Source organism: Balaenoptera physalus (genome assembly GCF_965194825.1).
Source record: "Balaenoptera physalus genome assembly, chromosome: 1".
NCBI classification, from domain to species: domain Eukaryota; kingdom Metazoa; phylum Chordata; class Mammalia; order Artiodactyla; family Balaenopteridae; genus Balaenoptera; species Balaenoptera physalus.
Window position 1 is genome coordinate 156,346,632 of NC_138882.1, and position 71,294 is coordinate 156,417,925.

Below are 71,294 nucleotides of genomic sequence, written 5' to 3' on the forward strand. Positions count from 1 at the left end.
TGTTCTCATTACTTTACATCCTCATCGACACTGTGGCAAGCTCTAAGAATGATAACACAGCCACTTTGTGCCTTTTTCTGTGACCACTTTTATTGAGTTCAGGTGGTAGATTGACTTCAGGTGAAATAACAAATTCTTTTTACAGATATCCAGCTCCAAGAGTTCCTATTTCACAATTCACAAGTAACATCGTGGGACTGATAAGTCAGGGAGGAAATTGTTTATTTTGTGTGGAGTGAGATTCCAAATATATGAAGACAATATTTGTAACATTTAATAGCAAGGACATACAGTTTTATATGTCACAAACTCCATAATCTCTAACATGCCTGAGAGGTCTTATCTATAACAAGCACTTAATTTATTAAGGTGGGTTCATTATTTGTTTAAAAAATAAAATAAACTCAGTCTTTTAAAAAGTCAATGTTTTATTTCTAGCAAATAAAAAAAAGCACTATCAAGCCTTCAGAAAGAGTTGCCTTTTCTTCTCTATTCCCATTACAACGAGCCAAGTCCTGGTCTATTTTATAGCTTCTATCTGTTCTCTCTCTTTTTTCTTCAACACCCTCAAAATAAGAGTATTTCTCTATCGCTTCAAATACAGACTCTTCCACCTTGTTTTCCGTTTTCTAAAAGTGATTCATATTCAGTCTAATTTTCTACTCCTCCTTGAGGACAATAGCATGCCACAGTGGAAAGGACATTAGAGCCACAGAAATGGTATCCTTTTCCATTCTGCCGCTTACTACCCGAATAGTCTTAGGCAAGTCACCTGACTTCACTGAGTCTCAGTTTCCACAGTTACCAACTTCAGAGGGTTGAAAGATTTTTTATAAATATGTATAAATATATATAAAGTACCTAGTAGTTCAATGCCTTATATTTAATAACTTTTGTGTGCCAGGTAAGCACTGTACTATGCACTTTACATATATTCTCTTTGATTTTTACAACAATACTGCAAAAATACAGTAAAGGAAGCTGAGACCCTGGACAATTGAATAAATCGCCCAGGTTCCCACAGCTTACAAAGACGGAGCTGGAAGTCAGTTCCAGGTCTGCCTGACTTTAGAGACCAAGCACTCTCATAACTGGCCGTACCATACCATCTGTGCCCTGCTTTTACCTTGCCACACCTCTCTCTCTTCTCAGAATTTCTTTTTAACTCTCACATACCATTTTCATTTTATTGTTTTGTAATTGTTGCATGCAAATAGTGTCACTCTTTGAAGGCATAAGCCTTGTCATATTTTATATCTCAAAGCCCAGAGTACCACACACCTATAAAGTACTTAGTAAATATTTGATTTATATAGTACTACGTCTCATTTTGTTTCCCCATTGTTTTAATCTTTTATATCCTTTTTTATAGCTCATGTCAGCAGCCATGTGGCACTGTCCATTTGGATGATGGCGAATACTGGTCCAACAAGGCAGCCTCTTATAAAGGAAAATCCCACCGACCCATCTTTGAGAACAGCATGGACAAGATGTACAGGAACTTATACAAAAAGGCTGGTAGTTCTGTTTCTCGTACACAGGAAAGCTGCTGAGACCAGTGGTGATAAACTGTATGAGTGTCCTTGTCAACTTCTCAATGAAAACATTTGATGTGATCAGTATCTGTATTCCTTTTCTTTTAAGCAGGTGGTTCTAATTGAGTACAGTAGTTAGACTTGAATAAGTTTATTACTTCAAATGATAAATTATCATGGGCAAGCCTTCTTTTTCCAATCACAGTAAAGAATGCTATATTCTAAAAGTCAAAGCTCTGCAACACAATCACAACCTCCATTCTGATTCTGAGAAGGCTGTTCTGTCACATCTCTCTCATATCACCAGCTACAAATCCAAACACAGATTCTCTCTAGAAATGTTCTTCTGCCTTAATCACCTTGTAATTTTCTTTTCACCTACTTGATCGGTTATCTTGTCTAAGATTTAATTATTATTATTAACTCCCTTTTCTTGGTCATGAGCAAAAAGATATACTGTACAAAGATGAATTTCCCAGGAGTTTAAACCCTGTTTTAACTAGTATTTTCTACCGTTTGCTCCCTCAGAAAATGTTATTGATATGTCTTAGCTCCTAAGATACAGCTTTCTTTTTAAAGTTTCTATAATCATTCACTCCCTCTTTTTAAGAAGAACTACCTAAGTTACTTAAAATGCTTAACAGTTAGCTAGAAATAGGAATAGCCGTGGGTGATCCACAATGTGAATAACTGATTTTTAAAGACAGAATATTTTGCATGATTTTCTTCTAGAGCCATATCTTTGGTGCATCCAGAATCAGAAAATAGCCTTTGTTAATAAGCCTGTAGAGACTCAGAAAGAATAAGGGATTTATATTGTAATTTCATCTCTTTAGAGTTTTCATAGGTATCAAATAGCCCAAGAAAGTAGCATCCTTACTTTAAAGGACACTTGGAACCATAAAGGGGAGGAAAATATTAGAGCGTAACTCTTTGTACTAGAAAGTTGTTAGTTGATAAAATTAGCTTGTCCCCCATGCCCCAAACACACCTGTGAGGCAAGTGAGGCTTTGAAGATGTGAAGAAATCAGTTACCTTGTATTCACCAGAGTGAGTGGAAGAAAAGCAGAGAATAGGAAATGGTAAACTTGGCTTATAAACTTAAAGAGTTGACTACAAGGTAATGTTTTCTCATTGACTCCATCTTTGGTTAATTTTTTAGTTATGATCTTAAAAGAAAAAACTTGAGTTAAACTCTATTTAAATTGGAATCAGCATGTAAAATTGGGTGGTTTATTTTTGTAATAGGAGAAAATACGTAATACTTGTTATCCAATAATAAGACTTTTTTACTTTGTGTTTGAGTGTTTTATCTGTGGCAATCTGCAAGGTATTGGAAAGCACATCAGAGATAGGAGCCAGGTGTCCTAGGCTTTAGATCTCTGGTCCTTAGTTTCCTCAGTTATCAAATGGAGAGAATGGAGTAGGTCAGCATTTCCTGAACCATGTTCTGTAGACCACTGTTCTAGGAGATGGCTATAGGAAATACAAGTATTTCATTGGTCATGTAAGTTTAGGAAAAATCTATGCATTATATTCACACCCCTCAAACTTAGAGAGTCGTGCGTATGATAACAGGAGTGAAAAGGGGTGCTACTGATGCTGAAAAAACAGTGGTAAACTGGAGCTGTCCGGACAAACTACATATGGTCATCTTAGTCATAGTAAACAGTAGCACGTTAGAGGCTCTAAGAAATCCTGGCATAAATATGTTTTGCTCTAGCATCTAGAAGAAAGTCTGACACATAGTTGGTGCTCATTACATATTTATTGAATTAACCCAGAATTTCCTAAACTAAATTGAGTGTGTAACAATATTTGTCGTTATGGCTATCTTTCCCCTCCCATTCTGCTCCCCCAACTCCGCATACTTCCTCTGAAATGCCATCTGCAGGTACATGTGGACACAGTCAGGGAAATACTGGACTACACAATCACTGAGCTACCCTCTGGCTATAAGTTATATGTTGATGTTTTGTATACGCTTTTGAAGGTCATTGAATGATGGTTTTTTAAAAAAATCATATGTTCAATGAAACTTAGTATTTTTTCCCCTTTGGTAGAAACAAATGAAAAATTCCTCCATTTAAAAGTTGCTTCTGGTGAAAAGAACAAATATGAACTTTAAAGAAAATACTTGCTCTCATAGAAAATCTCCTGAGTGAATAAGTATCACAAAAATTACTTCTTGCACGTATATTTGCCATTGTCATACAAAGGCCACCAAAAAATGGGTCTCAAAGGGGAACTTTAGAAAGTGATATTTTGAAAGACATTTTCCTATGGATTAAATTTGACATGTCTCTGAAGGATCGGATGTAAATTTCCACATATGTAGCATCTTTGCTAAGTGTCTATTTCCATTCCCTAGGGGAAAGAGTGGTTTTTGTTGCTATCCTTAACTGTTACTGTGAATTCTTATGTTGTATTATCTTTTAAGAGTAAAACCTTTAAGTACTAATAGTTGCCTTTTCTCATTGAAAGAATCAGAAAGGTGCAGTAGTTTTTTCTTTTAATCTTTTTTAATATCCCCTAAAATCTAGTAATAGTTATTAGGCTTAATATGAAAGATAAATAGGTCTGTCTTCTTCTTTTTAATGTAACTTTTCCTTTAAGTTAAAAAAAAAAAAGAACCTGGGATTTTAGGAAGGAAAATGTTAATTCAACTAAGAAAAAAGATGAATCATTGGACTGAGAATGAGTTCTCCCTGGTTTCACTACTATTTGTATAACTTTAAGTCATTTATCCTTCTTGGAGCTCAGTTTTCTTACCTGTAAGGTGAGGAAGGGGTTAATTTAGAATGACCTTTTAATGTTCCAACATTTTTCTAATTCTGTAATTGATCAATATAGAAGATTAGGAAGTTCTAGGCAGCAGAGTTGTGTTGTGATTTCAAAGATTATGCCCTTGATTAAAAATCTGGACCAAATGGAGAATTCTCATTATCGTGTTCATTTTCTAATAATAGGTTTTTTGAGATAGTTAATATACTACAAAATTCACCCTTTAAAAGTATACAGTTGAGTGGTTTTTAATATATTCGCAGAGTTGTGCAACTGGAACCACTAGCTATTTATAAAATATTTCATCACTACAGAAAGAAATCCTGTACCCATTAGCAATCACTCCTCATTCCCTTCTCCCCTCAGCTCCTGGCAACCACTAATCTGCTTTCTGTTTCTATGCTTATTCTGGACATTTCATATAAATGGGATTATATAATATGTGACTTTTGTGTCTGGCTTCTTTCACATAGCATAATGTCTTCAGGACTCATCCCTGTTGTAACATGTATCAGTACTTCATTTCTTTTTATTACTAAAAAATAATCCATTGTATGGATATATCACATTTTATTTATCCATTCAGTTGGTGGGCATTTCATTGTTTCCACTTTGGGGATATTATGAAAAATGCTGGTACTATTAACATTTGTGAAGTTTGTGAGGACATATCTTTTTATTTCTCTTGAGTATACACTTAGGAATGGAATTGTTGCATCATATGGAAACTCTATGTTTAACATTTTGAAGAACTGCCAAACTGTTTTCCAAAGTGACTCAACCATTTTACAATTATTAGGTTTATTTTTATCTTACCTTAGGAACTTAGGCTAGTTACACATTCAAGCACTCATTCACCCATTTATCACATATTTATTGAGCACTGTGTTAGATATAGAGTATAAAATTTTTAGATGTATCTTTCCACAAGCATGCAGATTCTATTGAGAGAGACAAATAACAGTGTATTTCAACATTTACAGTGGTTTGGTAACTTCTATGATATAAGAATGCAAGAATGAGGATAGGGCATGCTAGCTTGATGCAACAGAACCTGCAAAAGTGTGAAAATGGGAGAGAGCATGATTGTTCAGGAAACTCCAAGTGCTTTAGCTAGAGATTGTGTACAAGGTTGCAAACGCTTTGGTGGGACAGTTAAGAGGACCACAAAGAGAACAACAGGCCTGGAGCAGCATTAGATGTGGTAACCTTTGAGCTGGACATTGAAAGATGGGAAGGACTTTTGTGAACAGGAAACCAAGATGGAATAAACTCAATATTGATCAGCTTTTATGAGGGTGGAGGTGGGGTTGAGGAAAATGTCCAGTAATCAGTTAAAGATCTAGAACTTGGGAGAACTCAAGAATACAAAATGGATTTTTGAAGTCAGATCAAAATAATGAATTCAGATCAAAATAAACAAAAGCTCTATGTTGTTCATGTCCTAATTTGTATGTGACCATAATAGGCGCCCTGAGAGTAATGGAAACCAAGTAATTGTGCTTTTTACTTACTACTGAGGCCCTCGTGGTAGTGAGTTAGTTTGAGGGCCACCCTTTCAGAAATTAAGAAAGATATTTTCCTCCCAATCCCAGATTATCTAACTAGCTAGAAATTTATGTACAAAATGAAGAGGTAAGAGGGAAAAGCCAACTTTCTGTTATTGAGTTATGAGAGTATTATTTATCTCTGAATGATATACTTTGAGCTTAATTATATGAAGTTCCTTAGACAGCCAGAACTTGTGACTATTCTCCCATTTAACAAATATTATTGAAGGTCTACTCAGTTTCAGGCAATCTGCAAGGCACTGACTGACATCTAGAGATAAACATAAACCTAGTTCCTGACCCTAGTTTGTGGGAGGAGACTGACATTTACTTATTAACGGTGAGAGAAGTACTATAATAGATAGAAATGCTATAAGGTTTGTAAATATTTTCTCCTGTTCCATTGGTCATCTTTTCATTCTGTTGATTGTTTTCTTTGCTGTGCAGAACCTTTTTAATTTGATGTAGTTCCACTTTGTCTATTTTTGCTTTTGTTACCTTTGCTTTTGGTGTCATATCCAAGAAATCATTGCCAAGACCAATGTCAAGAAGATGTACCCCTATATTTTCTATGGGAGTTTTACAGTTTCAGGTCTTATGTTTAAATCTTTAATCCACATTGACTTGATTTTTATGCATGGTATAAGGTAAGGGTCCAATTTCTTTTTTTTTTTTCTTTTTTTTGCATGTGGATACTACAATTTTCCAAACACCACTTGCTGAAGAGACAATTTTTCCCCATTGTATGTTCTTGGCACCCTTGTCAAAGATCAGCTGACTGTATGTGTTACTTTATTTCTGAGCTCTCTATTCTGTTCCATTGCTATTTGTCTGTCTTTATGCTAGTACCATACTGTTTTAATTACTATGGGTTTGTAATTTACTTTGAAATCAGGAGTGTGATGCCTCCAGCTTTTTTGTTCTTTCTTAAGATCACTTTGGTTATTCTGAGTCTTTTGTGGTTCTATATGATTTTATGATTGCTTTTTCTATTTCTATAAAAAAATGTCATTGGATTTTGATGGGCATAACAATGAATCTGTATATCACTTTGGGTAGTGGACATTTTAACAAGCCACATGGTAACCACAAAAAAAAAAAAAAAACATAAAGAAGATACAGAAAATAAAAAAAGAAAGGAATCAAAGAATGTCGCTATAAAAAAATCAACAAAGCACAAAGGAAGACAGCAAGAGAGGAATAGAGGAACAAAGTAAATGTAAAACAGAAAACAACAAAATGGCAAAAGTAAGTCCTTTCCTATCAATGGTTACCTTAAACATAAATTAATTAAACTCTCCAATCAAAAGACATAGAGTAGCTGAATGGATAATAAAACAAGATCCAACTATATGCTGTCTACAGGAAACTCACTTTATATTTAAGAACACACATAGGCTAAAAGTGAAGGAATGGAAAAACACTATTCCATGCAAATAGTAAACAAGAGAGCATAGGTGCCTATATTAATATCAGAAAAAATAGACTTTTAAGTGTCAGAAGCATCACTACATTTCTGTTGCAGTATAAGTTTAAAGAAGTTTAGCTTTCTGAGTTTATGATATAGTTCAGAAATAAGGTGAGAGAAAATCTTTAATGCCTTTGAATATATGTAATAGAATTGAGATTAAGTGTATCCTATTAGAGGCTTACTTTTATCAGTGAAAGTCATTTTTCACTGGAGTTTTTGTTTGTGTGTTTGTTTTTTAGTAAAATTAGTGATATATGCAAATAAAATGTTGAAGAAGGATTTATGTATATATGTTTTCAGAAAGTTCTATTTCTAGGGCATTGACAACAACACTGAATAGTAGAAGAAGCACTTTCTTCACAACTTTTCTGAACTTCATTTGTTTTACCTGTGAAAAAGGATATTAATAAACACTGCCCTCCGTTTCTCATAGAGCATTAGGATTAAATAGGAAAGTAAATGTGGACATTCTTCTACATATATTAGGCACTATCCTAATTACTTTTTTTAAGTGATCTGGGAAAAGAAATTTGCAGTTTGAAAAATATTCCATCTGACATAATAGCAATACTGTTGTTTGTAGAGTTGAACAGACCTCAGATTTCTTTCTCTGTTTCCTTGTCACCTCTGTGTTACTTAACTTTTCTGAACTTGTTTTCTCACTTGTAAAATGGAAGCTATTTTCATAGGTTTCTTGTGATCATTTAAAGAGTTAATGCATGTGGAACATGTTGTACAATGCATGGTGCTCAATAAAGTATAACTGTAATAACTAAAATTCCAAGTCAATATAGAGGTGGTATTCTGAACGATCTTGAAGATTTGATTGGAGAAAAAAAATGGAATAAATGTAAAAATTTTTTCAAAATTATTTTAAGACCCAAGACCAAATTATTCAGATTTTTTTGGTATGGCTCTTAAATTTACTAGTTATTTAGTTTATGTAGGTTGTATAGTATTATGAGAAGAGTCATATACCTGGGTTTGTATTCTACACTGTGGTGCTGTCTGGAGATATTAGACCTTAATTTTTTTATTTATGAAATGAGAATGATACCTACCTAGAATGGTTACTATGAAGAACATATTAGGTAAATGATGCAAAGTGACTAGCATTGTACCTGAAAAATAGTAAATGCTTAAAATTGATTTAATACCCTTTCCCTTTCATTAGTTTCATCATTTTGTGCATAAATCCACCCAGGCATAGACAGCTACCTTAGCATCATTATTTTTACTATAATATTTAAAATCCTGTTAACCTTGTATATGTTGTGCACTTCGGTAGAGGTTTTACATAGATTTTGCAAGTGAAACTAAACGCATGACTTTAGTCTTTGAGAATATTGTCCACTTCAACTTTATATGTGACTTCTCTCACTTGTCAAGGTATTATTTTTAAAACAAAAATAAATTTAATTTGAGGGTATGTCCTATTAACCAGTTTTGATAGTAGGAAGTTTATTTTGTCCTTTGTTTATTTTGGATTTAGCACAGTTATGTTTTGTAAATTAACCATATCCTTTTGATTTGGGGGATGTTAGAGGTAGAAGTTAAAGTAAATCACCCTAATTCAATAGAAGTAACCCTGGATCATCTCAGCCAGATGCACGTCCCTGCAAGTCTTAAGAATTTATAATAATGTGATTGAGCAATCACGTTTTTCAGAAAACTATACTGTTTGACACTAGTCACAGAGATATATGTATGTGTGTGTGTGTGTGTGTGTGTGCACTTACGTACATATACACATGCACACAAAACTTTTTTTAAATAGACTAAGGTTTACCAGGTAATTTTTTAGAAGTCTTAAATTTAAAAAATGTTAATTACAAAAATTTTCTTTAGCGATCTCAACCTAAGATATACGTTAAATAAATTTAAAAATATATTTACATGTTTTTGGAAATTGCTGGCTAATGAGTGTTATATTTTAGTTATTGCATCTTACTGCATATAAATTATTCACTGCTCAGAAAAATAGCCTAGTGGTTAAATACACAGCCTCTGGAGTCACACTGCTAGATTCCAGTCACACTTCAACCACTTAATAACTGTGTGACCTTAGACGAATTACCTGATTTCTTTGTTTCTAGTTTTGTCATCTGTAAAATGAAGATACTATTACCAATCCCATGGGGTCATTATGAATATTAAATTAGTTAACAAATAGAAAGTGCTTAAAACAAGGCCTTGAACATGGTAAGGGCTGTATAAACGATATGATTTACTACAATTATTATTGTTGTTGTTATTGTTACATAGCTGACTGATTATCTATTGGACTCATCTGAAACATGTATGTTTTCTGAAACAGTTATTTAGTATAGCCCCCTTTTCCCCCTGTTTATAATAATATTCTGTTGCTAAATAAAAAAACTATATTTGAAAGGAATCTACCACTCAAGAAGAACGTGTTAAAAATATTTCACATTATCCTGGAGGATAGAAAAAATATTCTATCTTGACTCTCCTTTGTGGCCCAGCAGTTGTTCACTTATGATACATTCCTACAGCTATGCAGCATAAAGAATGTGTTTTGGCATAGAAACTACATAATTTGGAGAGGTTTTTGTTGATAATCTTAAACAAAAAACTGTCAAACTAATTTCAGTTCCACTGGAAACCCAGGGGGGTAATTGTTTTTGCTAAATGAGAGAAAAGATACCAGCTTTTGAATTAGAAAGTATTTTCAAGTGTTTATGTTGGGAAAATGGAAGAAAAAGAACATTTGACTTCAGTGAATTTTTATCCACCAAACATTTAAAGCCTTAGAAAAACTATTTCCACTAAACTTTTATGATAAATAATAGCTTGTATTTCTCCGTACATGTTTATGAATTAAGTAGGGCAGGGGTTATAATCTACACTTTTACAAATGAGAAAACTCAAATTTGGGTTAAATGTCTCTTGCAGGTCACACAGTGGGGGGTATGAGTGGCTGAATGAGGACTTAAACCCATATATTAGTATTTCCTCATAAATATTCTATTGAACTTTTTCCTACTATTGCTTGATTTTCCTTAAGTATTGGATTTCATATTGGATTTTAAGAGACGATACTTGATTCTCAGTGATTGATCACTTCTATATATGGAGGAGGCTTATTTTCCATTATTCAGACTTTTTGATATGTTTGTAAATAGCTCCAGCCGTTTGTTTTTCCTTCTCCCTGCTCTGTCCCTACTTGTTGGCCAATTCACCCACTTAGGAACACACCTCCAGTCCATTGAACAGTGAGGGAAATTAAACTAGCCAGCTTATAACTAGTTAGCAGCTCTACTAGAAAGGTTTAGTAATAAAGAGTTCCATGGGGTTTAAAGAATTCAGTGATCTGGTTACCACAAATCATTGGAAATTGTCATAATTTGGAAGTAACCTTTCCCCAGGCATAGGATGCAAATGTAGAGTATCTGAGACGCATGTAACGTTCATCTCATTAGTGGAACAGGCATGACTATGTAGCATCCAGATCTAAAGCTGGTAAAGATTTTGGTTGTGTTCCAGTTCAGTATTTCCAAATCCTGACTGATGAGAATCACTTAGGAAGCAGTTAAAAATAGTTTCCTCATCTCAGCCTCTGGAGATCCTGATGCAGTAAATTTAACTTTTTTAAAGAGTCTTTAAGAGTTTTTGAGCCTCTCTAGATGATTGTGATGTTTGCCCAGATTGGTGAACCATGAGTCTGTCACCTCTTCATGGCTTCCTCTCTATTAAGGAGAAACAAGGCCTTTTTTCAGCTGGTTTAAATTTCTCCTTCTTTTAAAATGTTATCATTTTGTTAACCTCTTCATCATCTGAATGTTTTTGTATTGTAGGCACAAAATACCTTGAGCTCCAAGAAGGTTTATGGCTGTCTCTTGATTTCCATGTGAATTATATACCTTGGGGGGTATCCGTGGCTAACCTTTAAATACCAGGGTTTTTTCTCCCTTCATCTAAACAGTTATCAAGCTCATACATTTATTTATGCATTCATTAAGCAAACATCAAGTACCTATTATGAACTAAATATTGTGAGTGGCATTGGGCAAATATAAAATAAATATGTCCTGACCTCTCACAGACACATTATAATACAGTCTGTTATAAAATGTTTATTGTGGATATATATATATATAAACAAATATATATATATTATAAATATATAATACAAGTAAATATATGAAGGAGATGTTTGGGTGGGTTCTTTAGGAGCATGGAAGAGGGAAGCAACCACGTCCTTAATGAGTGAAGGAAGGCGTCACAAAGGAATCAGTCTCTCATCTTGATCTTAATGGATGATTTTATCAGAAGAGGAGGGGCAGGGCATCGGAGCTGGCGTGGGCATGAAAGAAGCACCACATCTTCAGGGAACTGCAAGGAGTTCACTGTGGTTAGAGTACAAGGGTGTAGGGTGAAATGGGGGCCCAAGATAAGGGGGAAATGTATGTTGAAATTACATCAAGGCACTTCTTCATATGCCTTACTATAGAATTTGAATTCTGTCCTCAAACCAAAAAAAATATTTAGGGGCTCAAGTAATGCCATTTTGTCCTCATAATATCATTAGCAGATATATTTGACATCCCAAAGGTCATATTAAGACCAAAGGTAAGAGTTTTGTAGCCTATGTTTCTCCAGCCATTTTTCATCTTTCAGCATATTTATTGAGCACTTGCACGTCAAACACTTTGGATGACATAAAAAATACTTCTTAAATGTTCTCACGGAATTTTCAGTCTAATTTAGCAGATGACATAAATACTTGAAAAGACCACAGTAAAGAGATAGGAATCTATAATTACTGAAGAGTCAGTGAGTAATAAGGGTTCAAAAGATGGAGAGAACTAGTCATTTGTCTGAAAAGGCTTCACGAATACAGAGGAAGGATATGACTTCAGTCGGCAGCATGGGTTGGATTAGAATAGCTAGGAAAAGAGAAAAGTACTTTAAGTGGAAAAAAATTGAGCAGTGGCATAAAGGTGTGGAAATAAGGGTTCACGAAGTGTGTTTGAGGACAGCAAGTTGATCACTTGCCTGGATAGTTTCACATAGGGAAGGAGCATTGACGATAAGTAAATACAGCTTCAAAATGAAATGAAACCTTTAGAAAACCTCATAAGAAAGGCTATTCCTGAATTTGCTTTTGATCCATCTTAAAGATATCACATGAAACTCAAACCGCAGCTGAACTTTAAAAAATAAATATTTTGTAATAGAAGAGTATTTCCTGGCATTAAGATACTTTCAAACACTAAAATCATTGCCAGAGATTTTCCAGCTTAAACTCAGCTGTTTAAATGCATTGGAAAGAGCGTTAGATAGCTTTTTATGTTTGGTTTAGACTTTTTTTTTCAAGGAAAAAACAGAAAAGTGTAGCCATTGGCCCTGTGTACACAAAGAGCATAATTGTCACGTCTTTGTCGGCTAGATATCTGCATTTCATTCATTGTTTGCCCATAGCCAGTGAACCTTAGGGATAATTCTTTCTTGCCTTGGACCAAGAACAAAACTATAGGTAAGTTCCACAAGTCAGACATCAAAGATTAATATAAAAACATTTTCCAATAAACTTATAATCATTGTTTTTATATCAATTTTTCTAGGAAAATATTGCAACTTTAATTGGACGTATCAAATGTTAATTATTTTCTGATCTTAAAAAGCAATACTGCATAAAAATTGGAAGATTTATAAAGTACTCACGTGAAAGTATCAATAAAAACTTGAGATAACTTGCAATATTTTTGTATGTTTTATTGCAATATTCTGTGCATTTCTACAAAGTCATTTGTTTCTTTAAACAGATTTCGTATCTTACTAAGTTTAATGGTAATGGATACACATTTCTTCATTTTTCTAAAATGATGCATAAATGTATGTTTAATAGTTACCTAATATTGCACTAATGTGCTATGAATTAATTTAATCATTCCTCTGTGGTTGGACATTTCAACTGTTTCCTAAGTGTGTGTGTCTATTATGTATTTAAACCGAGAAGAAACATGTTTGCACCAAAGGTAGGTTTTATGATCTACTTATGCAATGTGCAAGCAGAAAATGGGTGACAGAAGGATTGTTCTTCCATTCTTGTTTGTTTGTACCAGAATTCTCTATTGTTTACATACATTTTAGCCTCTGTGTCATTTTCAGAAGCTTTATTTTTCTCACTTACTTTTTGGTTTGGATAAGACTTAAATATAAAATCCATCTGCGAAGCATATTGTATATTCACATTGAAGGCTAAAAACCCATTTTTAATTAAAACTTTATTCAGCACTCGTGGTTCACTTTGTCCTGTTTTTATTATGAAACACTTCAGCCTTCTTCCTAAAACACATATGTCTTGTACATTTCAAGATGTTCCCTGTTACTCATGCAGAACTAGTTTCTTTATGCTGTCAGCTCGTGCCATATGTTCTGGCTGTTCATTTTGCTTCCCTTTCTGGTATTTGTGTGGGCAGCATCTTGTATGTAATGCAAGTTAGTTTTATTCCCGTCTCTTTCACAAAACTTGTCAGAAGGTAAACTAGCAAACTGGAAACACCGAATATTCTCTGACATGTTAGGTTATACATGATGCTAAAGGGTGTAGCCTTTCTTAAGTTCCTAATGTTTATAAGATATGAAAAGAAAATGTGTCCAGTGAGATCTGAAGTCTTGCCAGATGTGAATAATTACAATTAAGATACTATCGATGCTGCTTGGCAAGAGCGTACGTTATATAAACTGCAATTCTTTAGTATTGATTTTTTAAACCAAATGTGAAGATTGTGTGGAGGGGGCAGGAAGCATAAAAAATCAGATTATTTTTCAGCCACACACCATCATGCTCTCATCTGAAAGTCTCTTTGCAGGATTGTCTGCACCATATAAGTGTTTTTTGAGATGACTGGTGTTACACTTGAAAGTAGGTGCAGTCAGAGATGAGCTAAGTTAAAAAGCAGTGATGTTTCAAGTTGAATCCGAATTGGAAAAGGGATTAGCTCTGATGGCATTAGAAAGTTCGCTTTGCCTTTAAAGAAAACTATTGGTCAGGATAGGCTTTACATTCTCCATGGTACAAAGTCCTCAAAGTGAAAACCTCTACTATTTGAATCCTAATGAGTGGTTTCTGAATATCTGAATTTTTCCAATAGTTCTGTTATACTTTAATTATAATATTCTTCTAACTATTGACTGGAACATCTTCTAAATTTTTCACATTATTTCCTAACCTCCGTAAAACAAAGGATCCTGGATATATTTCATTGCATTCTTGATGATTTTGGCTTCCCAATCTGAACATCAGTTATTGTATCAGCCAATGTAAATGCAGGGCTATGAAGGTAGAGGAGAGCCATTTGTGCCAGCAATGACCGCCTCCACACTATTCTGGCTCTTGTTTTGTTTAGTTTTTAGCATTTATGCTGCTTTAGTGTTAGTCCTTCCCTTGTTGAAACTTTGTCTCATTATTTCAGAATTTCTTTCCTCCTCAAACTTTCTGTTTATGACGTAGAGTAGGCTTGGGGACCAGGTTACCAGTTTGGTATGATTGTATAAAACAAGAATGAAAATGTCCTGTTCGGGAGCTTTTAGGTACTGATCTTATGTCATCAGCTTTGACTATTACGAGGAGTTGTTTGCTTCTTGCTCCATCCACACATGGATGAACTGCTGTGTCCAGAGTATAGGTTAGTGTAAATGTTAACAGTCTCTCCAAATCCAGTTGAATGTCTAAGGATAAAATTACTTTGGCCTAATATTCTAATTTCACATAAATTTTAATATGAGAGAAGCATAAGTGCATTTCGACTACACTGAGGTTCCTTTATATGATGATTTACTATATCATACACCTTCCACCCTCAGATGGATTCGAATTCATGTTTTTAACTATGTTATCACACAACCTATGATGCAAGATTTATTGAGTCCTAAGGAGAAAGGGACAGACAGGTGGGTTACACTTCAACAAGGAAGATACTATAGTAAGTATAAACAAGTCCAGTTGTGAACTCTAGAGGCTAAAGGAAGAGTTAAGAGAGAGGTGGGGGGTGGCGGGGGGGTAAAGGGACAAGAGAAAATGCTCCTTTCTTGTCTCAAGGAACAAGATAAATAACTCAGTGCTACAAATACCAGAGTTGCATTCATTAAACATTTTTGAATGCTGTTACTACTCTATCTTGGAAAACCAGAAAATATTCAGGTACAGAGTACTCTGGGGACAAAGGGACGGTGTCATTAATTCTGCTACAGGAAAAGGGGGTCCAGGAAATTTTTACAGACATTTTCTGTGGACCCTAACAGATGCATGGGATCTTGGGAGGCAGAGTTGTGCAAAAGGACAGTGTAGGCAAAGGGAACAGCTAGGACAAAGAGGAAGTCGTGATAACAGAGATGACACTGTCTCTTTTGCCACAGTGAGCTCTTGTATCTCATAGCAGAGGACAAGGTACAGTGTATTGTAGTAAGTAAGAGCCCTGGCTTAGTTAAATCAGCCTAGTTTTGAGTCCTATCAGTATCATGCACCAATTGTGTGAGTTGGTGGCAAGATGCTGAATCATTCTGTGCTTCCATGCCTCACTTCCTCAACAGAAAAAGAGAAAATGAACCTATCCCCAGGGCTACCATGTTGTACAACTGCGGGTGGCATCATTCACATTGTACCCAGAGGCCCTACCTGTCTCAGGTGGGTAGGGGAATTAAACAAGACAATACATATATAACATTTATATGGTAGCTGCACATAGTCAATGCTCAGTAAACATTTGCTACTGTTAATCAGGCAGCTACAATTTTAAAGAATGAATGCATTTGGAATCCCTTTTTTTATAAGGGTATATATATATATCCTTGTTAATCAATCTATGTGTTCCTGAGATTATTTTAAATACAATGCAAGATTTACTTTGCTTAACTTACTGGGCTTTAAAATGTATTGTGAAAGAAGTAACCAAAGACCAAAGCAAAACAAAACCCCAAAAATTAAATCCCTCTAAGAGGTTTTGAAAGAACAGTTTTTTTTTTTTTGTCTTCAGTCTTGGTTCATTTGATTCATGCCAAATGCATGAACATCTCAACTATATTGATTTTTATTAATAAAACCTATAATCTGTGACTATCCAGTGTTTCCACTGGGGACTTTTTCTAGTGCAATTTTGTGACCCTGAAGTTTAAAGAGGTTTATTTTTTCTTCCTTCTTTATATCCAGGAGCAAGGCTGTTTAGAATGTTGATTAGAGCATCTCATTCAGAAAATGGGACAGCCATGAATTGGCCTGAAGATTCAGAAACATGGCTGGGGGACAAGGATTATTACCAGACTTCAAATGTCAGCAAACACTTCAGGGTTGCAGGAGAGAAAATAAAACACATTAAGGTTTAATGGCTTTTGCTATGGGGAGTCTTTGGGGCAGCCAGGATAGAATTATTTGCTGAACACATGATGGTCTTTTTGTTACTTGTCCAACTGGATTAATTGAAGCCTGTTAACACTATCTCATAAAACAGAAAACAACCATTAGCTACTCACCAGTAAATGTGGAGAATCCAGAGTTAGGGGCTGCCTTCAGGGATCTAGTCAGCATAGTTTGGGATTATAGTGAGTACCATACTAGGTAAAGTCAAAGGAGCTGGGTTAGACATTTGGACCTCTGCTGCAGGTGAGGTTCACGCTCTGAGACCGGAGTTTAACGTGCAGGGTGTTTATGAGGGAGTGCCCTGGATCCGTACCAGTGGACGGGAGGGGTGGTTGAGCTGTGATGTAGACCTGATAGCAGCCTTGGCCAACCCCAGCGCGGGGCTCTGGAACGACATGACCCATCAGAGTTGCCTCACGTTAGGCTGACGTGGCTGAAATAGCTGTGCCTTTATACTTATTAGTCACTGGGTACGGGCTGCCCTTGGAAGGGTGGGACCCCGGGCCAGGTAGCTGTGCAGCTGAGGCCATCCCTGCTGGGGCTGCCTGTCCCCAGAACTGCTAGCCACTGGGCAACAAGCCCTGTCCTTGTGGCCCCCCTCCACCTCCACGTTCTGTTATAACATATGTGAACCAACCAGTTCCCGGAAGCCTAACTGGACAGAGAGAGGTTCCACCCCCTCCCTTTCCCAGTTCCCCCCACAAAATAAAGTCTCAAGTAACTCACAGTCCTAAAATTATTTCACACCGCTAGGCAGTACTATCATCACCCCCAACACAGAAGCACAGATCTAATACTAGTTCTATGCGGTAGGTTACATTTTTCCCAAGCAAGAATTTTAAGGAAGTTTTAAGCCCTGATCTCTTCACCAAGCTCCAGATCCACAGATACGAAAAGTTCTTTGGCAATTCCGGTGGGCTATCCTGCAGATACCTCAACGTCAGTGTGCTCAAATCTAAACCCATCCTTTTACTATACTTGCTTTAGGATATCCATCCACCAATCCTTATTATTTTAATTGTGGTAAAACATATAATTTTAACCATTTGTAAGTGTACCATTCAGTGGCATTATATACATTCACATACTGTGTGTACCCATCACCACTATCTATGCCGACTTTTTCATCATCCCTAACATAAACTCTGTACCCACTAAATGATATCTCCCCATTCCTGCCTCTCCCCCAACCCTGTAACCTCTATTCTATGTGGTGTCTCTCTGAATTTGCTTATTCTATGTACCTCATAAAGTGGAATCATACAACATTTGTCCTTCTGTGTCTGGCTTATGTCACCAAGTATAATGTTTTCAAGGCCCATCCTAGCATACATCGAAATGTCATACTTTTTATGGCTGAATAGTGTTTTAGGGTATGTGTACACCACATTTGTTTGTCTATTCATCTGTCGATGGACTTTTCCTTATTTCTTTTCAGTGATACTGCAATAACCTCATAAATTTCCCTCCCTTAGCAGCCTCTGACCCTTTAAGTTATTCTCTTTCTGTGGCCATAATGCTCTTTCTAAAACAAATAATAAGATGCTCCTTGGATCTATTCATTGCCTTTACTCGCCCTCCCTGACCCTATCCCATTCTTGGCTACACCACGCGCCCAATTCACAGTGACATTCTGTGTCCTCAGGATCACATCTACCTATTTCTCCGAGCTGATCTGCTTTATTCTCTTACACGCCAGATGCTTCAGTCACACCATGTACCTCAATCTACCCCAGATACACCATGCCCTTTGCCCTCCTTATCTTGCTTTGTGCTGTTTCTTCTGCTTGGAATAGAATTGATTCCATTTCTCCACACGGAAATCTCTATTCACCCTTCAAAATCCAAGTTCAGTGTCATGTCTGTGAAGCCCTCCCGACTCTGCCAGGCAATTGGTTGCTCCTTTCTCTGTTTTCCCAAAGTACTTGTTTCCTACCTGTAATCTCAGTCCTTATTGCAATGGACTGCAATAACTTACTTACTTGTCTGCCTTTTTTTTAGTTTGACCTCTGCTGGGGCTGTAGATTTTTTGCACATTTATTTCACGTACCCAGAACTTAGAGTGACATTTCCAAAGAATGCTGCCTACGTGAGTAGTGCAAGGGGCAGAGGCCTGAAGGTGGAGACGGAATTCTGGTTTCAAGGACCAAAGCAGCTGCTGAGCGGCAGGCCTCGGCCACATCGCTTCACCTCTCTGAGTTGTTTCTTCAGTTGTAAATAGTTCAACATCCTAGAGTGGGATTGAGGGCTAAATGACACGATTGAAATGAAAGTGCTCTTTACCAAATAGTTATGAGGGTTTTTAAAATGACCTATTTTATTAGTCTTCATGTACTTTCCCTCCCAGATAAATGTGAACTTCTGCAGGTGTTCCCAGTTTTGCGAATTATTTGTTTAAGAATAAATCACAGGGGCTTCCCTGGTGGCGCAGTGGTTGGGAATCTGCCTGCCAATGCAGGGGACATGGGTTCGAGCCCTGGTCTGGGAAGATCCCACATGCCGCGGAACAACTAAGCCCATGAGCCGCAACTACTGAGCCTGCGCGTCTGGAGCCTGTGCTCCGCAACGGGAGAGGCCGCGACAGTGAGAGGCCTGCGCACTGCGATGAAGAGTGGTCCCCGCTTGCCACAACTAGAGAAAGCTCTCACACAGAAACCAAGACCCAACACAGCCATAAATAAATAAATAAATAATTTAAAATATATATATTTATAATAAAAAAAAGAATAAATCACAACTAGTAGGGGTGTAATTTTAGAGTAAACGATTCATTTAACATTGTTTGGTTTGGGGTATAAATGGTGGAAATTCAGGGATGCAAAGCTTAGGCAGCAAAAGAAAGAACTTTCTTATCATCGGTGTCACCTGACAGTGGACACTCTGTCTCTGGGAGCCATCAGTTTCTCTTCACTGGAGGCGGGCGAGCAGATGCCGGCTAACCTTGCCTGTCAGGGAAGCTGTCAGAGATATTCTGACCTGGACTGAGGAGGGAAAGAGGCTAAACTAGCTGACTCCTGAGGGTCCTTCCCGTTCTGGACGTATATTATCCTACACTTTACATACAAACTATCCTGAGAGATGGACCAAGGATTTTGTATTCTATTCTGGGGAAGATATAATGGTGTTTTTTTTTTCCTTTCCTCTTTAAGTGAAAGTTGTAGAGTTTATGTGAGATCACAGTAAAAAAATCTGACATTTCTGCTTTGTGAGTCCTGGCTAAAGCTGAGATTTGATCTTGAAATATGAAAGTAAACTTAACTACCTCAATTAAGGTCTCTAGGATTTATAGTTATATCAGCTTTTAAAGTTCTCCCAACTTTTCACCCTGGAGAAAAGAAGAAATTACAGTCATCTTACTTAGGGCTGGAAGTCTAGAGAGACACTTAGGTTGATGGAAAACTGACACTGTTTTGCCTGGGCTTCTGGCAGTTTCCACCCCCTTCTAACTGATGTGAACTCTCACACCCAGGGACATAGTTACTAGTCTCACATATTAAGTTGAGTGCTTTTGGGATCTAAGCTCCATTGCAAATCACTTGAAGAAACATTTCTTCATGGTATTTTTAACACCTATTTGTTTTTAAACATCGTCCTTTCACCGTCCAAAGCTGCTTCTTAATGTTATTATTGCTCATGACAAACCCATTTCAATTCTCTGAAAACTGCTTTTCAGTTTTTCTCTTTGTGCTGTTTCCACTCAAGTGTGCCAGCTCGTGACTTGCTTTCCCTGTACCCCCTCCACTGCCGCTCACCCCTCCACCCCCCGCCCCGAGGAGACCCCTGTGAAACTGAATAAAAGCACACAATGTCAGCATTAGAGGGCTCCCAAGATTTCATCTCAACTGATTCAAACCCTTGCACCTCCCTTATTAAGGACAAAGAAGCTGAGGTATGGGGCGTCCCAAGGCAAGTAGCAAAATTAAGCCAGGACATGAGGGCCTTCTAGTACCTAAAGACTCTCTTAGCTTGGTCTCCCCGGAAGTAGTACATGAAACCAAGTGCAAGTAGTTTATTTAGGAGGTGATCCCAGGAAACACAGCAGGGGAGTGGGGAAATGGGACAGGGAAGGGAAGGCAGCTTTTTGGGATGTGGTAATGAGCACGTTAACTCTGTGGGCACCTGGGGCTCAATCCCCCTGAGAACCTCTGGAGATGCTTTAAAACAAGCCTCAGGGTTGTCCCACTGGAGGGGGCAAAGAACTGGTGGTTCCACAGTTACCCACCAACTCTTGTTTGTCGTTGGTTGAAGCCTGCTCCCAGGTTCTTCATTCCCCAGCACTTCCAGCCTGTTCTATGCAGGGGGTCAAGCATTTTTCTGCAGCTGGGAAAGCCCTCAGCAGAGTTGCAGGGTCTTTCAATGGAAGTCACCCAGCAAACATGCCTAAGGGGATATGCGTGGGACAGTGACACCCTCTGCTGCACCGGCCAACTGCTCATTCTCTCCTGTCCCCGGTCAATAAACTTTGATGGACTTAGAGGTGAGAGGCTGAAACAAAACATGATTTATAAGGAGAAATGAAATGTTCAGGTTGGTATTTGCAAATGAGTAAATATTATCCCTATTTTACAGAACCCAGCATGAACTTTTGCATGTTACCCGCTTTGCACATGCTGTCCCTCTACCTTGTATGACCTCCTAGAAAACTCCTATTCATCCTACAAACTCCAGCTCCAATAAGAACTTTCTGTTATGTCCTTTCCTGATTCCTCAGGAAGAATTAATTGCTCTCCCACTTTGCTCTGACAGCATGTCGTGCCAGCTCTAACATGACTGTGCAGTGCCCATCTCACCTACTAATAATAGTGGTAATAATAGCTAATGTTTATTAACTTTAATTTTGTTCCAGGCACTGTTTTAAATAATTTATGTGACTTAACTCATTTAATCCTTTCAATAATTCTATGAAGTAGCTACAATCACCATCTCCATTTTGTAGAACGGAAACTAGGACAGAGATTAGCAACTTTCCCAGCATCATGTAGTTAGCAAGTGACATAGCTGGGATTTGGTTCCAGAAGGTCAGGCTTCCAAGTCCCTGCTCTTAACTACTGCACAGAATAAGCTCTCTTTCACTGGAATAGAGAAGGGGGACCAAGGACTGAACCCTGGGGGTATTTCTGGCAGTTTTGGTAGGGCCTCATGCTAGGCTAGGAAACATTGTAGAGAATCTTAAACAGGTAGGTGACACAAGATTTGCGTTTTACAAAGATCACTCTCACCACCGTGCATAGGGTGAATTGGACGAGGAGAGATTGAGAACAGAGATAACAGTATTTTGACTGGTGCAATAATCCCGGGAAGAGATGATGAAGTCCCAAGTTTAGCGGGGATCCTGCTCCCTGGACGAATCCCCACTCACCTCCCCAGCCACTCCCCAACACGGCAGGGCTGCTACTACTGCACCTGGCCAAGGGTCAAGTCGGGGCAGAAATGCAGCCTGGGCTCTGGCTACCTACCACCATGAGCCCTGGTGAGGAGTCACAGATACAAAAAGGAAGGGCGGTGCCTTTTGCTTGCTTGCACAGAGAAGCCATGTAGACTAGCAGTGGCCCTGCCCAATCTTCCCTCCAATCCAGACATTTTAAACAACTTTCTGTTTCCTACTTATGTCATGATTTTCCCCACCTCTGTTTTGAATATTTGATTTCCTCTGCTAAGGATGTTCTTTCACTCATTCATTAATTCATTCTTTCACTTATTGACAACACATTTTTTTAGCACCCAACATGGGCCAGGCACCTTTCTAGGTGATGGGGACTTTACAGTCTAGGGGATGAGATAAATGTTAATGTAATAATTATACAAATATGTCACTCTGACACTTTCTTTGAAGGTAAAGTCAGGGGACCATGAGACTATATGTTGGGTGCTGGAGACATCCACTCTGGGATGCAGGTGGCCAAGCTAAGGTCGTAACTGGGATGACATAGCTTCCCTTTGCAGAGACATGACTTTTAATGCTGAGATGTGAGGAATGAGTAGGAATTAACCAGGCAAAGAGGGTAGGGAAGGAGAGTGGCCACCCTTCCTGAAGTCCTACTATGTTTAACAGCGTGCTCATGAATCTTTGGGTTAAAGCAGATAGGTCTGGAGCCCAGAGGAGACTCAGCATAACAAAGGGAGGGGGAACCGAGGGGGAGGCACCCGACAGAGAAAGGAGTAGAAGGACTCAGTGAGAGAAGCTGCAGGGAGAGGGCGCTGGGGACCGTGGCGAGGAGCGGGAGGCTGGACACTGCGAGACCCGTGCGAAGTTCTCAGAGCAGGCTGCTGAGGAGCTCTGGGAAATAATAGGGGAGTTCAATGTTTAATCTTAAATTGTGCTTCTGTGGTTTACAATTCTTCCTCTCCCCAGACCTTCAGAATAATCGGTTGCACACAAATGCCTTGTGTAGATGGTTTGGAGGAAATAGCTGAGTTCCCATTAAGGGTCACTGGGAAACAGTGAGGACCGCACAGCCATGTGAGTTGACACAGAACAAGAAATGGTCAGCGGACACAGAAATGTGGAGGGGGCAGCAGCAATAGGAGGTATTCATAGACTCAGATGTATTGAAACCCTCAAAACAAGAATTTTATTTGTATTCAATTATGATGAGTGGTTAGCATAAAGTGATGATCAAAGGCAGCATTAAAGAGGATCCCATGAGAGTCGGGACAGCCTAGACAGGAAGATAGAAAAAGGAAGGGACATTCTCACGGATGACTTTGGCAATGGGACGAAGCTGCGGTTTTGTTCTAGACATCTGAGACTCAGCATGTAAACTCCAGCTGAAGGAGATTCCTCCCTACCACTGGTTCCCCAGCTCAGCACCCAGCCAGCTGCAGTGCAAAGCCTACCAGGACTTTGGAGAATTACCAAGTAATTCAACGTTTACTGTTACTAAAGCAACACCTGTTACTTTCTGGGTACAAAGTCACTTGGGATGCGGTCCTTGGTCCCTACCCCCTTGGAGTGCTCAGTCTGGTCCGGGAGGCAAACCTCACAGCGCAGTGATCGGTGCTGCCGCAGAAGCAGGTCCAGAGGCTGTGCGAGCAGGAATGGGACTTTGATCCAGTTGTGGGCATCGGGCAGCTTCCTGGAGGAGGGACACCCAGGCAAGGTCATGGTGTTTTCCAAAGTAGCCAGATGCCTGGCAGGCAGAGGGAGCGGGCACAGGCGCAGCTGTGGGGCCTCCTAGGCTGTCCGTGTTGCCCCTCCGCAGGGCTTGCTCATATAGCACCGAGCAGCCCGTCCTGATTCCTCTTGTCTCCAACAAGTCATGTCTTTCCAGCTGGCTTCTAAGTTCCTCGAGGCCTGGAGACTTGGTGCATGTTTGGATGTGAGGGTAGGAAGAGGCAGATTTGAGTGGTGCCAAGGAGAGCTCCCTGCCCAAATGCCATCTGCCACCATGTTTACCCTCCACCCTGGTCCCTCGCTCCTTCGGGTCTGACAGCCACCAGTGCAGAGCCATCAGTGAAAGTATAAGGCCTTTCTGGGGAGATTCTCGCTGGAAATAGGTGACCGGGGATTGGGAGCCAGAGAGTAAAGGAGGGAGAAGGGGGACAAGGAAGGGATACGGGTGAGCAAAGATGCATGAGTATTTTTGCAACTTTCTTGCCATTCTTTTTCTTGTATCTTCCACTTTTTTGACCTCATGACACATGTAGAATAAAAGCTCCTGGACAGACTCACCAGAGGGCAGAAATAGTGTTTTTGACGTAGGAGTGAAAGGTACGGTAGTGGAGAAGAGTTGGAGTCAGGTGACCCAGTGTGAGTCCTACTGTGTGGCCTGAGCAGATCCAGGGCCCTCTCTGGGCCTCCTGGCTCCACCCGTCAGTGTACTGGCTGGATGGGGTGCCGTTTAGGGGCTCCTGCAGTCTCAGCCTCTGAGGGCTCAGTGTGGACGGCGAGGTGGGAAGGGAGCCTGTCTCCGGCCGGCCAGGACTGGCTGTGTTTAACCTGCCTTGGCTGATAGCAGGCCTGCAGAGTCACGCAAAATAGCCCCAGAGGAAGATGTTGACGGCCAGCAGGAGGATGGCGTTGACATTGCAGACGCTTCTCCAGAGCGGCTCCTCCTCGATGCTGGTCAGTTTCTGCTCCAGCGCGGCCTTCTCCGCGGGGCTCAGCGCTCGCTCCGGGGCCCGCGAGAGCCCGCACAGCCAGCCCCAGAGCAGCTGTCCCCAGGACCTGCGTGGGGCTGAGGGACAGAAGTCAGAGGGGAGGAAGGCAGGGGAGCGGCAGGGCGAGCTTGGAGAAAGGAGATGATGAGAGAGCAGGGCCGGGACAGAGATGGTGAGAAACCCAAGAAAGGAATGAGGCGCACGGAAGGGGGCAGAGGCAGGGGGAACAGTCAGCTTAGCCCGGGTGCAAGCCGCAGGCTGGGCGCTGAGCTGGGGCGCCACGCTGAACCCCCAAACCGTCATCTAGCAGAAGCATCCCTGTGTTGCAGGGAGAGGGGTGTTAAGGGGCAAGGATAGCGAACACAGTTCAACCCAGTTCAGAGCGCGCGCCCTGCATGAGGACCAAGCGGCTCCACATGAGGAAGCGCACTTCACAGTGATATATACCAAATCCTTGCACTGTGCTTTATATCAGTAATGAGGGCAATATTTCAGCCCTCATCTGCCTTACTCGTTTAATAGCCATCTGGGAAGGGAGGAGGGGTGATATCTTGGGAGCCCCCCAGATGGGGTCTTTGGGACCCATGACCTGGTGTCCGTCCCCACCGCTCCCCCCATGTGCCCCAGCCTACCTGCAGGCTGTTCCTGGCCGTGCCTGGGGTTCTCTGTCCCTCCGGCCCCGGTAGGACCCTCCCCAGATGGCACGTCCGCTGTCCCTGCTGTGCCCTCCTGCACCTCCTTCTCCAGCTCAGAGTGAGGACGGTGCCGTGTCCACCACGTCAGGCGAGCGAGCTGGAGGAGAGCAAACAGTCTCGGCTCAGGGACCTTTGGAAGGAAGTCGGGCTGTAGAGAGAGAGAACGCCCCTTCCCGGGAGGCCGGCAGAGCAGCGAGGAGGACAAGGAAGGAGCACAGGGCTGGAGGACGAGCCTGGCTCTGAGGCCTGACTGCCCCGCCCTTGGAGAATCTGAACTCCCTGCACCTGTTCCATACAGGACTCGTGCGGGGAGCTGAAAACACCACGGGTCAGGCTGGGCCCCTGACCTCCCGCAGCTCACGGACAGGGAGAAGCAAGGCCGGACACAGGGAGGCAGGCGGCCCACAACAGCAGATCCCAAGGTCAGGCTGAGGAGCTGAGACTACGTGAAACTAGTAGGCAGTGGAGAGTCACGGCACGCGGGAAGCAGAAGGAAGAGGCTAAGTTCTGGGCTTTAGGAAGATCTCTCCGAGTGAACTGATGAGATCCAGCCTGGAGACAGTTGCAAAAGTGAAACCAGAAAAAATGAGCATTTGAGGTCACAGGAGGGGGCAGTCCCAAGGTTGAGGAGTGAGAGCTGCAGGCCGTGGTGACTGATTGGAAGCAGCCGCCGTGGCTCTCAGGGCCGCCCTGGACCTTCAGGTGGGTAGGGGTGCCCCTCATGGAGCTAGAGCCGGCAGGAGGAGGAGTGGGCTTGGTGATGGCGGGAGTGAGAGGATAAAGCCTGGGGGCGGGGGAGTGGTCATTCACACACACACACAGCAGGAGCTTGAAGAGCCTGTAGGACCTCAGAGTGGAGACATCCACGGGTCCCTACGGAACAATGATATTTAAGGGGCAGGAAGAAAATCCCATGAAGATGACAGAGGAGCAGCCAGAAGGGTAGAAAAAAATACAGTGAGCAGAAGAGAGGTCTCCAAGATGCAAGATGTGGGCAGTAGTGTCTGGTTCTCTTCAGAATTCGCTTAGGGTGAAGACGGAGAAGTGACCAGTAACAAGGTTGCTGGGAATGTTGGTGTGAGCAATGCCGGAGGGCACTGGGACACCAGCCCCACTCAGTGGGTTGAGGAGTAGATGAGAGGGAAGTGCAGGCTGGCGATGGACACCACTCTTCACAAAGTTTGCTGTTGAGGGTCAGAGAGGGAGACAATTGTACCTGGAGGAGAACAGGAGCCAGGGAGGGGATTTTTAACTGGGAAAGATTTCAGTGTGGGAATGAGACAGCAGACAACGGGGAAGCTGAAGGATCAAGTGGTGCGGGGAGATTATTTCAGGAGTGAGCCCCTGGGGAAGTCAATCTCTTGGCTCACCTGTGAACACGCTGCTTGTTTGTAGGAATTCGTGACACTAAGGGTATAGGTCATTTTGCGAACTCTAAAGGTAAGGAGTGTTATTAATTATTTCCACCCAGTGTTTCAGGGACCAACTTCTGGCATGGGCTCTCTTACGGGCTGAATACTGTTCCCCCCAAATTCATATGTTGAAGTCCTACCCCCACCCCACTTCAGAGTGTAACTGTATTCGGAGAAAGGGTCTTTAAAGAGGTGATTAAGGTTAAATGAGGTCTGATGAGTGGGCCCTAAGGACACCAATATGACTGGTGCCCTTAGAAGAGGAGATTTGGACACAGACAGGCACAGGGGAGAGACCACGTGAAGACAGAGAGAAGATGGCCATCTATGAGCCAAGGAGAGAGGCCTCAGAGGAAGCAACCTGACCAACCCCTTGACTTCTGGCCTCCAGACCTGCGAGGAAATAAATTCCTGTCATTTAAGTCACTCACCCTGTTGTACTTTGTTATGGCAGCCTGAGCAAACTAATATCCTTCTGCTCTAAAGAAAAAAGCTTTCAAAAGACTGAGCATCAGTGTCTGAGGACTGGTAAATCCATCAGCATGGGAGCGGTGAGGGCTTCAAATCGAGCTCTTACTCTGCTAGACTGTTTCTTTTCTCATAAACCTGTTTCTGCAAGGTCCAGCTCAAGTGACATTGTCGGGGACCCTCCCCCTCCCCCCAGGGGTGACTACCTCTCCTTCTGCCCTCGGCCGCTCCCTTTGAGCTTGGTCCTTCTGTACTTTCTCTTTGGGGAGTAACTGTTGGTGTTGGGGTTTTCCTCCTCCCCCTCCCCATCCCTGCTCCCCACGGGCAGTTGCTGGCAGGGACCATTCATCTTCGTAAGCCCAGTACAGTGCCTGGCACAGAGTAGGTGCCCGCTGAGTAATTTTCCAATTGAATGAATTACTTTTCACTTGGGAATTAGCAGCCCAAGGAGCTCACCGTCCCCAGCCATCTGTGACCACAAGTCAGTGGAGTGAAAGTCGATGGTGGAATTCCAGGCACTGTGGGTAGGGGAACACTTGGGGGGGGGCCTCGTTCCGAACACTCCACTTGCCTTTTCCTCAGGGATGGGGGTTGTGCAGAGGCTGACAGTAACGATGACGATGGCCGTGAGCCCACAGAGGAGGAGTGCAAAGTAGAGGTAGTGGAAGTCTTTCAGCACGGCCGGCCTCGGGTCTGCCTCCCCACAGGCTGGGGCTGGGTACGAGAACTCCAGGGTCATGCGCAGAAGCCCCACCACCAGGCCAAATATGAGGCCCCAAAAGGCTCCCTGCGGAGAGAGGGCGGTCCAGGGCTGGGATCCAGCGGGGAAACCCTTGGAAGCTAAAAGCCACGGTCTGGTTTGTCACCGTGTTTGCAAGTCTGCCTGAGTAAGTTGCCCATGAATGCCGAGGCTCTGTCTTAACCTAAAGGCAGGCAGAGCAGTTTATTGGAAAAGGCATGGGTTCCAGAGTCAGACTAGGCTCCACTGCAGAACAATGACTGAAGCAGTGACTCGACCTCACTCACATGCAATGATAAGCAAATTAATAAGTACTAAGGGTAGGTGCGTAATGTTCAACTAGAATGGAATTAGCTCTTGTAATCTGCAGGGAAAGCCAGGGTCTTCCTCCCCAGCTTTCTGTTAGGATAAATCAGAAATCAGAATTAGAACTCTTCCGTTTTTATTTTTAAAGGAAAGCTCTGGCACCTCCTATACCTTCTCTGTAGCACTGTTGGACCCTAACCTCTACCTGTTCCCCATATATAAGGGTCAGAAGGCTTATATTTTCAAAAATTCTGGAATGAATAGAAACCTCCAGAATTCAACCGAGTCCTGGCATGCACTCTAGTTATCGGGGGGGGGGGGGGGGACTTGAGCTCTGCAAACAGTAGACCCAGTAGAGGCCCGGCTTAACTACTCCACTGGGGAGGGGTTTCTACGGTCTCCCTGATGATGGCCCTGGACTCTCACGTGGCCCCTGTGCAATCATGTCCATGACGCGCCTTACCTCCCCAGGGTACAGCCAGCAATTTGGGTCTGTCCTCTCTAGGCCATCCTGGGGAGTGACCAAGGTTACCCTCCTGGTACCTCCCAGGGTCTGTTAGATTTCAGTGCAGTTTCATGAATGGCACATGTGCAGGCACCCTTGTAAGCTCACACTTTGTTTCATCAATCTCTTTGCTGTTATTTTGCCAACATGTAGAACCCTACCGTGTTAGAGAGGTTCCCGTCTGCTTGGGCTTTTACACACACTGTTCCTCATGTCTGGAAGACTCTTTCCTCTCCCATTAATCCTTCAGATCTCAGCTCAGATGTCACTTTGTGACCCCCCTTCCCAGGCGTCCCATAGGTTAGGTGCTCCTGCTTTTTGCTCTCATGGCAACTACCATACTTTGCTATTATTGCATATCGAAACCTCTTTCCTCCCGCTGGCCCAGTGATGGCAGACCTATGTGAACTTTGTAAACCATTGCATCCCTGGAGCCTCCATAGTGGGATTGATTAATGTCTGCTGAGTGAATGAATAAATCTAGACCCGATGCTATGGCTGGGGAGACGGAAGCCTGGAGGGGGCAGTCCAGGTTATGGACAGACTGGCTCTCCTGACCCTCTGGTGTTCTGGGAGAGGCAGGTGCGCTGCCGCACTCACAGGTTCTGTGACCCTCTTGCAGAAGATGGCCAGCAGGAAGAGGGCAGTGATGGGCGGGGCCAGGTAGCTGGTGACAGACTGGATGTAGTCGAAGAGCTGCCCGCTGTTGGAGATTTGGATGATGGGGACCCAGAGGATGCTGATGACGACCAGGAACACCACAAACACTCTGCCAGGAGAGAACAGGGCACTGTGAAGAGCGCTCAGAGCGGCATGGCAGGTGGGCAGGTGAAGGTGATGTACGGGAACCAGGAAGGGAGAAAGGAGGGGAACGCATGGTCGCTGAATCAGAGAAGACAGGATCACAAACGCAAAGATTCCAGAAAGTTAGACTCTTAAAATCCCAGAATATCAGAATTACAGAATCCAAAAAACCCCAAATTTTTAAATTAGATCCCTTTGAAGGTGTGTAGCCCATCTGCTTTCAGGAAGAAATCCATTCCTTTCCCCTTCACCACCCACCTGAGTAAATGGCCTCTGGTAGAAAAACTTTTCTTAGGTGTGTTGGGTGCAATGATGCATATTGCCAGGAGATGGTGCCCAAACCTCACTGACTGATGAAATCAGGGGCAGTAAGACTTGGCAGGTGAGCAAAGAGATAAAAGGATTCTGCACACCTGTCCTCTTCTCTCCTTTCCCTCCCATTTTCTCTCTCTCAGGCCACAGTAGAGCAGCAGCCAAACGGCAGGAGCTACCTGCCGTTTACTCCCCTCTTATCCCCCGCCTCTTTGTACAATCTGTCCTGTGCTCAGATCCTTTGATGGTCAGTCCCTGTGCGTAGGGCTGGGATGCACAGGTGAGGAGGCCGTAGGCATCCATGGCAGCCGTGGGCAGAAGGCATCGTGATGGAAGGAACAGTGAATGCAAAGGCAGGGAGATGGAAAAGAGCAAGTTATCTAAACTCAAGTAGAGAATGAACACGTTAGTCCAGAAACCTGTTATAGAGCCTTAAATTATGATGCAAAGGTTTCAGAAAGGGCCTCTTAACTTTGTGTAAACTATAAATGCCCAGCCCAGGGAGAAAAAGAAAAAATAGCCACCAAGTTATATTTTGAAAGGCATAAAATGAATACCTATGAGATAAAGTTCAAAATTTTCAGCTGAGTGTTCAAAGCCCTGCATCCTCTGGAGACAACCTTCCTATGAACACCTCCATCGATGCGGGCCCCTCACTGCATTACATGTTTCTGCTTTTCTCATTAAACTGTGTGCACCCTCAGGGCAGGACCATATGAGTCGCCCCTGTGTCACCAGCACAAAGGTATGATGCAGGATGCATGCTCGGGGTGAGACTGAGGGAGTAAATAGTCTTTCTGTTATCCTGGGATGACATCCAGAGCTGGTCTGGAAGACATTGGGGGCAAGCTGCTTGCTAACTTCTTTCCATCTATACAGTTCATCTTTCATTGATTCAATGCTTTGTCAGCTTCTCTCATTTACCCTCTTGATCAGTTCCAAGATAAAGTTGAACAGGCAGGGAAGAGATTTTTTTCTCCTTATTCTGGAGGGAGGGGAGTGGTCCAGAGTTGGGGAGGAACTCACCTGAGGTCATGTAGAAAGTTGGCGCTAGGAACCAGGGGCTCTGAGTGCCAGTGCAGGGCCCAGACCCAGCCGCATCTCCTTGGGGTGGCCCAGGGCAGGGAGGAGAGGGGAGAGGGGTTTTGCCTACAGGGAGGGGGCTGCTCCGGAAGGATGGGCCAGCGCACCTGCCCACCACCATCAGCTCCTGCTCTGTTGCCTGTCTGCGGAAGCGCTGCCACACATCGATGGCAAACAGGGTACTGCTGCTGTTGAAGATGGAGGTGAGTGAGCTCATGAGGGCGGCCATGATCACTGCGATCATCAGGCCCCGCAGACCTGGGGAGAGATGAAGTCTCTGTGGACAGCTGGCCCGTTAAGGCCAGCTCTGCCAGCAACCACGGAGGCTGCCAGCATCCAGCAGAATCAGGAGTTTAGGGGAGGCGAAGGGATGGGAGCGGTGTTGAATGAGGTGCCCAACCAGGAATCCTGGAGACCCATAGCACTAGAGGCCGGGTTCTGGCCACAATCTACCTCTGCCGCCCCCTGTGGCCTTGGGCGAGTCATCTGTCCTGCCTGAGCCTCAGTTTCCTCGTCTGCACCATTAAGGGATGTAAGACTAGCTGATCTTTAAGGTTCTCTGCAGACTGGACATCTCGGTCTGGGTTTCAAACCTTGTAGACACTTGGTTAGTGGGCCCTGGTAGGGAGGAGGGTGACTATTAATTATTGAGTGGTTTTTTTCAGTGTTTTGTACCTTTTTCACTGATGCTATGATACCAGGCTAAAGCCCCAGCCTGGGAGGCTGAAGCCCTGGAATTTTTTGAAGGTTTTATTTTAATTAATTATTTATTTATTTTAGTTTTTAATACAAATTTTAAAGGTTACTTTCCATTTTCAGTTACTACAACACGTTGGCCATATTCCCCATTTTGTACAGTACATCTCTGAGCCGATCTTACACCCAATAATTTGTGCCTCTCAGTCCCCCACCCCAATGTCCTTCCCCTCCAGGAACCACTAGTTCCTTCCCTATATCTGAGTCTGCTTCTTTTTTTGTTATATTCACTAGTTTGTTGGGTTTTTTTAGAGTCCACATATAAGTGATATTATACAGTATTTGTCTTTCTCTGTCTGACTTATTTCATTTAGCATAATGCCCTCCAAGTCCATCCACGTTGCTGCAAATAGCAAAATTTCATTCTTTTTTATGGCTGAGTAATATTCCATTGTGTATATATACACCATCTTTATTCATTCATCTGTTGATGGACACTTAGGTTACTTCCATATCTTGGCAATTATAAATAGTGCTGCTATAAACATTGGGGTGTGTGTATCTTTTTGAATTAGTATTTTTGGGTTTTTTGGATATATACTCACAGGAGTGGCATTGCTGGGTCTTATGGTAGTTATACTTTTAGTTTTTTGAGAAACCTCCATACTGTTTTCCACAGGCAGAAGCCATGGGTTTGTTTCCTGGTTCTGCAAGGAACTGGCTGTGTGATCTTTGGACTAGTTCTGACCCTTTCTGGGCCTGTTTTCAACCTGTAACAAGGGAGGGTGGGGCCCACTGATATCTCAAGTCTCTATGATTCTGATGAGGAAGCATCTAGAAACACGCATCCCTGGCCAGCCCCACCTCAGTCCTCTTTCCCCTCAGTCCAAATATTTAACCACCTCCTGCATGCCTCCCTGGATGACTCAATGTGTCCCAAATCTAGGCCAGCATCTTCCTCTGGGGCCCCTCCTTCTTCCTTTGGTTAATGATATGTTTCTGGTCCCTAACAAGACACCTCCAAGTTATTCTGGACCCCGTCCTCTGCCTTCCTCCCACCCCACCTCCCTCAGCCAGTTCCTCTGTGGCTGCTCTGTCATAGCTGGGCCTCCACCCCCATCTCCACTATTTCTTTGATTCATTTCTTGTTCTACTGGAGGGAGGGAATAAGTCAACTTCCCTCCATATACCTGACTTTCTTTCTACATCCCCAGTCTCAATATCATTGTAAACTCAAGACCTGCAAGCCCTGTTTGGATCCCTCTGTCTTTCTTGTCCCTCAAATACAATCAGTCATCAAGTCCTGCCAATTCTATCTCACAAATATCATCTAAACCCTTTCTGTCCATCCCTAAAGACCCTGACCTGGTCCAAGCCACCACTACTGCCTTGACCACTGAAAACCCCTCAGGATCTATCTCCCTGCCTCCCCCTAAGCTGAACGCTCCGTGCAGAGCGATCCTTCTAAAGCCCACATCCAATCATGCACGCTGGCCTGAAACCCCCAGTGACCCTCCACTGCCCTCAGAGTAAAGGCCACACTGCACAGTGGGGCATGGCCGCCAAGTCCTCCCCACAAAGGCGGTCTTCATTCCTGCTGCATCTGAGCCCACACTGGCGACTTTCAGTTCAGACTTCACACTCTCTCATCCCTGGGCCTTTGCACATGCGGGCCCTCATCCCCGGAACGACATTTCCCACATCCCTCCACCTTTGTCTGCCTAAGATGTTCCCTGGGACTCAGCTCCATTTCCTCTCCTCTGGGAAACCTTCCTCCACATTCCTCCAAAGTGGGTCAGGTGCCTCCTTAGGGTGCCCTCAGCCCCACCGTGTCCCCACACTGGTCACATTGTATTGTACCTTGTGCTTGGGTACCCTGCAGACTGCACTGAGCCTGAGAGCAGGGACCTGCCTTTTATCTCTGCATGTCCAGAACCAGGGCACAGAGTAGTGCGCTACAGATGCTAGTGAAAAGTGTGTGTGTGTGTGTCTGTGTATTAGGAACGGGGGTGCGGAGGTGAATGTTTTCATTTTCTCTTCCCATCCACGACCATCCTAATGCAATCCCTCTTGGGCAGTGGGGATTGGATGAGGCTGGAAAGCTGGTGTGAAGCGTGGTGTGGGGGGACGGGACTTACCCACGGGCATGAGAGCCATGACCAGCTTGGGGTAGGCAATGTTGGAACATCCCACGCGGGCCCCGCAGATTCTTTGGCAGATGTCAGGGTCCACGCAGCCCACTTCATCTGCAGAAGTGATGGCAGTCAGAGCTAAATCATCCCGTGCCTTCTCTGGCTGGCCCAATACCTGCTTTCTGACCCCATAGGGAAAGTGTTCACTGGTGACTCTGGCAGGGGTCAGCGTCTAGAGGGTCAAAGGGCAGGTGGATGTTGGGTCCTGTGATTTAGGAGTGTCTGATAGACTTCTCATCCACAAACTACCCTGCAAAACCTGATAGACTCCTTTGGGTTTTAGGCCTTATATCTTAATAAAAGGCAAATATCCTTGCAAGGCACCATGAATGCCTCAGTTGGTTTTTCCCTTATAGAGATAAAGCAGGATGTTAAAATGATATTCAGATACAAATTTCTCCTACTGATATACATACTGTATGTTTGGCCCACAAAGCCTAACGAACTTACTATGTGTTCTTTTTTTTTATAAACATTTATTTATTTATTTATTTATGGCTGCGGTGGGTATTCGTTGCTGCGCGCAGGCTTTCTTTTTAGTTGCAGGTGAGCAGGGGCTAGCTAATCTTCGTTGCAGTGCACGAGCTTCTCATTGTGGTGGCTTCTCCTGTTGTGGAGCATGGGCTCTAGGCGCGCGGGCTTCAGTAGTTGTGGTGTACGGGCTCAGTAGCTGTGGCTCACTGGCTCAGTAATTGTGGTGCACGGGCTTAGTTGCTCCGTGGCATGTGGGATCTTCCCAGACCAGGGCTCGAACCCATGTCCCCTGCATTGGCAGGCGGATTCTTAACCACTGCGCCACCAGAGAAGCCCTTACTATGTGTTCTTAATAGAAAGTGTGTGGCCCTTGCTCTGGTCCAACTTTGCCCGGAGGGAGACTAGCTCTTACCCGGGTACAGGGCCCGGCTGATCATGCCAGGCATGACGATGAAGAACATGGGAAGGATCTTCAGGTAGCCCCCCAGCACGGAGCCCCCCTTGGCGTGGGACAGACTCTTGGCGGAGAGAGACCTCTGCACAATGACCTGAAAAGACAGCAGTGCAGGAGCGCCAGTCGGGCCTGCTCAGGTTCCGCTCAGCTCCAGCGAGCCCCAGCGTGGGGACCGTGCCCCATACCTGTTCCCGAACCAGTCCCAGCCCTCTGTGCATCCACATGCCCAGTTTGCCCGCAGGACCCACCCCAGTTTGTGGTGGGCTGGGCCAAGCTTGGTTAGGGCATCACCTGGTCGGTGCACCAGCACCATGTGGCGAGCACCGTGAGCCCGAAAATGAGGCCTGGCCAAGGGATGTCCCCGCTCACAGGGTCCCGGAGCATGTGGAAGGCGTCGGGCTTGGGGAGGTGACAGGTGGTGTTGGGAACTGTGACATTAGGGATGGCCTGCCTGTACCTCTGCTCCAGGCCTGGGTACCAGCCCACCTCTTGAAAGCCTGCAGGGAGAGACCACTGCGAGTGAAACAGCCCTGAGGCCCCACTGGGTCTGTCACATGCCCCAACTCCCTGGATCCCAGTCCTGTGTGGGACCCCTGAGCCTGGAACTCGTATGGGACTTGGGAATGAGAGACGGAGTGGCACTCAGGCTCAAGACCCCTGGTTTGGAGTAGAGAGAATCCTGCTCCTTGGGAGCCTTGGCCTGGAGGGGGGACATGGCCCTGTGCTCTGCAAAGTTCTGATCAGATCGAGATGGTGACAGCCAGAGAGAGATCAGAGAGGAGTTTACAGGGGAGGGTGGGATGTATTCAGGACTCTTCCTTACCCAGAAACATGAGGACCAGGGCTCCCCCCACCATGATCACCGTCTGCAGAGTGTCTGTGTAGATCACGGCCGTGAGGCCCCCTGGGGACCCAAGGAGAGGGCTCATCAGCACCAGCAGGGGGTTTCTCTCAGGGTGCCCGCCCTGTGCTGGGCCACACTGGGGAGACCAGAGAACACATGGAGCCCTCAGCGGATGGACTCTGGCCACTGCCTTCCCCGCCCCTCGTGCTCCATGGGCCCACCCAGAAGGTAGAGACTGGTACAGTCACAGGCCCTCAGGTCCCTCTCTTTCTGTCCCGACGGCCTCTGGCTGTTGTTTGGTAATATCCCAAGTCTTTTCCTTTACTGTGCTGTTAGCTCCACCAGGAGGCCTCCCTCCCTCCCCACCCCAATGCCCATTTAAACTCCCCCATCTTTCCAGGCCACCTCAGCCAGGAGTAAGTCTGCTGGAGCCCGAGTCCCGGGAGCCCAGGCCTGTGTGAGGGGCTCTGGAGGAGACGGGAGAAGGCATGCTTGTGGCTCTTGTCTGGAGCAGCCCGTGGTGACTCTAGCCCGGGTGACAGTCCCCCGACCTCCATCCTATTCCCTGCTGTCGGTCTTTCTCTGTATCTCCTTCCCTGGCTCTCTCGGGCTGGCTCTGTTTCCTCCTGTTTCTGCCCTTCCTGTCTCCCCTTTTCTCTGTTGCACTGAGTCTTTCCGCTTTTTCCTCTGATTCTGCATCTCTGTCTGCCTCTCTCTGTTCCCTCCAGTTTCTCTTTCTCACTCTCCCGGTCAGTTTTCGCTCTGTCCCTCCCTGGGCCTCTGTGTCCCTGCCATCTGGCGCTTCCTTCTCCACCTGTCCCTGTCTCTGCTCCTGGCACCTGCACCCGACGTGACCTCCCCTCGACCCTACCTGTGATGGTATAGACGGCCGTCACCACCAGCAGGATCACAGTGGAGAGGTAAAGGTTCCAGCCCAAGGCCATCTGGATGAAGAGGGCTCCAGAGAAGATGTCAGTCTGCAGAGACAGCGACCCAGGAGTCCAGGTCACCCAAGGCCCTCTGTGTGGTCACCGGGTTATGTCACCTTCCTGCTCAGCAATACCAGGTGCTGTCGGCCCTCCTGGTGCGATGAAGATGAGCCTTACGTGCCATGCTCAGGAGGATGGGCTTGGCCTACAAACACCGAGGAGCCGTGGAGACTGTAAAGCAGAGGAGCGCCGCAGACAACGCTGAGCCTGACAACCATGTGATCTGGCAGCACTGCCAAGGTCATGTGCTGGCGGGGAAGGGATGAAGTGGCACACTGAGGAAGTGAGACAGGAGCTGTGGTCGGGGGGTGGGGGGAAGAGGCCACTGGGGGAGAGGGTGGGAACCTAGAGGGTCCCTGACTGCTCCCCGAAGGAGCACCGGCCCACTCAGCTGCCAGATGGGCCCGTGGCTGACCTGACGGGCAGGCGCCTCAGTGCAGATGACACAGGTCCTGGATACCCACATGTTTGGGTTTATTGGAGGACTTGGGGTCACAGCCTTTGCCTGAGCTGATTTAGGGTTATTTACAAGCACTGATGGAACAAGAGGCTGTAATTTTTCCAGCCCTGGACCTGGCAAACCTGAATGATTCAGTTCCCTTCAGGGCATTCTTGCTGGTCCCTTTCCATGAGTGTTTTGTGACCCATGACAAGGGCTACTACATGACAGAGCCTCAGGAGGCCTCAACTGGGCCACAGAACCCAAACGTTAGTTCCAGCCCCAGAGCTAGTGCTCTGTGTGGACCTGGGCAAATCGCTTGACCTTGGTTTGTCTTCTGAGTTTAGGTCAACAGAGGAAGAATAGGCCCTTTCTAATGGTAACATTCTAGGCAATTAATGCTCAGTGCTGAATGAAGAATCAATTAGTGGGAAGATAAATGAGTGAATGAATTCTAGATTGTGAGTTCTTTGGATAGAGGGACTCTCATTCACTCAACAAACATTTATCATTCATCTCTAATTACCCTACTGCTGAGGGGGAGCATGTGAGGAAGGGGTGTGGCTTTATCTTCCCTTTCTATTATCCTTCCTCTTCTCACCATCCATGCATTCATCCATCCATCCATCCATCCAGCAACAAGCTGTGCCCCCTCCTAAGCATTTTCAGAGAGACATGATGGCCACACGGGAGCAGATACTCACTGAAATCTTGGTGAAGATGTAGAGGATGAGGGAAAGGACAGACATATACACCTGGATCCTCTGGCCCCCGAATCGCTTCTTCAGGTACTGCGGCATCGTGACCACACCGGCTGCTATGTACACGGGGACAAAGACCCAGCCGAGGGCCAGAAGCAGCCAGGTTGCCTGTGAGAGTGGGGAGAAAAAGGGATCCAGGTTCTAGATGCAGATGGAGGGCTGGTCTGTGCAGAGGAGAGCCCTGGGCAGGGAGGTAAGGGACCAGAGGCCTGATCTCAGTCCTGTGTGACCTCTGATGAGGTCCTCCAGGCTTTGGTTTCCTCATCTGTAAAATGGGTTCTCGATTCACCATGCAGCTTCCCCAAGCACCTCTGAGGTTCCTCTTAGCACTAAGGCTGGGGATGGGGTGGGGTGGGGTGGGTTAAGACCCCCTTTATCCATGAGAATCCTCCAGGCCAACTTCCTTACATTCCACTCAAAGCCACCCACAGCAAGGCCTCCAGCGGCCCCTGTCCCAGCCAGGCCGATGAACAAACCGCTGCCCACATTGCTGGACATCAGAGATGCTCCGATCTGCAAGGCACAAGTGGGGCCAAGGGTCAGAGGTCAGTTTTCATCTGAATCGATCTGTAGTCAGGACTATGAGCTTCAGGATCTGGGAAAGAGGCAGAGAGAGAGCAGAACCTGAACTCAGGAAACGTGAGATCAGAGGGAGGAGATGCAGTGGGGGAGCAATGAGAAGAGGAATGGAACTGATATTTATTAGGCACTTACTGTATGCCAGGCAATGTGCTAGGCATTTTATAGGCACTAATACACTTAATCTCCACAAATATTTGGAGGGATGGGTATTAATCTTTCCACTTTACAGAGGAAGGAGTTAATGTTAGGAGAAATGAAGTCACTGGCTCCAGGCCACCCAGTGAGTGAGAGGCAAAGTGGGAAAGAAGAGAAGCCATAGGAAGCAGGGCCCATGTAGGGAGTATAAAACTCTGCTCTGGGGCCATGGATCTAAGGGCCTCCAGAGAGAAAGAAGCTGAAGGGAGAAGGGGAGTCCCCCACGAGAGGGATGGGGGAGGCCCTCTGCCACCCGTTTCCGGCAGGTCCCAGGGCAGGGCCAGGCAGCGGGAGGAGCTGCGGGGTTGAGCACAGCCCAGGCCAGCCCCTCAGTTAATTTTTCTCCAGGAGGCAGCCGACTACTCTGAGGCAATAGGAGGCAGTGCCAGTTAGACAGATGATGCCCACAGTCACAGCAGTCAGTACTTGAACGGCATGGCCAAGCACCTGCTTCTGTTCTAAATACATTAACTTACCAACTCCTCAGGACAACCCCATGAGGAAAGTTCTGCTATTATCCCCAATCTACTCGGGGAAACTGAGGCACAGGCAAATAACTTGCTCAAGTTCCAGAACTGATAAGTGACAGTCGAAATGAGGATTTCGACTCTGGCCATCTGCCTCCTGTAATCACTGCTTGATGGGTGCTAGGCCTTAGTCAGCATTCATTAGTGTTATCTTTTATTGTTAGATGGGATCCTTAATTGGGAGGGGTGTGGGAGTGGGAGCTGGAGGGGAAGAGCCAGTCTTGTACCCTGTGTCACCTTAATAAAATTGTGGTGCTGGGCAGTAGAAAGTGAGAAGAGGAAAAGCACCGAGACATTCAGTGCAGCACAGGGCAAAGGCAGAGAGATAACAATTGGCCGGATGTTGCTGAGGACTTTGAGCCCCCCCTCCGCCCCCGCGCGCACACAACACATGCACACACACTCTCCCTCACTCTCTTAGGTGCTCCTGGGGATGCTGCAGCCTGGGCCGGATCACTCAGTCGCAGCAGAGAGCACCGGGCCTCCTACTTTGGAAGAAGAGGCTCCCCAGGCTGCTCTCGAGGATGTTGCCCAGGGCTCCCAGTGCATCACTCCGGGAGCCATCAACAAGGTCGGCAGGGGACCCCACGGGCCCCTCTGAGACGGGGGTGCTGCTGTTCCTTCCGTCAGCCCCCAGCCATACTCCTCCCGGGACACAGGGAGGGGAACGAGGCACCTCTCAGGACTGGCTGAGTAGGCAAGCGTGCAAAGCTATTGGACGATCATCACAGACCCCAGAAACACACGTTCCAGTGGGGCAGTGGGACTGACATTCCCTCGCCCACAGCTGGTTCTGCCCCGGCCTTGGGCTGAAGCTGCTCTCAGCGCAGGCGGCTCAGCACACAGCCCCGTCCCCCTGAGGAGGGCACCGCCACATCCTCCTTCCCACGTGCACGTGCCCACGTCCCACTCCGTCACCATCTCTGGGGCACCCCCTCCTGCTCGGAGGCCGCGGGTTTCCTCACACCCCAGAGCTCTGCTCTCCGCAGGACGGACCATCCAGGCCGGCCCCCTACTGGTTCTCCTGGATGGACCAGAGGAGACCTGATTTGTCCCAGTTCTGTGCCTCCCGCTGACTCGTTTCCAGGGCTGTGATTTGTGGGTGGGGTGGGGGGACCAGATGATCAGAAAGGCCTCTGAGGGGTTTTCATTCTTCTGATGAGGGGTGTCTGATGGCACCAGCGACCCTGCCCCCGCGCCTGTGAGCTGCCAGGCCCACAGCCCCCCGCATCCCTGGGGATTCTGTCACGCTCCTTTTGTCCTCACCTCTCCCTGTCCCAGACACCTGAACCTCCCAGAGAACCCTGCAGGCTTCCTGGGTTCCTCTGCTCTTTGGTGAGTCTGTGGCCAGCAGTGGGTGGGGAGAGTGGCGAGAACAAAGACAGGGACGTGCAGAGGGCCGGTGGTGTGCGTGTGCGTGTGCATGTGTGCACTCACACGCCATGTGTGAGGTGCGCATGCCTGGGCTTGCGCCCAGCTTCAGTGGCCCCTGGGGCTGAGGCCTCCGCTGTTGGTTTGGAAGCAGGGCTCACCTCCCTCCGTCCTATTTCAGGAAGAGGAAGTTAGCTTTGAGGACCAAAAGGAACAAGTGGGGAGGCCTGATGGGAGGGACTGGGGTTCAAAAGATCAGTTCCTGTGGTGGGTGGGATTTTACCTCTAGGATTTCCCTCATTTAACTGCTCTTCAGTATTTACGTGTCACTTTCCCAAGAAAATCTTTCCTAATCCCACTTCCACTGTCTGGAGGTTAGAGGCCTCCCCCAAACGTTCACAGGCCCCATGCTCCCCTCTAGCTCAGCAGCCATCAAGTTGTTTATGAGTCTGTCTGCCCCGCTCAGCTCTGAGCTCCTCTAGGACGGGAACACTCTGAGTGGGCTCTGTAGGTCCAGTGTCCGGCCTGGGACCCACACTTAGGAGGCGCCCAGGGCACGCAGGTCCCAGCTGTGGGTTTGCAAGATCTCTCAGGTTGCCTGGTGCCTCTGGACCAGAGAGAAGGAGCCCAGAGCCAGGAACCCCCTTGGGGGCTGTAGCCTTGGTCCAGGCAGGAGTAGGTGAGGCAGGAACTGGGAGATGGGGGGAGGGGAGGGAGGAAGGTCAACTCACTGGCCACCAGCTCATGGACCTTCCCGCCAGGAAGTAGCCGCCAATGGTCCCTCGGGTGGCACGGATGGAAGACTGGAAAGGAAATGGCAAGAGTGAGGATTTCCCGAGCCTCCCCCAGGCTCTGCCCTCTGCCCCAGATTCCCTGCCCCTCGAGGCAGGCACTGTGGGGACACAGGGGGTGGGAACTGAGGCTGAAGCGTTCGCCATCTTTAAGCTACGTGGCTTTGGGGGCGTCAGCTCCCCTCTCTCGGCCTCCGTGCTCATCGCCCAGGGCTGGTGTGAAGAACAAAGGAGCTAATGGTGTGTGTGTGTGTGTGTGTGTGAGTGAAACGCCCTCATGAATGTACGGCGCTGTTCATGTGCACAGATTATTGCCATTGTGCAACCTTGTGTCCTATCCTGCTCCCTCGTCCCCGTCCAAACGTTGCTTCAGGAAATGAGTTGGGGTCTCATCCTCAGGCTACCGTGGCGGGGAGACTGCCTTGTCCCCTCCACCCAGCCAGACTCCCACTCGGGGGGCTGAGAGGATGCAAAGCACTTGGGCCCCAGACAGAGGCAGGACTCTTCTGGGGGGTGTCTCCTGCTCCAGCCTGATGTTAGACCACACCACTGAGGTCCACCCATGACCCTGGAGCAAACCCTCTCCTGCACTGGGAGGTGGTCAGTAGTGGCCTGTTTGAGGAATTACTCTGAAGACTGAAAGGGGGTGGGGAATGAAATAACTTTCTCTCAGATGCAGGGGGTGAGTACAGGGCAACGGGTTGGGGAAGATAAATTTAAAGCCCTTATTGGATGCTGAAGCCAGGCATCTGATTGGGTCTGCAGACAAGAGAAATACCTGAAGGAGGGGAAGGGAGAGGGAAATTGAAAGAAGCTTCTCTTCCCCCAAGAGAAAGTGACAGATTAGTCACTAGGATGTGACTGGTGTGCAGGGCTTGCTGCTTGTCAAGCCTTTGCTTGGACTTTCCTGTGCCACCTCTGGTCCTTGGGGAGGACAGAAGAACAGAAAGAATTTACTTTACAGGTGAGGAAATGGAGGTCCCCTAATGGGAAGCAACTTGTCCAAAGTCACAGAGGAGTTTCTGCTTTTCACGTCTGTCCACCTCCCGGGAGCCAGCGAGCCTCTGTTTGCCCATCTCTTCCTCACACACCCTGGGAAGCAGGGACAGTTCATCCCACTTTACAGATGAGGAGACTGAGGCCCAGAGATGGTTCTTGACCTTGCCACAGCCTCATAAGTGACCACCTGGGGCTCAAATCACTCTCTGCCTCACAGTGGAGTCTAAAGGTGCTGGCATTTCCCTCAACTGCTGCAGAGATAACAGCGGTCATTTATTGCTGCAGGCAGTGTGCTGGGCGCTGTGCCAGATCCTTAAATGTGTCACGCTCCTAAATGGTCAGGGTCGCTTTACCTCATAGACCTTTATACTCTCATTGTCCAGATAAGAAAACTACGGCTCCGTATGTTCCCAGGGCCATGCGGCCCTACCTGTTGGAGTTGACATCTGAACTCAGAGCTCCCTGACCTCCAAGCATGGCGCCCGTCCAGGGCATGGAGGCTCTGGTGAGCAGTGGAGAACAGAAGCATGTTGGGATCCGCCTGGCTCCCTTCCCGTGAGACACGCACCCCAGCTCCTTTAGAAAGCACGGCTCCTTGTCAAGGCACCATCTGGTGGAAGGTGTGGTGGGTCCAGGAGTCAAGCATTCGCAGAACTGGGGATGCTGGCGTGTGGAGGAGGGCAGGAATGGGACGCAGGGAGGCCAGGGATGCATGGGGCCAAAGGAGCAAATGTACAGGGTCAGGGAGTTGGGCGGGAGATTGGGGCTCGCTGTGTGAGCTCTGGCAGGTCACAGCCCTCTCTGGGCCTCAGTTGCCCATCTCTAAAAGGAGGGGTTGGAGAGGATGATCCCTTAAGGTCCTTCCACATCAGCCCCTGTGCTTCCTGGACACGCCTTCCTTCTGCCCACCCCTTCCCCCAGCTCCATGACCAGCTGTTTATGAGAGCCTGCCTTTGCCTCCCCTGCCCACCCCCAACCTCCGGGCTACTCACCCAGACCCCCACGCCAATGACGAAGACAAAGTAGACGACCAGGACCGCGATGTCGTAGGCATGCAGGCTGACTCCAGGACCCAGTGCTGAGCGTGGAACTGTCGCCGTGCTGACCCCAGTTCCCGAAGCTCCAGGCCCCATTGCTGCCAGCCCCATGCTCATCTGCCAGTCAGTCAACACCAGGCTGGACTTTGAGGCGCTCCTGGTTTCATTCCTTTCCTTTAATGATTAAACAGCCCCAAGCGCCACTGGCCAATGAGAAAGCTCTGAGCCCCACTGCCACATAAAGTCCTGGCCCCCCTTTTCCCCTTACTGCCAGCTCCATCTTCTGCAGGCCTCTGTCCCCTTCCCTGACCCCACTACACACACCCTTGCACACTCACACACACATGCACGTGTACACATGTGCACGCATGCACACTACCACCCCGGAGAGGAGCAGGAACAGGGGGAAGGGCAGAAAGAAAGGAGCAGAGTCTTGGCAGCCCGGACTGGGAGGGACTTCAGAACCAAGGTGCTCGAGCTCCTGCCGGTGTGGAGGGGAAACTGAGGCCCAGGGAGGGAAGGGATGCCGGGAAGTAAAGGCAAAGCTGGGCCTGGAGTCGGGGTTTCTTAATGGGCAGATCCATGCACTTTCCTTATGCCCAGTGGAAGGGACACAGGGAGAAGGCAGGGTCTGATCTGACCCTCGCAAAGGGTCCACTGTGTCACGTGCTCCCACCTCCAACCCACCCAGGTGTCATTTGCCCTTTTTTTACAAAGTAGGAAACTGAGGCCTGGGCAGAGACATGGTTTATTCCAAGCTACAGAGCAAGGCTAGAATTCACATCTGCTGGGTCCACACTCCTGCCCTGTGCTGTGATAAAGGAGTGCTCCCGAAAAGGACAGAGGGCATCCTGGGCCCAGGGAAGACCATCTGCCCTGAGATGCAGATGCCCTGAGTCAGGGAGGAGGGAGACGGGAGATGGGGGTTCAGGCCTGGCCTGAGACCCGGGCAGCCTGCTTTTAAGTTCCACCTGCACATCTCGCCCAACAGCAGGCTGACCGTGGGCAGACTGGAAGTGACTCTGAGCCTGGTGTCCTCCTGAGCGAGGCCTCAAGTGCCATTGAGGTTGGGATGCACTCCTGAGACCCTCTGCAAACCCTGAGAGACTGCACGCTCTTGGAGTTCACACCGAAAAATGGGCACCAACCACCAAGGGCCTGAGGCACCAGGCACACAGGCGTGCTCGTACTGTCCTTCTAAAATTGCTGAATTTGGGACATTTCAGTCTTGTGAGCATGTGCTCTGCATCCGGCTGCACACGCACAGGCCAGGGGTCCAGGCGGGACAGCAGGTCAGGGGGCCCTGCTGACTGCCACTCCCCACCCCACCCAGCCTCCTATGAGGATTCCAGGCTTAGGTGTGGGGGGCCAGGCCCTCTTCCCTCCCCTTTTGGAGAAAGGGAAGTGAAACATAGGGTCTGGGACCCCTCTCCCCTGGGTCCCTGGCTCCCCTGACCCAGAACATCAGGCACAGACCATGCTGAGCCCCAGAGGAAGGCCAGGGTAATCCCAGCTTGGGGGGGGCTCAGGGGGGTCCAGCGTCCATTAGCATCAGATGCCAGAAAGGCAGAGATGCATCAGCTCCAAGTCTTTACAGAGGAAGGGTCCTTCATGCTCATATTTAAAGATGAAGGAGAGTTTTTGAGATCAGCCAAAGGGGCAAGAGAAGTGGGAACAGCATTAGCATCATTGGGAAAATGGGAAGGACCAGGAGCCTTAGATGGTTGGCGCCGTGTTCTCTGGGGGTGAGCTGTGTGGAGGGGGGGCCATGGCTACGAAGCTGGCCACATCCTTGGGTGTTAATCAGGGAGAGAGGGAAAGGCCTGAGCTCAGGCTCCTAGACCACAGTGAGGGCTCCTGGACTGATCACTCCTCCAGAGAAGGGAAGGTGAGTGTAGGCGGGGAGATGACCTAAGCCTGCACTTCCTCCTACACCCACCTCCCAAAGGGCCCACCCTGGCCCTCAGGGTTCTGCTGTCCACGTGCCCTGTCCCCCAACCGCCCATCGCAGACGCCCAAGGCTGAGACCCAACACCCTGCGCATTTTACCCAACCCCAAACCAGCAGGTTTGGGCTCACTTCAGCCACTCCCCAAGGCATCTGTGACCCATCTGTTAGCTCCTCAGGCAACATGGCCCTCCAGAGCCTAGAGAGTGCCAGGAGGGGGGCAAAAGGCTGTGAAATGACCCAAAAAGATATCGTAAAGCCTCTGCTCAAAGCTCAAGACTTTGCTGTATCGCTGAGCCTGAGCCCCGAGCCCCCATCCTGGGGCCGGGCGACTTTACAGCAGAGCTTTGGCATTTGTGTGCCAGCTCACAGCAAAGAGGAAACAACAATTTAGCGGGAGAGGGGCTGCCCGAGGTGGGCAGAGCTGCACAGCGACAGCCGGGAGAACGGCCACTGATGGCCGCACGGTGCACCAGATGTCATTAAAACCAGCCATAAATAAATTAAAAAAACATCTCCGAGAGTTCAGCCTTATTTAAAAAAAAACAAAACAAAAAAAAAACAGGCAAAGCAGAAAGGATGCCACAAAACACAGGCCAAACTGGGGTGAACAGACCTAGAAAATAGGGCAAATCAACCCTCAACCAAGGGCATTCTTTGACGGCAGCTGAGGCTTCACTCGCGTGGTGATGACCCAGAGTCACCCACCACGGGTTTCAAGACGTAGATTATGAATCCAGGCAGGAAGAGTTTCATTCAAAACGGTTTAACGTTTCAGGCAGGTGTTGGCATTCAAGGAAGCAGCCTCATTTACCCAGGAAATCCTCTCAGAGAACCCCCGAGACGGAAGGGTGTGTCATGTTGTCATTCTTACCGGAGGTGGGTGTCCTGGGAGGCCCCGGGCACCAGCACACACGTGCAGTGCTTCCCAGCCCGGGAGCCCTCTGCACAACGCAGGTCACCATTCACCCACCCCTCTCCTCTTAGCTGAAGAGTCCCCAACAAAGTCCAGTGGAGGAGGTTGGGCCTGGCTTCTAGGGAAGGGGGTGGTTTGAGTTAGGCCTTAAAAAATGTGTAACAGAAGTGTAACAGGCCAGCAAAATGGAAGTTCCCACTGAGGCACCAAGACACAACACACATAAAAATTGCTAAGTGAGGGGCCGATCTGCATAGGAAATACTGGACTGACAATTCTAAAGGCTCCATGAGGAGGATATAAAAGGATTTTGTGAATATTTCTTTGGATAAATCTTTGTTGTGTTTTCCCAGCAAGAAGGGGAAAGGGTGTAGGGGGTTGCTTGCCACTTGCCCCAAGATTCTGGAGAGAGGGGCTTTGGCAGGGAAACTTGGAGAGTCTGGTAAGCGTCCCTGCAGCTGGGGTCACTGAGGACGGGGTCTGCCTCAGGCTGGATCACATAGAGGGCAGGAGCCTGTGGCCGCCCCACTCTTCCACATGGGGGTGGACAGGAGTTGTCGGTGTGGGATTGGCTTGCATCCGGGGGGTTGGGCAAAGAATGCGTGGATGTTTTCCTAGGGTGTGTGTGTGTGTGTGTGAGTACTAGGTGTGGGCCACATGCATGATGCTGGCACAGAGGTTTAGGCAGAGACGGGGACCTAGTTGAAAGGATGGAGAGGACAGGGTCCAGGCTGTTCTTACTGAACAGGAAACATGCAGACCTTTATGGCTTCCTCTCCCTGGGGCCCCTGCCCTGACTGCGATGCCAAGCTCCAGGGTCCTCCATGTTGGGGGCCCCCAGCACTTGGCAGTCCTTCCACTCAGCTCCCAGTACCTGCAGATACTCATCCCTGACACGGAGCCATGAGTGAGAAGCAGTCCTGGGTCTTTTCCAATCCCAAAGGGACTGACTCTGGGCCACTCTTCATCGCGGTGCGCGGGCCTCTCACTATCGCGGCCTCTCTTGTTGCGGAGCACAGGCTCCAGACGCGCAGGCTCAGTAGTTGTGGCTCACGGGCCCAGTTGCTCCGCGGCATGTGGGATCTTCCCAGACCAGGGCTCGAACCCGTGTCCCCTGCACGGGCAGGCAGATTCTCAACCACGGCGCCACCAGGGAAGGCCCTAAAGATGAGCTCTTGAGCATGAGGATGAAACGCTGACAACACATAGGGGGACCTCAGTCCCCGGGGTGCACCCACCCATCCATGCCATGGAACCTGAGTTTTCCATGTGGAGGGGAGCCCCCTTTCACGCCGCCTGGGCATTCCCTCCTCCTTGGGGTACTCCCAGCCCCAGGAAGAAACCAGCTCAGGTTGGGTCGTTCCTCTGGCTGGCCCCACCCTGGCTACTTGCAAGTTCGTCCTGAAAAACCACTCTCAGCAGCCAGCCTTCCTGCTGAGAACTTCCTCTCCCAGAACAATGAGGGGTAAGGAGGAATATTTACCAGTGTGTGGCAGGGGATTTGGGTAGGTCACATCCCAAATACAATCACAATTGTTATATTATTTAATTGAATGAGTTGGGTTTTTTTTTTTTTCTTATTTGGTAGTCTTACTCTTTTTTTTTTAATTTTTATTTATTTTTTGGCTACGTTGGGTCTTCGTTGCTGCACACGGGCTTTCTCTAGTTGTGGCGAGCAGGGGCTACTCCTCGTTGTGATGCATGGGCTTCTCATTGCGGTGGCTTCTCTTGTTGTGGAGCACGGGCTCTAGGTATGCGGGCTTCTGTGGTTGCAGCACATGGGCTCAGTAGTTGTTGCTCGCGAGCTCTAGGGCACATGGGCTTCGGTAGTTGTGGTGCATGGGCTTTGTTGCTCTGCAGCATGTGGGATCTTCCCGGACCAGGGATTGAACCCGTGTCCCCTGCATCGGCAGGCGGATTCTTAACCACTGCGCCACCAGGGGAGTCCCCGAGTTGGTTTTCTCATTCCCATTTTGCAGGTGAAAAGCTGAGGCTCATTGGTGACATCCCATAACTATGGCTTGTTTGGGTTCTGAATTCAGGCCTGACTCACTCTAAAAGCTGTGCTACACCACACGTCCCTTTTCTCCTAGTCCTACGTCTACAGGGAGAGAGATGGACGTATATCCCTTCTAGTGGTGGGTAGGAATCTGCTCCATTTTGCTCCTTCCAGTGGGGGCTCTGCGAGAGCACAGAGATGGCTGGACTGGGGACAAGAGCCCTACTGGGTCTGGGTCCTGGTTCCAGAGACCTATCAGCCCCCTACCCTGCCCTTCCTCAGCCACCCTTCCTTCCCTGTCCACCTCTGCCCCGTTCCTGCCACTGCTCTAGCTCTCAGCCCACGTGGCCTGGTAATGCTATTTTTTCACATGCTCCTCTCAAGTCAAATCCAAATGCAGTTCCATTTAACTGATGCCAGTCACTCACTGAGCACACTCTGGGCCGGGCCCTTTTTCTTGCCTGTCCCGTTGCACAACTCCAGGGGGCACCATTCCCAAGAATATAACATCAGTTGTGCCCAGCAATGTGGGAAGCAGTGGCTGTGCTCTCTGCATTGGGCAGCGCGAGGAAAGCAAGGTCTGGTCCTGGAGGAGGGGCTGCGCTGGAGGAGAAAACCACTCCGTCTGCACAGACCAGGAGAGGCACTCACTTCTTCATGGGGCCTCCTGCCCCAGCCACCAAAGGGCCAAGGCATCTGGACTGCTCCCAGGTCCAGATCACACAGTATGGTAGGATGGGGGCCCATGTGGGCAGGCTGGAGGCTTAATTCCAAGAGGAAGGGATTGCTATATAGGAGGGTAAGACTGAGAAAGATGGTGACAGAGACCCGGGGATGGAGAAAGGAGAGGAAAGAAAAGGAAGGAAGTCAAACACATTCCTTATTAAAAGATCCCTGCCAGACCCCTACCTGGGCAGCCTGGCTTGGACGAAACCTCTGGGGCCTGGCGTCTCGGCCTCAGCTCTGGGCAGCAGCTCCCCAGCCTGGTGTGACTCTGGCCTGGCCTCTGACAGCTCAAGTCAAGGATGTGGACCAGCCTGGCTCCTCTCCCAGGTGAGGGGGTGGGGAGGCTCGGAAATCACACTCCAGCCCACTGGGCCCAAGGTTCTGAGAGACAACCCCTGTCCTTCCTAGCTGATGTTGTCCTTGGGAAAGAGATCTTGTTCTGGGCTCAGGGCTCTCCAGGCCCCCGGGGGCAGATGTGAAGCCCACAGCTCAGAGTTAGTTGCTGTGGCTTCTATGCCATTGTCCCCACATACCTGGCAAACACATTTCTCAAGACAAGAGGAAGGGTGGGGTTGGCACTGGAAACTTGGGCATGGTCTGGAGCTTGGAAGAAGCTCTTGGCGTTGGGCCACAGCTCAGGCACAGGTGTGACCGGCACATGCACACGCAGGCACGCACACACGACTGGTAGCTTATCTAGGAAGCGCTGTGGGGTAGTGAGGATGAACACACAGAACTTTGAGCCAGGCAAGCCCAGGCTCATGTAGGCGCCTACGCCCACCAGCAGCGCGATGGGGGCAAAGCATTTTCCATTTCTCAGGCCCTTTTTTCTCTTCTATAAAAGGGAGACAATGACTATCTCATAGGTAGTTAGGAAGATGGGATAAAATAGTGGCTGTGAAAATGTTTTATACAATGCAAATTTCAATGAACCCAGGAGGCATCCCTGTTCCCTGAGCTCCCAGGAGGAGGCCAGCGTCCGTGAAGTAGCAGAGCCGTGACCTGGAGTCGGAATTTGAGTCCCGGTTCTCCTCCTTCTCACTAGCTACGCGGTGGTGGGAAAATCATTTAACCCACCAAGGCCAAGATTTTGCATCTGTAAAATGAGGTAATAATACATACCTCTTAAAGAGTTGGGATTATTAAGTGAGATCAAGTATATGCAATGAGATGTTGAAATGGGACATTTTCTGTCTCAGTTTTGGCTGAGGTCGAACGGGTGAGGACAATATAACAGGTGCCTAGTACCCTTACCCCAATTCTAAAAGTGAGTCAGGACACTCAGGGAGCCACGCCACAGAGGCCGTGGCAGTGGCTAAGCCCAGGGCCCCTGCTGCCCCAGCTGACCCCGTAGGTATTGAACACTCACCCTGAAGTCTCACTTACCTGGCTACTCTGGGCCAGTAGCTGAGCCCAGCTGATGCCGTGCATGCCCTTTCCTGCAGGACGTGTGGCTCACATAACGGGCATTTTTGGCTGGAGGGCATTTTGGTCCACTCCGTGGACCAGCCGAAACTTCCTTAGAACTGCACTAGAACCCCGTGGCAATTGCTTTGCAAAAAGTTGTTGGAGTGACCTGGCGACCCCTCTTCTTCCCCATCTGCAGGGTGAGGAGGCGGCCCCTTTCACCCTCTAGTGAAGCCAAGAGAGAAGAGTGTCAGAGGGTCTATGGCAGAATTTTAGGTGTGTCCAAGGGCCTGGTGACATAAGCAAAACAATGGTCTAGGCTGGGGACATCTCAAAAGGGGGAGTGACACCAGCAGAGGGTTAGGCCAAGGTCTGGAGCGTGGAAGCTGGACAGCGCCCGCCGGGCGGCTGCAGAGAGGGTCCCTGCTCCGGCACACGAGACGTCCTGGCTGCACTGCCCTTGCCCTTCCTGCTGCTGCTGGGGGGCCGCTGACCAAGACATCATTTCTTGCCTCCCCTCCTCCCCTCTGGCTGCTCTCTGCTGCCTTTCCTGGTGCCCAGGCTGGGGGGCCATGTGCTGCCCTTCACAGTACTGACCACACTGGGCTGTTCCTGGTTGTGTCCGCAGCTAGGGTGGCAGTGGCTCTGACGGGTCCCTGTGAGCTAAGACCCCGAGCAGCCTGGGGGCTCCTCGAGGATTCAGGGAAAGGAGCGCGGGAGGGTGGTGAGTGCCTGACATCGGCTGTCTTCTCTGCAGACATTACTTTTATGAGGAACCAGAGCTCAATCCAAGAGCAAACAGCAGAGCCCGAGTGGCAGAAGGCAGCAGTGATGCAGAGGAAACAGGTGTGGCCCGGGAGCCGGAGAGCTTTGCTTCTGCCACCAGCACGTTGGTGACCCCTGACGCATGGATGCACGTGGCACACGTCACTGCGAGCACCTTTCCTCACCTGTGAAACGAGATGTCTGGAATCACTTGTAATGACCTTGGAGCGCTGAAGTGCTACAAAGCAAATTATTGACCTGGTCTCCTCTAGCCTTTCGGTAATAAGAGTCCTGGGGGAAGTGGGATCCAGCTGGAGCTGTGATTGAAAAGTGGGAGAACAGTGAGGGCTCGGGACCATAGCTTTAGGCCAGGCACCCCTGGACCCCGCCCGGCCCTGGTACTCATGAGTTGTGCTCTCAGCCTCCGTATCCTTGTATGTGGAGCGGGGATAACGAAGTTCACCTCACAGAGGCATCCTGAGGTATAAAGCCTCAGGAGCGTGTGCAAGGCACAGAGCCTTCGGCCGGCGCAGGGCTGCTCTGTCACGAGCGCTGTCTCTGGCACTGGGCTCTGTGTGGCAAGATGGCTCTGTGGGACTCTGCCCTGGTGTTCACCTAGAGCAGGCAGGACCCTGGAGATGTCCTTGGTCCTGACAAATTCCAGAGCCCCAAGAGGCCCCAAGTGGGGTCGGGGGGTGGCTTCATGCCTGAGCCACTGCCACCCACCTTGCCGCGTCCTCCTCAGAAAGCAGAGCCTGCAGCCACCCAAGCAAGGCTCTGGAGCGCTCGCCAGCGTGCATCCGGATCTTGCTGGGGAGAGACTAAACAGGCGGTGAGTTCTCTGCCGCCTCAAGCGAGAAACAGGCCAAGGAGATTCAGGGGATCCTGGGATTAGCAACTGGAGGCAGAGCCCGGGACCCGGGCTCATGCTCCTTCCACCCGCCCGTCCCCGCCCCCGCCATGTCCTTTTCTGGATTCTGGGTTACTTGGTACCCACGGTTGCCTGTCCCCCCCTCCATTATAACTCCTACCAACTGTGCTATAAGTGCTTGTCTGTTCCCCCTGCTGGTGGGGGACTCCTGGAAAGCAGGGGCTTTATCGGGTTCACTTCTGTCTCTAGCACATGGCGCAGGGCCTGGCACACCGTAGACCCTCATTACATTTTCATCAAATAAATGAATGGATGCATATTACATCAGTTTCCTCCTTTCCCACGCAAGCTCTTCATAAACTCAAAAACTCAAAACCATGCCAGTTGTCACTAGCCGCACCACATGTATCAGCTAGGGTTGAGTTTGGCTGTGATATACATGCAACTTAAAAGTTGCTTAAATAAGAAAGTTTTTTTCACGTTCATGTCTAGAGATACACAAAACAGGACCGGTAAGGTGGTTCATAATTTTTTAAGAGACCTCAACTCCTTTTTTCTTGCTGTTCTACCATCTTCCATCTCATTGTTTAAAATGGAATTCCAGCCATTGCCTCCGTATTCCAACCATTGCCTCTATATTCCAGTGTACATTTCCTGGAAATGGCACACAACACTTCTGCTAATATCCTGTTGCCCAGAACTTAGTCATGTGATCACACCTAGCTGCAGGGAAAGACAGGAAATGCTCTCATTAGTTGGGGTGGCCTGTGCCCTGTCAAGAGTCTGGTCTTTTTACTCATTAACAGAGAAGAATGGATGCTGGGGGGACATTAGGGGTCCCAGCCATGCCACACTTTATAGTCTAAATGGCACACCCTTCTCTTACTATCTTCACCCACTAGCCCTGCATGGTACGGGGATAAGAGGCATTATCCCCACTTCACAATGGAAGGAACAGAGGCTCTGAGAAGTCAGCAAGTTTTCCAAGGCCACAGAGTGAGTTAGGGCAGGGCTAAGATGGGCACCCAAGGTTGCCAGCTACAAGGTTAATGCTCTTTCCTCTCCATCATCTTGCCCCGGGGCTTCTTGGAAATGGTAGAGCTTGGGCTCCTTCCTCACAATTCCCTCAAGAAGCATCCAGCAGACCTGCTGTGTGTGCAGAAAGCACGGGGCACTCAGAGAGAAACCAGATCCAATCCCTCTTGAGGACCTCATGGTCTGTCTTTACACAAGTCTTAGAATACAGTGTGATGGCTGGAGGGTTGCCAGCACAAGCAGCTCTCTGACCCCAGAGCCCGGGCAGCCTATCCTTCAAGGTGTGTGATGTTCCGTTTCAGGTTCTTCCAGCCTCCAGTTTTCTGTCTGGAACTAGAGATGGGGTTGGAGAATGCGGGCTGAGTTCAAACCTCAGACAAAGGACATTGGTGTTTATGTTTGATGGGATGTGGTAGCACAACTAAAAGTGTAGGCTCTGAGATCAGAAAGCGTTACTTCTCTTTTCATGGAAAGCAAGTTACGGTCCTACTTTTCATGTGAGAAAACTGAGGCTCAGCGAGTTCCAGTCTCTGTCCAAGGCAAGTGTGTGTCGGAGCGAGACTTGAGCGCGGTCTCCTGGTGTCTAAGCTGGACCTCCTCCTGCACGGGGCTTTGGGAGGCCCTCCAGACCACTCCCCCTGCTCCACTCCCTGGCTGGGGCCCACTACCTGCCAGGTTAGACCAGGCCCTCCCACCTGGATTTTATTCTGCAGCTAGAAGCCTGATCACCTGTGAGGATCTGTCGGCATCGTGTCTCAACAACTGGAGAGAGGGAGTCTCACCGAGGGAGAGATTTGCCCCTTGTAATGTGTGTAATGCTTGCTCTGTTAGACTCCGTTGCATGAAGCCAAGACTCTGCTCTGGCTAGTCTGTGGCAGTCATCCCTCCTCTCCTTTCTCTGCAGGAATTATCTCTGGAAGTTTACCCACTTCTGTAGGGCTCCTGGCTCCTCTGTATCCTGATGGTGGCAAATGGGATGGGGAAAAAATTGTCTTCATATCATGCAGCAAATGGAGGTATACCATATCTCAGCGGCCTCACCAAGCCTGTTAGGTTTCAGGCAAACCATCTGGCTTGTCTTAGGATGGCTTTCTAAGCAGTCACTGATCCCAATTAGGCATTGATCAATAATGATCAATAAATGATCAGGGGCTTCCCTGGTGGCACAGTGGTTGAGAATCTGCCTGCTAATGCAGGGGACATGGGTTCGAGCCCTGGTCTGGGAAGATCCCACATGCCGCAGAGCAACTAGGCCCATGAGCCACAACTACTGAGCCTGCGCGTCTGGAGCCTGTGCTCCGCAACAAGAGAGGCCACGACAGTGAGAGGCTCGCGCACCGCGATGAAGAGTGGCCCCCGCTTGCCGCAACTAGAGAAAGCCCTCGTACAGAAACGAAGACCCAACACAGCCAAAAATAAATATAAAAAACATAATAATAATAAATAAATAAATAAGATAGAAGTCCCCAGTGGTAAAAATGCTATTAAAAATAAATAAATAAATAAATAATCAATCAATCCATCATCAATTAGGTGTTTTTAAAAATATTTATTTATTTATTTAATTTTGGCTGCGTTGGGTCTTCGCTGCTGCACGCGGGCTTTCTCTAGTTGCGGTGAGTGGGGGCTACTCTTTGTTGTGGTGCACGGGCTTCTCATTGAGGTGGCTTCTCTTGTTGCGGGTTTCAGTAGTAGTGGCTCGCGGGCTCTAGAGCGCAGGCTCAGTAGTTGTAGCGCACGGGCTTAGTTGCTCCGCGGCATGTGGGATCTTCCCAGACCAGGGCTCGAACCCGTGTCCCCTGCACTGGCAGGCGGATTCTTAACCACTGTGCCACCAGGGAAGTCCATCAGTTAGTTTTAAATTATCAGCATTCACCAAGTTTATACTGTCTATCCAACCCTGTGCTTGGCCTGTGACTGGCAGAAATAGAGTGGAGCCTGGATGCCTTCCTTTAAGGGAATTCAGCTGAGAGATTAGAGGTGGAAACAGAGAAAAGAATGAGGGACTTGAAGTAAGACAGAGGTAGGTTTGAATGACAGCACTTCAGCTTATTAACTGTGTGACTATAGGCAAGTGACCTCACCTCTTTTAGACTCAGTGCTCAGGATACCTGGCTTGCTTGTTGTGAATATTAAAGGAGAGAATAGAAAACACTTTGCTCACTACTGGATCCACAGGAAATGCTCTGTTGGTGGTTAAGTGTCAAAAGCAGGATGAATGCACACAACTATAACTATTTAAATTGAGATAGGAATTCAGAGAAGGGAGATATTCATGTGTGAATTATCTTTTAAGGCCTAGACTTGTAGAGCAGGTAATTTGGACCCTGGCGGGTCTGGGACTAGGGCCCCGAAAGATCCTACTTTTCAGAATGTGCAGTACAATGGATGACCACAGGGGGAAGACATAGGACAAATTTTAGCATCTTCCATTTCACCCTCCCTCTGGGCAGAGAATCCAGTAGGTGACTATCCTTTCTTCACTCCCTCCACACCCATGTTATAATCAGAGCTAAACTTCCACACACAATATCTGTAGATAGATGAGGGATTCACGGGGCTTTTCAACTGCAGTAATATGTCAAAAGTTCTCTGAGACATTCCTGGCACATAGGAGCCAGTGTGTCAGAAAAGTCTTTCAATCTTGCTCTGATTTTTGTTTTTTCACATTCTCTGATCAAATCTCCCAATATATCTCTGAAATATGCAAATATCTATAGTTTTCTGTATCTCTCTGAAACTTTTGGGACACCAACTATCTCGCTGAAATATTCTGAAACTCCTTGAAATGCTGACTTTCTATAAATCTCTAAAATTATAAATCTCTATGTGGATGTCTTTTTCTGACCCTCTCTACCCTTTGACAGCACACATTTTCTCTGAATCTCAGACACTCTTAGTCCATCTGTCTACAACAGCTTGTTATCATTTTGCAAGTGGATATCGGACAAAGACAGTTGCTATCTGTGCTAAACTCCAGGAATTTGCACCTCCTAGTTCCGGACTGCAGCTGTCTTGGTTCTGAAGAAGGTGGAGATCAGAGCCCTTCCCACAGGAAGTTTCAGCTAGAACTGGAGCCAGAGAAAAGAGCCAGGCATTTGGAGTCAGTCAAACCTGGGTTTGATTCTCTATTCCTCACCTTACTGTGTGACCTTGGCAAATTGCTTTTCCCTCTCCAAGTCTCTCTTTTCTAATCTAGTAAAAATAATCCTGCAGCCTTCGAGACTGTTATGAGGACTAGCGGTTGTATGAGGTAGTAAGTGTAAAATGCCTGGTGAACGCCCATGACCCTGACTTTAAGTGAGATGTGAGTCCGGAGGGTGGAGAGATTCATGTGTGTGTTTCATAAGCCCTTGACATGGAAAGGAAGTATTCAGGGTCCACTGTATTTAAGAAGTCGCTTTGTGTAAGCCACATTATTGCCTCCTTTACAGATTCTGTGGAGCTGTGGACCTGCAAGAATTAGTCGTACTTTTCCCCCCCAACTTTATTGATGTATAATTGACAACTAAACTTGTACTATATTTAAAGTGTACAGAGCAATGATTTCATATATGTATACATTGTGAAATCAGTCCCACAATCAAATTAATTAACACATCTATCACCTCACATAGTTACCCTTTTTTTTTGGTGAGAACGCTTAATATCTACTCTCTTAGAAAACTTCAGGTATACAACACAGTATTATTAGCTATAGTCATTATACTTTATGTTAGACACTCAGAACTCATGCATCTTACAACTGCAAGTGTGTAGCCTTGACAAACCTCTCTCCATTTCCTCCATCCCCCAGTCTCTGGGAACCACCATTCTATTCTCTATTTCTATGAGTTCAACTTCTTTTTGGTTCCACATACAAGTGATAGCATATGGTACTTGTCTTTCTCTGTATGGCTTATTACACTGAACATAATGCCCTTCAAGTTCATCCGTGTTGTCACAAATGGTAGGAGTCTCTTCTTTCTTGAAGAACAATATTCCCATGTGTGTGTGTGTGTGTGTGTCTGTGTGTGTGGGTGCATCTATATATCACATTTTCTTTACCCATTCATCCACTGGTGGACACTTAGGTTGTTTCCATATCTTGGCTATTGTGAATAATGCTGCAGGGAACACGGGAGTGCAGATATCTTTTTGAGCTACTGATTTTGTTTCCTTCAGATATATACCCAAAGTAGGATTGCTAGGTCATATGGGAGCTCTAATTTTAATTTTTTGAGGTACCTCAACACTGTTTTCCATAATGGTTGTACCAATTTACATTCCCACTAACAGTGTATATATCCTCAACATCTTCAACAACACCATCTCATGTCTTTTTGATAATAGACATCCCATCAGGTGTAATGTGATATCTCATTGTGGTTTTGATTTGCATTTCTCCAATCAGTGATGTTGAGGATCTTTTCATAAACCTGTTGGCCTTTGTACGTCTTTTTTGGAAAAATGTCTATTCAGGTACTTTGCCATTTTTGGGGGGAGGGGGGAAGGAAATGTCTATTGAGGTCTTTTGCCCATTTTTAAATTGGGTTTTTGTGGTTTTTTGGGTTTTTCTGGTTTGTTTTTTTTGTTTGTTTTTTTGCTAGTGAGTTGTAAGGTTTCCTTATGCATTTTGGATATTAACCCTTTAATGGATATAATGGTTTTGATATAATCCTGATTATTTATTTTTGCTTTCATTGCCTGTGCTTTTGGCAACAAGATTAAAAAATTGCCAAGACAAATGTCAAGGAGATTGTCTCTGTTTTCTTCTAGAGTTTTACAATTTTAAATCTTTCCTTTAAGGCTTTAACCAATTTTGCATTGATTTGGGAAGGGCATGATGTAAGATAAGGGTTCAATTTCACTCTTTTGCATGTGAATATCCAATTTTCCAAACACTGTTGAAGAGACTATCCTTTCCCCGCTTGTGTTCTTGGTGTTTGTCAAAAATTAATTGACTGTATATGTGTGGGTTTATTTGCCCAGTGGAAGGGACACAGGGAGAAGGGGGGGTCTGATCTGACCCTCGCAAAGGGTCCACTGTGTCACGTGCTCCCACCTCCAACCCACCCAGGTGTCACTTGCCCTTTCTTTACAATGTAGGAAACTAAGGCCTAGGTTTATTTGTGTGTCTGGTTTAATGCCAGTACCACACTGTTTTCATTACTATAGCTTTGTAGTATGGTTTGAAATCAGGACGTGTGATACCTCCAGTTTTGTTCTTCTTGCTCAAGAGCAAAACTTTAACTATTTGGGCTCTTTTGTGGTTCCATATGAATTTTAGGATTTTTTAAAATTTCTGTGAAAAATGCCATTAGAATTTTTATAGCAATTGCATTTAATCTAGAGACTGCTTTGGGTAGTATGGACGTTTTAACAATATTAATTCTTCCAATCTATTAACATGGCATATTTTCCCATTTGTGTCTTCTTCAATATCTTCTGTCAACGTTTTATAGTTTCCAGTGTACAGATCTTTCACGTCCTTGGTTAAGTTTATTCCTAAGTATTTTATTATTTTTGATACTATTATAAATGGGATTTTTTCTTAATTTATTTTTTCAGATAGTTCGTTTTTTGTGTAGAGAAATGCAATGGATTTTTGTATGTTGACTTTGTAACCTGAAACTCTACAAAATGCATCTATTATTGTAACAATTTTTTGGTGGAGTCTTTAGGGTTTTCCATATATAAGATCATGTTATCTGCAAACAGAGGCATTTTACTTCTTCCTTTCTGATTTGGATGTCTTTTATTTCTTTTTCCTGTCTAGTTGCTCTGGCTAGGACTCCAGTACTATGTTGAGTAGAAGTGGTGAGAGTGGGCATCCTTGTCTTGTTCCTAATCTTAGAGGAAAAGCTTTGAGCTTTTCACTGTTGAATACTTCTGTTAGCTGTGGGCTAAGTTCAAGGTCTTTATTATGTTAAGGTACAATACATTCCATCTTTTCCTGATTTGTTTGAGGTGCATTTCATTTATATCTAACTTGTTGAGAATTTTTATCACAAAAGGATGTTGAGGTACATTTTTATCTAGACTTAATTTGTTGAGAGGTTTGTTTTTTTATCATGAAAGGGTGTTGAATTTAGTTAAATGCTTTTCCTGCACCTATTGAGATAATCATATAATTTTTATCCTTTATTTTGTTAATGTGATGGATCACTTTTATTGATTTGCATATATTGGATCATCCTCGCATCCCAGGGATAAATCCCACTTGATCATGGTCCTTTTAATGTGCTTTTGAATTTGGTTTGCTAGTATTTTGTTGAGGATTTTTGCATTTATGTTCATCAGGGATATCAGACTGTAATTTTCTGTTATTGTAGTGACCTCGTCTGGCTCTGGTATTAGGGTAATGCAAGCCTTGAAAAATGAGTCTGGAAGTGTACCTTTCTCTTTGATTTTTGGGAAGAGTTTGAGAAGGATTGGTAGCAATTCTTCTTTAAATATTTGGTAGAATTCACCAGTGAAGTCGTTTGATTCTGGTGTTTTCTTTGTTGGGAGATTTTTGATTATTGATTCAATCTCCTTACTCATTATTGGTCTGTTCTAATTTTTTGATTTCTTCCTGATTCAGGCTTTGTAGGTTGTATGTTTCTAGGAGTTTATTCATTTCTTCTAGGTTATCCAATTTGTTAGCATATAATTGTTCATAGAAGCCTCTTATGATCTTTGTATTTCTGTTGTATCTGTTGTAATGTCTCCTCTTTCACTTATGATGTTATTTATTTGAGTCTTCTCTCTCTTTTTCTTAGTTATTCTAGCTAAAGATTTGTCAATTCTGTTATCTTTTCAAAAAGCCAACTCTCAGTTTTGTTGATTTTTCTATTGCATTTCTAGTCTCTATTTCATTTATGTCTGCTCTAATCTTTGTTATTTCCTTCCTCATAATAACTTTGGGCTTATTTTGTTCTTCTTTTTCTAGTTACTTGAGGTATAACGTTAGATTCTTTATTTGAGATCTTTTTTCTTAATGTAGGCGTTTATCACTATGAATCACTTTGAATGTGCAATATCAAGAGTTGGACACAAGCTGGGGCAATAGAGCAGATTTCAGCATCTTCCACTGTAGTTTACCTTTAGTGATGAGGAGTAAAGCCTTTGGTGGCACTTCATACACTATCTTATGTGTGACCCCATCTGCCTGCAGTGTTTAGCATTGGCGGGGATTGTGTGGGCAGCTGGAAATCTGAGCTGTTGTTGGACAATATGTCTCTGTATTTAGCATTTAGGCTAGTGTGTTCCAATAGAACTTTCAGCTATGATGGAAATATTCCAAACCTGTGCTGTCCAAAATGGTAGCTATTAACCACATAGGGCTATTGAACACTTGAAATGTGACTAGTACAACTGAGGAACAAAATTTTTAACTTAATTTAATGGTAATTAATTTGAATATAAATATTTAGCTACATATGGGTAGAGGGTTCTGGTTTGGACAGTACAGAATTCCAGACAACTTCAGTTTATCTAGGAATGAATGAACACTCTCCACCCCAGACTCTTTCTGAGGCTGAGCTAAGATGAATTAGTGAAGTTGTCTCCCAAGGAGCTCACAGTAGAGGAGGGGTGGGAAGTGGGTGAGGAAGCAAAGATGAATTCATAAACACTATAATATAAGCAAGCCTAATTACTACAGTAAGAAATATAAATCATACTGATGGTTGCTTCCACTTCTGTGTGCCTAACCAGGGGCAAAACACTTTATAGTGTGATTTAGCTCTCAGGGCATCCCTATGAGATTTTGCAGATGAGGAAACCAAGGTGCAGAGTGACCAAATGGTTTATTTATAACAATTTAGGTGCCAACCTCGATGGATGTCTTACTCTAAAATCTTTGTATAATGCTTATGAGGAACTTAAAAGAGGACTACATCACATCGAATGAGGATACTATTCAAGCTTTCTAAAGGAGTTTGGGTTTCAGCTCGCAGGAAGAATAAGTAGGATTTTAGTAGAAAAGGAGAGAAGACAGAGTCCAAGCAAAAGAATAGCATTAATCAGTGAGGCAAGAAATCTTGGGGGCTTTTTCTGCTCATTAACATTGTAATTAACCAAAATGTGGGTTTGGCCTCTCCTTTGTAACAGGTTTGGCTGAGTCCAAGAAGAGGGGATTGGTCCCTGACTAGAGGAGTCTGTGCTTATGGGGTAATTGAGAGGGTGTGATCCTTGGAACAACATCATCTAAAACCACTGGTCTGGGAGGGAGACTAGAGAGCCCACAACAGGGCTGGAGGGATGTGGAGCCCAGGGTGGAGGGCAGGAGGGGAGGGAGAGAGGGTGTCTCCCTTCGAGGTGGGAAAATTCATGGAGTGCAAGCATATACCCATGTACACTTAAACATCAAAGGAGACTCCCAGCTTCTTAAAGATGAACTGTGGACACTGGGAGAGAGACATGGGGAATGACGGGAACCATGAAGTTCAAGTCGTGTTAGACTCACTCTTTTGCCTGTATTTTCAACAGATGTAAGAGAATCTATTGATGGAACAATCAAATTCTTTGGCATCAAATATGTGGTGGGATCAGCAGACAAAGTTTTTCATGTTGGGATTTCAAAAAGACATTTTCCATAATCTCTTGGAGACACGATGGTATGTTTGGTGGACTTGTGATAGTTGATGCTACTATGACAACCTAGAGGCAGGTCTCTAGCGACTTAACCATTCAGCTCTATTCTTGGCCATGTTCCTAACAAATGTACTGCATGATCTAAATAAAGACATTGGCTAAAGGGTTATCCTATTTGGTAAAGAGAACTAAATTGCTATTCAGAGAATCAAAAGCCAAGAAGTTATTGTCTTCTGTAATTGATTTGACTCTATCAAGATTGTATTTAATTATGAGAGCTATAAAGTGTAGCATTTAGCCTCAGGAAAACCAAGTTGAAAAGGAAAGGAATGTTTGAGTTGGTAATGTCAGTCTCAGTCAAACTTTTTTAGTGCTTGCTGTTAGGATTTTATGGTGAATAAACCACTGTTCTCACTGGTCATACATTCCCCACATCAGAGCTGATAGAATCACTTTTACACTTGCTACTTAAATGGGGACTACAAAATCTATAGTGACTTATGGTGTGAAGTGGAGTCCTGGCTGTGAATAAACCCAGTGGTAGCCTGGCTTTTCTGCTGGAAATATAGAATGTTTCTTTAAAAACTGGTTTAGGATTTTTAAGTTAAAAAAATAAAATGTGAAGGGGGCGTGTGGGGGGGATGTGATTGTCCTGTACTATTTTCCCCCTAAAGGCAGATCGCTGCTTAGAGAAATGAACAGACGATTATGAAAGCCAGGGTTTATTTATCAGGCTCAGTCCCAAGGGGTGTCTCCCCAAAGCAGCAGCAGATGCGCCAAAGACACACGTGGACAGAGGGAAAGACCTAGAGCTGCTTGAGTGTGAGGTCAAGTCCTCACCTCAGCTATGTCCTGCCGAAGGGTGTGTCCTGGAGCAGGCCAGAGGGAGTGCTTTTAAGTGACTTAAGTGCTTGCAGTTCCACTGAACTGGTCTTTCCTCCCTCCTCCAATCCGTTCTCCACACTAAAGCCAGAAAGACCTTTCCAAATGTAACTCTGAGCATGTCATGCAACCTGCTCTCTGCTTAGAACCTACCAGTGTTTTTCCAGGAATGTCAACACAGTTCACTGGTGCCTATGTGGTTTACTCTGCAGCTTCATTTGCCCCAAAACTCCCTCCTTTTTGCTCTTCACTCACTGTAGTCTTTTGTTTCCTGGCAACACGCTATGGCTCTCCACTGCTGGGCCTTTGCACATGCTGCTGCTTTTGTCCAGTGAACTTTCCTGTACACACCCCTTGCTTTGTGCTCTCATAGATTCATATTCTTCCCATAAACTACACAAAGGAGGGATTGGCCTGATTCTGCTCATCATATTATCCCTAGCATAATGCCAGACACATAGTCAATAACTAATTATTGAAAGAATGACTGAACTTTCTTTCTAGAGTGAAAGACTTTCATGCTGTCTATCAGGTTTCGCTTCTAGGAAAGTATGTCATATTGATCTTCCATTCCCTTTTAATTTCTCAGGGTGTGGTGGGAGGGAAACCTTGAATCATGGCTGGGAAGGCTTAGGCATTGGAAAAGGGCCAAGGAGTAGGTGGGGGAGGTGGGAAGGCTTTTGGAGTGTCATGCAAAGGGGGAGGGAGGACTTTTTCCAGGCTGTCCTAAGGAGCCATCTACTTTGCCAATGACTATGTTCTCCCCTGCCTGGCTACCCTGGGTCCCAGGAATTTAATCTTAATGAGTAGACGATAAGTGGATAAACACATAGAGCCCTAAAGGAGCTGGGACTCTTCACCAGCAGGATTCTCACATAACCCTATGCCTCTTATACTTCACGTGACTTCAAGCCATGATGTAATCTCTGTAAATCTCTTTTCAACCCAATTGTCATCCAAAGCATGATGAGTGGAGTCAGAGAAAACTAAATTTGAGTGTCCACTCAGCTACTTACAAGCTGTGTGATTTCAAACAATCCTGTTTGAAAACCTGTTTTTGCCACTGTAAAGTGGTGTTAATAATAGTTTCCATTTCACTGGGCAGCAGTGAGTATACATCAAAATAATGTTTCTAAAACACTGAACACCACTCTCGTCTCACTGGTTTGACACACACAGGTTTATTTCTTGCTTACACTGCAGTACTGTGCCATGAGTAGTGGTGGGGGAAGTGTAATAAATCTCTGCATCCTTTCTGGAAGGCAACTGGACAATATGTATGAAAAGCTTTAAATTACTAGCTCAGTAATTTCACACTTCTAGGAATTATTCCTAGCCAAATAACCAGAGACGTAGATATACCAGTTGATGTACGTGGATATCCTTATAACCTATTGACAACAATGGGCCACTGGAAAGACTTGTGTTTAACAGTATTGGGGGAGGGCAGGAGGGATGGCAGTGGTGGCTGTAAGGGCTGTGATTCTCCCAACAACTGAGGTTTACTTCCTTGTGAAAGCAGCTTTTTCTGTTACTAGAGTAATACCCGTGGCCTCTCTCTACCTCCTCACTTACTACTCACCATGCTTCCGTGGTATAAATTTGGGATCAGGAACTGAGATGTGTCTTCCTGAAACTTCTTCCCATCTATCTTAGGAATAGGCAAACCCCAGGAAACATGTGTTCTCAATTGCTTTCAGCCATGAAGCAAGTTTAGCAGTTAAGTCTCTGTCTCAATGGGAGCAGGCTATCACTGCCTGTAATTGGGCAGATAAATCAGCCCAATACTGGAATTCATCATTAGATTGTCCACCCACCCATTCACATATGCTAACTTTATTTTATACCAATGATTTATAAAGATGACATTTTAATGCACAATCTGCCTTAATCTTTTATTTCTCACTTAGTTTAGTTTTATTTAGGAGAATATAATTACGGTGTTTATCACTTATTCTAAAGGTGTAGTCTCTATGTCAATAGTATCAACGTTACCTGGGAACGTCTCAGAAATGCAGATTCTTGTACTCTACCTAGATCTACTGAATCAGAAACTCTGTGGGTGGAGCCCAGTGGTTTGTGTCTTAACAAATTCTCTAGGTGATTCTCACGCATGCTAAAGTTTGTAAGCACTCATTTTTTAGCACACACGCAGTACTGGATGAAAATATACCGAAATGTTACGGATACCAAATCAGGACTGGCTGCTTGCTGCTGGTACATCAATACCAGAGAAGTAGTTGTTGGTAGAAAGGAAAGTTGCTTTTAATCAGAATGCCAGCAAACTGGGGAGATGGTGGACTCAGTGTCCCCCCAAAACCAGCCCCAAAGATCCTGCTCGGCCATGAAAGTTTTTAAAGGGAAAAAAGGAAGTCATCTCAGTTCATCATTGAGATAGGGGGTCAGCGTCGTCTCCATCCCCCACTGTGTGCAGGCTTGTTGATATCTTGTACTTTTTCTTTAGATGCTGTCTTGTTCATACAATTTGTTCACCAGGTTACTGAATGGGAAGCTAGGGAAGAGATCTGGTCATCTGTTAATTACTTATTCTTCATTTCTACTTCTTTGATCTACAGAAAGAACCAACAGATTAGGCAAGGTATTGTGTGATCAAAAGATGTGAAAAGTGTGCTAGGGCTGGAGATGGGGGTGCCTGGTTTAAGGTTAGTGACAAGACAAAGAGGCCTCCCGTAGAGAGCTCTTTCTTACAAAAAGCTCTTTCCTGCCAAAAGCTACTTACATTACTAGTAATTTTCTTTGAGAGGTGGGGCTGCAGATGTGTGTGTTTCGGTATAAGTTAATTTTAAAATAAATTATCTTATTTTTCAGAAATCTTTGTGGATTTCTTGGCTTACGTCCCATCAATAAATCTCATAGGGTGGAGCAGCAATTATTGATGTCATTCAATGAATTATCAGCTTTTAATTTATCAAAAGTAGGCAAGGTTACAGATATTTGTAGTTTATGAGAGTAGATAAATTTTTCCACTTAAGAATTTTTATTTTTAAATAATTACATATTCACAGGAAATTGCAAAGATAGAATCAAAAGCAATTGATTTCTGTATATTAACCATGTATCCTACAACCTTGCTATAACTGCTTATCAGTTCCAGGAGTTTTTTGTTTGGTTTTATTTTTGCAATTCCTTGGGATTTTCTTTATTGAGAATCTTTTCATACATGAACAACCTATCGTGTTTTACTATTGCTTCTGGCCAATGTTCAAAAACAAAATTCTCTAAGCTTTCTCCTAGTCAATATTTTCACCTTTATCCTTTGTATCTTTCTCACTCATACCTCAGAAATGGGCTCTGGTAATTGTCAAGGAAATTCTAACATAACGTAGAGACAGGTAAACATCCCCAAGGGAAGGAAAAAATTAGTGAGGAGTGGAAAAATTCCTATTCTGAGCCAACTGATTATCAACTAATTTATCTTTCCCCACCCCTGAAAAATGGGGGTAATCAGTAGAATCATTCCCGTGTTTATAATCAAGGTATAATTTAATACTACAGTGAAACAAGTAGACAAAAAATGTGCAGTTCAATGAATTTTGAAAAATGCATATGCCTGTTAATTGTGTCCTATAGCACATTTCCATTATCCTAGAGAGTTCTCTTACCCCTTCTAGTCAACCCCTCACTCCTCCAGTGACTACCACGCTACCATTTTACAACGTAGATCAGCTTTGCCTGTTCTAGAAGTTCATACACATGGAATCATACTGTACATATTTTCTGGTGTCTTGCCTCTTTTATTCAGCATAATGTTTTGACATTCACCCACATTGTTGCAAGTATCATTAGTTTTTCTTTGTTGCTGCTGAGTAGTATTCCATTGTCAGAATACACCACATTTGCTTGTTGATGGGCACCTGGACTATTCCTAGTTTTTGTCTATTACAAATAAGATTACTGTTGGTTTGCATTCTGCAGGCCTGCAAGGCCTGTGCTTGCCCAGCTTCAAGACTGAAGAAAGAGCCTGGAGTCAGCAACAGAGACATCAGTGGTTTAATGGATGGGGGAGCTTACACGTCTGAAGCAAGGTCCTGGAGCCACACCCCACCATGCGTTGTGGACGGCAGGGCAGGACATGGTGGCAGTCTTCACTCCCGGGGGGCAGGGGGAGATTACCAGTTATAGGGGGAATTGATACCAGGTGGGCTCATTGGTTACCAGGGAAACCAGCAGAGGGGCATGCCCCTAACCACCCCTTTGATAAGCATAGTGGAGAGTTCTGATCTAAAGCTAGAACAATCATTAGCTGGGGCCTGGGCAAGTAGGTAAGAAGGTCAGTCATGTGAGTAGGATGTAGGTGAAGCAGGACCTGATGGAGCAGAGGATGTACAGAGAGCAAGAGCACAGCCATCTTGAGTGGCCTGACCATACAACTACTATGAACACTCTTATACAAAGAGATTTGTGGATATGTTTTCATTTCTCTTGGATTAATGCCTGAGAGTAGAATTTTGGGGTCATTGGGTAGATGTATACTTTATAAGAAACTGCAAATCTTAGACACAACAGCAGTGTATGGGAGTTCCAGTTATCACATCCTTGGCAACATATCGTGTTGTCAGTGTTTTCATTTTAGCTATTTCAGTGACTCTGAGGTGAAATCTTGATACAGTTTTACTTTGCAATTCCCTAATACCTAATAATGTTGCTCACATTTTAGAGTACTTATTGGCCATTCATACATCTTCTTTTTTGAAGTATTTGTTTAAATCTTTCTAAATTGGGTTGTTTTAAAAATTATTATTGAGTTGTAAAAGTTATTTATATATTCTGAATATAAACCCTTTGTCAGATGTGTGTGTTGCAAATATTTTCTTCTGGTTGAAGTCTTTTCCATTTCGTTTCTTAATGGTGTTGTTGATAAGAAGTTTTTAATTTTGATGAAATTCAATTAATCAATTTTGGGTTTTTCTAGGATTGGGTTAGATGCAGAAGACAGTAAACTCTAAGTAATCATGGCTTAAACAAGATGGCAATTTCTTTTTTTCTCTCACTAATGCAGGAAGTCCATGCCACAATCACCAGTACTTTCTTCAGTTTTGTTTTTTTCCATTCTCAATATATGGGTTCCAACTTGTGGTTCATGAAAGTACCCAAACCAAAGTAAAGAAAACTGAATACATCCTCTCTCTGTAGATACTTCCTTGGAGCAGGACCATCATTAATACTTATATTTAACTGGCCGGGACTTAGTCTCATCAGTCTACAGGGCTACAAGGGATGCTGAACGATGCAGTTTATATTCAATTTGGCTATGTATTCACCTAAAAAATCAAAGATTTTAATAAGATAGAAGAAAAGGATAACAAATATTGTAGAAAAATTTGTGGTCTCTGCCATAACGTGTTGATTCTTGCTTATGAATTTTCTCATTTTATCTATTTTCAAATATATTGGTATGCAATCATTGTTTCAATCCCATTATCTTTATTTTTTTTTCTGATTTTGCAATTAAATTGTGACTTTCATTCTTAGTATTGTTGATTAGTACTTATTTTTTTTCCTGATCAGTATTGTCTAAGGTTCGTCAATTGTATCTTTTTGAAGAAATAACTTCTGGCTTAGTTTATCTTCTCCAGCAGAGTTTTAGAAACTGAGTGATATTGCTCATTTCTCAGAAACTTTTATCAGCACTTATATCTGTAAATATACAGTAAGAGATGTCAATCTCAGGTTCCCAAATGACCAACAGAGAGAGAAACTGCTAATCCAGCAAATGAAACAAGGTTATTTTTAGGGTTTTAGGTTTTGGGTTCAGTGATTTTAAGGTGGGTCTTTCCTGGTGATAAACAGTGAGGTTTGAGAAGAACTCTGGAGTGATGGGAACAGTGAGGTAAGAGTCTTAAAGTCTTGATGAAAAAGTTGTTAGTCTTGCTAAGTAAACTATCTTTGTGGGTTCACTGTCTTAATTTTAGGAGCAAAGATTTCCTTGAGAACAGAGCTATTTTTATGTGATCTCAGTATTACTTAATACAGGGACAGAAAAGTGTTCCCAATCCCTCTGTTATTTGGGTCAAGGAGAGGTAATTATATTAATTTCCATTTTGGATATGTATGGGTCAGTCTGTCTATCTACCTGTCATCTATTCAAATATATATACGAATATATGTATATAAATATATATATTAGAGGAATTGAGTCATGAGATTTCCATGAGTCATGGGACTGGCACGTTCAAAATCTGTGAGGCAGGCCAGCAGGCTGCAGGTCCAGGGAAGAGTTGATATTGCAGTCTTGAATCCAAAATCTGCAGGACAGGTCAGCAAACTGGAAAGAGAAGCAGGGTTTCTACATTACAGCCATGAGCCAGAATTGCTTCTTCTTTGGGAAACCTTAGTCTTTGTTCTTAAGCTCTTCAACTGATTGGATAAGGTCCACCCACATTGTAGAGGGTATTCTACTTTTCTTAAAGTCTACTGATTTAAATATTAATCACATCTAAAAAATACCTTCACATCAACATCTAAACTGGTGTTTCACCAAATAACTTGGTCTAGCTAAGCTTACACATAAAATCAACCATCACAGATACATACAGAATTGCTGCCAAACTCTGTTTCATTCTAGCCGTAAATAATATTAATCCAAGGATAAATTTATTTTTAAAAACAGTCTAGTCATCTTATTGAAAGGTATGTTTCTAATAAAATTTTACTTTCTATGTTTGATATTATCAATATTTATAAATATTGATAATACATTTTCAATGTTTTATCAACTGTGTTCTGATAAAAATTATAATAATAAATTAATACAGGAGAATTTTTAATCTTCTGGTCATAAGTATAAAACTAATTTATAATTTTGTTGCAGAAAGTTATAATAGGGTTATAAATAAAAAATTTTCCAAACTAATATATTCATATTGATATAAAATCTTCTGGGGAAGCCTTATTTTAAAATATCAATACTTATAAAAGTCTAGAAATTATACCTCTTGCAAGTATTTTAACTTGTATAAAATTTTAGATATTAATATAAATGATTAAAGGATTATAGAGTTACTCAAATCTTTTCAGAGGATATGTAAGCAAAATATTGAAGACCGCTGGGATTAAGTCCCAAACTCTCTCTGCAAGGGAACCACCATGGTACTGTTAAAGAAAAAGTATTCAATGACACTTCTTAAAGATGGCAAGACAGAGTTTATTCAGGACTATCCAGTAGGATGGAATGGAATTTTAAAGTGAAGGAGAAAGATTGGGCTCAACTCCAAATATAACATGGGCAAGTGGGAATTTATAAACAAGGAGCAGGATGGAAGTCAGTGAATGGAAAATTTCTAAGAGGAAACATCACGAGTAAGGGGGATTCTGGCTAAACCAACTAACAGGATTTTTGCTGAATGAAGACAGGTCAGAGTGATCAGACATCATATTGGGGATGGTGGAGGATAAGGAACCTCATCAGATATTGAGGATATCACATATCGAGGTTGGGGGTTTCTGGTTAACTGATTTAGCAGGGTTCTTGCTAAAACTGGATTTTACAAGGATGTGCACACATAGGCCTAGGAAAGGCTCAAGATCCTGACTGAAGTTTGATCAAGCAAAGAATCTTTGTCAGTACCAAGAGGCAACATTACTGTCAAAAGCTTGGGAGAAAGAGCACGTGTACTTAACTATTAACTCTTTTTTTATTGTTTTTTTAACATGTTTATTGGAGTATAATTGCTCCACAATGGTGTGTTAGTTTCTGCTTTATAACAAAGTGAATCAGCTATACATATACATATATCACCACATCTCCTCCCTCTTGAGTCTCCCTCCCACCCTCCCTATCCCACACCTCTAGGTGGTCACAAAGCACCAAGCTGATCTCCCTGTGCTAGGCGGCTGTTTCCCACTAACTTATGTATTTTACATTTGGTAGTGTATATATGTCCATGCCACTATCTCACTTCATCCCACCTTACCCTTCCCCCTCCCTGTGTCCTCAAGTCCATTCTCTATATCTGCATCTTTATTCCTGTCCTGCCCCTAGGTTCTTCAGAACCTTTTTTTTTTTTTTTTTTTTTTTAGATTCCTTATATATGTGTTAGCATATGGTCTTTGTTTTTCTCTTTCTGACTTACTTCACTCTGTATGACAGACTCTAGGTGCATCCACCTCACTACAAATAACTCAATTTCGTTTCTTTTTTTTTTTAACATCTTTATTGGAGTAAAATTGCTTTACAATGTTGTGTTAGTTTCTGCTGTATAACAAAGTGAATCAGCTATACGTACACATATATGCCCATATACCCTCCTTCTTGCATCTGCCTCCCACCCACCCTATCCCATCCCTCTAAGTGGTCAAAAAGCACTGAGAGGATTTCCCTGTGCTATGCGGCTGCTTCCCACTAGCTATCTATTTTACATTTGGTAGTATATATATATATCAACGTCACTCTCTCACTTCGTCCCAGCTTACCCTTCCCCCTCCCTGTGTCTTCAAGTTGATTATCTATGTCTGCATCTTTATTCCTCTCCTGCCCTTAGGTCCTTCAGAACCTTTTTTTTTTTTATATTCCATATATATGTGTTAGCAGACAGTATTTGTTTTTCTCTTTCTGACTTACTTCACTCTGTATGACAGATTCGAGGTCCATCCGCCTCACTACAAATAATTCAATTCCATTTCTTATTATGGCTGAGTAATATTCCATTGTATATATGCACCACATCTTC

General features: G+C 45.2%; 2 protein-coding genes across 11 annotated transcripts in view; one reads left to right on the plus strand and one right to left on the minus strand.

Annotated features, from left to right (window-relative positions):
- Positions 1–11,509, plus strand: part of SPATA6 (spermatogenesis associated 6) — a 152,280-nt gene extending 140,771 nt beyond the window's left edge. For all 7 annotated transcript variants that reach the window (XM_082430060.1, XM_082430059.1, XM_082430057.1 and 4 more), the window contains one exon: positions 1,373–11,509. In XM_082430060.1, the coding sequence (XP_082286186.1) occupies positions 1,373–1,553 (181 nt within the window). In that variant the 3' untranslated portion in view covers positions 1,554–11,509. The remainder of the gene's footprint in view (positions 1–1,372) is intronic.
- A 9,207-nt stretch (positions 11,510–20,716) lies between these two features.
- Positions 20,717–54,305, minus strand: SLC5A9 (solute carrier family 5 member 9). Of its 4 annotated transcripts, XM_082429554.1 has the most exons (15): positions 49,269–54,305; positions 43,453–43,671; positions 41,402–41,473; positions 38,404–38,508; positions 37,939–38,103; positions 36,678–36,783; positions 35,786–35,866; positions 35,254–35,459; positions 34,921–35,056; positions 33,981–34,088; positions 31,254–31,404; positions 29,548–29,716; positions 27,969–28,184; positions 25,455–25,614; positions 20,717–24,899 (listed from the first exon to the last, which is right to left on the minus strand). In XM_082429554.1, exons 2-15 carry the CDS (start codon positions 43,612–43,614, stop codon positions 24,691–24,693), a joined length of 2,046 nt encoding a protein of 681 aa, XP_082285680.1. In that variant the 5' UTR covers positions 43,615–43,671; positions 49,269–54,305; the 3' UTR covers positions 20,717–24,690. The 4 variants fall into 4 exon arrangements, with proteins under 4 accessions (XP_082285680.1, XP_082285679.1, XP_082285681.1 ...); XM_082429553.1 differs by lacking the exon at positions 49,269–54,305 and having other exon boundaries at positions 43,453–46,955; XM_082429555.1 differs by lacking the exons at positions 35,786–35,866; positions 49,269–54,305 and having other exon boundaries at positions 43,453–46,955.
- Positions 54,306–71,294: the final 16,989 nt, after the last annotated feature.

Coding starts and splice junctions, on each gene's coding strand:
- SLC5A9 (XM_082429554.1), bottom strand. CDS start 43,614: ATGAGCATGGGGCTGGCAGCAATGGGGCCTGGAGCTTCGGGAACTGGG. Junction 41,474..43,452: donor TCATTGGCGTGGGGGTCTGG/GTGAGTAGCCCG, acceptor TTTCCTTTCCAG/TCTTCCATCCGTGCCACCCG. Junction 38,104..38,403: donor TGGGTGGCTTTGAGTGGAAT/GTAAGGAAGTTG, acceptor CCACTCTCACAG/GCAACCTGGCTGCTTCTGGC.